General features: G+C 36.4%; 2 protein-coding genes, 1 long non-coding RNA gene, 1 other non-coding gene and 1 pseudogene across 4 annotated transcripts; 2 read left to right on the top strand and 3 right to left on the bottom strand.

Annotated features, from left to right (window-relative positions):
• The first annotated feature begins 1,629 nt into the window (after window positions 1-1,629).
• LOC116134988 (putative UPF0481 protein At3g02645) lies at window positions 1,630-3,652 on the top strand. The gene has a single exon (XM_031420670.1). The coding sequence runs from the start codon at window positions 1,683-1,685 to the stop codon at window positions 3,333-3,335; it is 1,653 nt and encodes a 550-aa protein (XP_031276530.1). The 5' UTR covers window positions 1,630-1,682; the 3' UTR covers window positions 3,336-3,652.
• Window positions 3,653-27,438: 23,786 nt separating this feature from the next.
• On the bottom strand, window positions 27,439-42,597 carry LOC116134908 (annotated as a pseudogene).
• LOC116134898 lies at window positions 36,582-37,590 on the bottom strand. The gene is made up of 3 exons (XR_004128824.1): window positions 37,504-37,590; window positions 37,285-37,394; window positions 36,582-37,134 (listed from the first exon to the last, which is right to left on the bottom strand). It is a non-coding gene; the product is annotated as an uncharacterized LOC116134898 (long non-coding RNA).
• A 9,936-nt stretch (window positions 42,598-52,533) lies between the features above and the next one.
• LOC116134907 (WAT1-related protein At1g25270-like) lies at window positions 52,534-55,013 on the top strand. The gene is made up of 7 exons (XM_031420595.1): window positions 52,534-52,730; window positions 53,137-53,199; window positions 53,555-53,671; window positions 53,756-54,008; window positions 54,212-54,370; window positions 54,487-54,638; window positions 54,731-55,013. Exons 1-7 carry the CDS (start codon window positions 52,537-52,539, stop codon window positions 55,011-55,013), a joined length of 1,221 nt encoding a protein of 406 aa, XP_031276455.1. The 5' UTR covers window positions 52,534-52,536.
• An 11,000-nt stretch (window positions 55,014-66,013) lies between these two features.
• Window positions 66,014-66,120, bottom strand: LOC116135002. The gene has a single exon (XR_004128828.1). It is a non-coding gene; the product is annotated as a small nucleolar RNA R71 (small nucleolar RNA).
• Window positions 66,121-72,089: the final 5,969 nt, after the last annotated feature.

Here is a 72,089-nt window from a genome sequence, read left to right as displayed (position 1 = left end):
AATATCCAAAAATATTTACACTGATATACCTAATTTCAAAGCTAAGAAACCATGGAAAAGAACAAATATCTTTCCTATTTCAAATTTTACACTTGGTTTTACCTAAAAATATTATACCAGGAAACTATTTGGATTAAAGTGTCATATATATATATATATATATATATCTAAATTCAGATAATTAATCAATGAAACTGATTTTCTCATTCTCTTAATTGTTCTTTATATATACCAAAAAGTTTTGACTACATTTAATTGTATAAAGAGAAGTAAAATATTGTGTCTTTTTGTGGTTGATATTCTTCACATATTGTTACTATTCTTTATTTTATTTTTTACTCTTTCGATTTTTAACATGATATCAGAGCAAGTTCTGATTTTTAACATAGTATCAAAACTTATATTCATAAGGGACCTACGGGAGAAGGGGTCTATGGAAGATGAAGCGAAAATTGCAAGGTGATGGTTTACAAGAATGTCGGCGATAGGATCGACAAGCGAAAGTCATCGAGCCACTCCAACAAAATGATTGGAGGGTGGAAGAAAAATTAAGCATGTAACGTGCTTGGTTGTGTGAAGCTTATGTACTTGAAGAAAAGGGGTAGTCAGCTTGACGGAGAGGTTGAAAAAGTCATCTTCGACTGGATATAGAAACCTATAGTTTGATGGGACTCTAAAGAAGTTCAGAGAAAGCATGCCGAAGAACATGCTTTGAACAACTATAAGTTGTGAGAAACAAGAAGTAAGGAAGAGTAAGAGAATGAAGAATAAGCTTTGAAGTTCAATACCAAAAAGGTTCAAAGATGAGTGTTGGAATATGAACACTTTTGGTAATTGATGAAGAAAAGGTAAGCAAGAAGAAAAAAAAATTTAAGTTTTAGACAAATTTCTATTTTAGAAATTTGCAATTGAAAATATTTGTTTTCCCTTACTTTGAGTTGTATTAGGAAAGAAAAATTAGTTTAAAATTTTATTTAATGTTAAAATAGGAGAATGAATTAAATTAGAGGAATCCTATTAAGATTAGAAATATGAATCTTAATAGAAAAAAATGTCATATTCTACCTATAAATAAAAGGATTAGAACTAATTCAAGATGACGAGAAAAGTCACAAGAGAGAAGGGAGAATAATGTGAAAAACACAAATGCTAGAGCCTACAACACCACTTACCCTTCTATTTAGGCGGACACTTGTTCCTACAGTATTTAATACCCTCTCACACATTCTCCCTTCTCTTGGTGTTTAAAGAGTCATGATCATAACTCTAATTAAGAATGTAAATTTAGTATTGGCATTTTGAGCATGATAAATATTTACATTTTGTTAGCATATACAATTAATTAAGAATCTAACCCCTAAGGATTAACTGACACGTGATGTCTAAATAAATTAATCAAACATCAATTACTATTAGGTGGATTCTTTTTCATTGTTTGAATGCGTTCCTAGCCGTGTGAAAGAAAGAGACGAAACACATTAATTTCCAATCATACATTAACAGATTCTTCCAATTTTAAACTATATAAATTACGCATGAAAACCATGCCTTTAATTTATATTCACATTGTTCTAGCTCTCATGCTAATTATAAAAGCCATATTCGCCCTAACTCCACCCCTCACTCAAAACCAAACTTCATTTTTCCCATATTTGTTTTTTCTTCGTCGTTAATCATCAGCCATGTCTTCCAATCCAAATCAACACATCGACGAGCGTCAATGGATCATTAACATCCGACGAACTCTTGAGGAAGAGCTCGAACTTAGCGACATAGAAATTCCCGTGTGCATATTCAGCGTGCCCAAACCCTTGAGGTCTAGCGATCCCGATTCTTACACTCCACAAGAAGTAGCAATTGGTCCTTACCATTATTGGCGTCCGGAGCTGTATGAGATGGAAAGGTACAAGCTTGCAGCAGCTAAAAGAACTCAAAGAAATCTTCATGGCGATATTAAGTTTCAGTATGTTGTTGAACAATTGTCTGAACTTGAGCCGACAATTCGAGCTTGCTATCATAAGTTCTTAGATGTTAGTAGCGAAACTTTAACTTGGATGATGGCTATTGATGCATCATTCTTGCTTGAGTTCCTTCAGATCTATGCCATCAAAGAAGGAAAGGCGAGCAGAAGGGTTTCCTCAAGATCCATGTTGCATATTCTTGATTATGCAGGGTCAAAAGCCGCTCATAATGCTATTTTAAGAGATATGGTGATGCTTGAGAATCAAATTCCATTATTTGCGTTGAGGAAGATGCTTGAAGTTCAATATTCATCGTCAGAATCAGCTGATGAGATGTTGGAGGCTATGTTAATTGGGTTCTACGAAGAACTTTCGCCTTTCAAGATGATGCAGGACACGCCGAAGATCCGCGTTTCAGAATCTGCGCACTTGCTAGACTACTTATACGACACAATTGTGCCGAAAGTACAACTACAGTCGCAGTTGACCGGGAGTACTGATCAGGATAATGGTGGAGCCGCACAAAAGGACGGATTTTCAGGTGACTCAACGTTCTTAAAAAAGCTCATGAATGAGATTTGGAAGCTACTCTCAAAGTTAAACAAGAGGCCGATACGTCTAATCCAAAAAATTTTACTATCCAAACCAATGAAATTGATTCTTAAATTGCCTTGGAAGCTACTGTCTAAGCTTCCTGGGCTCTCAATCTTGGCACAACCTCTTCAAGTTTTAATGTCAGGAGGCGGCGAGGAGAAAGATCCTGACGGTGAGAGTGACAGTAACAAGCCACCATTAGTGGAGGAAATCACAATTCCTTCTGTCACTGAGCTCTTGAAATCCCAGGTTCGTTTTGTGGCAGCTAAAGGTAACATTTCAACCATCAGTTTCGACAGTAAGAAGGCTATATTTCGCCTGCCCATCATTAGTTTAGACGTAAACACAGAGGTGATATTGAGAAACTTGGTGGCTTATGAAGCATCGAATGCATCAGGACCATTAGCTTTTTCACGCTACACTGAGTTGATGAATGGGATTATTGATTCCGAGGAGGATGTGAAAATTCTTAGGGAGAGAGGGATAATTTTTAACAGGTTGAAGAGCGATGCAGAGGTTGCTAATATGTGGAATGGGATGAATAAATCAATTAGACTGACGAAAGTGCCGCAGATTGATAAGGTGATTGAAGATGTTAACAAGTATTACAACAGCCGATGGAAGGTTAAGTTGGGGAAATATATGAGGCTATATGTGTTTGGTTCTTGGCAATTTCTTACCTTGCTTGCTACCATTTTGCTCTTGCTCTTGGTGATGTTACAAGCTTTTTGCTCCGTCTATAACTGTCGTAAATTTAATCTTGCCTCAACCTTCGAGTGATTGTATTTGGTTTCTGAATTTTCTCGTGGCTTGCATATCTTCGGTACGAATCAGCAGTACCCTCTCCTAATTTGAGCCCTGAATTTTTAAAAATCTCATAATATTTGTCTATTTGTCTAATATATTCTTATTTTGTGAGATACTGTTGTAAAATTATCTCCACAAGATTATTTGATAAAGGAAAAGCTTGGTTTGTATGCTTTCTTCTTTCCGGAGAAATGAGTTTTGTGCATTGTGATTCCCGGAATTGTATTTGGTTATCTCTTAATGGATATTGTAATATAAGGTTGCTTGTGAATAAATATCTCATTATATTATTTTGCACTCTTTGCTTTGATGCATAAAATGTTACTTCTTTTGACAAAATATGCTCAATGATGCGACAGATAATAAGTTTAAATAATCTATGACTTAGTAATAAATGGCAAAAGAACAAAGAGCAGGGGCCCATATAAATTTACGCCTTAGAAAGTTTGACGATTTGACAGAACACTATGAACAAAGAATGGTGAAAAGCAATTAGCGTTGCTTGTGAAGATAAGATTACATCTTTTGAGAATGCTGGATTCCAAATCTTATCGATTGATCTTCAATCTTATGTGAAGCTAATTAATTAAATTAATTAGTGTAGCATGAACATGTTTGCTGTTTGTTTTCACTTTTTATCGTAAATGACGTTAATGATACCAACACACACACACATNTGAGGGACGATGTCATTCCAAAGTGGAACAACTTAACAGGAGATTATTTTCTAGAAAACTTGAATGGAATGGGCGTTCCATCTACGTGGACGGTCATTCCATCTGAAAAATCAACATTTTGGTTTTGGTTATGACTTGTTTCATACCTTTGTACATTGTTAGTCCATTAATCATTCTTTTGGTTAGTTTTGACATATCAAAACACATGAGGGCTCAACATAGTCCCCCATTCCATCAACCACTTATAAATGGAATCAACAATCTGGATACCACTACGAGGAGGAGGTATATGAATAAAGCTAAGAAAACGTTTCCTAAACCTCCAATTACTATCTATAAAGTGCCCAGTCAGAACCATGTACTCAATCTTTTGATTACTTAAATTCCATAAATTTGTTGTCAAGCTTATTTTACTAACATTGCTCAACAAAGTCTTCAACTTCTTCTTCTCTATCTCATACACCCTCACACAATCGTTTTTAACAGTATGGTGCTATATCTTTTTTCATTCTGGCATCCCACTTTTTTCGCATATTGTTAAAACCCTCCTCCTCCACAATTGTAAGTGGATACTCATCCATCAGCACCCAATGCACAACTAGTTCCCTCATCTTTGTTATATCAAACTTGCCATGAGTAAGAGTAGGCATCACACTTCCCTATCCGTTAACACCTGAATCTACACGCTGAAAAATAATCTGCTATTGCCTATGGAGAATTATTCGCCTCACATAGTTTTTCAAAGGCCTTGCAAAATGAGTAGTACTCTTGGTTGAAGTAATTTGCATCTTGGACTTACAATGGATGCACTCTGCCTTTTTTGTACTGTTAGGTAGAACTAGCTTTCTAAAGTCGTTCCAAATTGCAAATGTCTTAGCTCTTTTTCTCCTCTAAAAAGGATTATCATCTTCAGTAGGCGGGCTACTGGTAGTAGTAGCAGTTGCACTTCCACCTGTATTAGCTACATCCTCGTTGAAGTTTTGAGGTTTAGTAGGTGAAACTGTATCATCCAATGTGGGTTGACTTGTCGATGCGTCCTCCATTCCTATAATGGACATGACATGTTCAATTACAAACAAAAAATATTTAATGTAAGGTTGAAAGAGATGCCATATACTAAAGAACTGAAAAAAACTTTTGTCACAGTTGCAGGCGCTGTAGTTGTGGGCAGGCTGGTGTCCCCCGCTACAATCGTGTGCACGTTGCAATTGCATACGCACTAGTTGGAGATTTTTCCCAAACAGGTGGTGGGAAGTTGGATATAGCCTTTTTCCAAAGATAAAAAACCTTTTTCCAGCAACCAATCCTTACTTTAAGAACAAATAACAATCATATAACAAATAAACAACCAATATACAACAAATATAGTAATATGCAACAAATATACAACATATAGAATTCGAGAATCTGGAGAAGAAGAAAGAGGTGTGTGGAAAATTGAAGTACCTATGTCGTCAACATCGTCGAAGTTGTTAGGTCGATGAATTTGGTAGAGAATCTCAGGTAGATAGGGTCTATCTGTCGACTGTTGCGATTTGGGAATTGAATTTGATTTAGGTTTAGGGTTTCAATTGATAAAATTTGGATTTTAGTTTTTTCATTTGGGAAATGAAAAATTACTAAACCCCCCTAAAAGTTTCAAAACTTTTATATATACTCGTTCGGGCTCCCGTGGGTTCGCGAGCCACTCGAGCCGAGTTAAGGGTTGCTCAAACTCGACTCGAATAGGAACTCGAGCCACTCGGTTCAAGTCAGATCCCTACTCTCCCCTCTTTTTCTTCCTCTTTACTCACCACCGACAACGCCTTAACATTCTACCCTGAGGCCAAATCAAGTGTTTAATAGCTATGTAGAGGTTGAATCTGGCTTCCATTACACCTAGAGAGCTGAATCTGGAAACTTTCGATACCAAGAGGCCAAATTTGACTTAATAAGGCTTGTGGCAGGATATGGCTTCTCCGTGACAATAAATGACAGATTTGGCCTTTACAACATTGAAAGAAGGCCAAATCGGGCCTTGGGTGGTGCTAAAAGGATCGATAATGGCCTTTATCGACCCTAGCATTATTCTCCATACCTTCATGTGGTTTCTGTGAAGCTTCATGTCATCGCAAGGCTTTTGGTGGCCTCAAGCAGTTGCCACAAGGCCTTCAAGGTCTCTAGTGGCTATTGCGAGGTCGTTGGAATGTGTTGGTGGCGGTGGCAATGATAGTTGTGTAATGGGGTTGGGATTTTAGGATAAACATGGGCCAAAGAGTTATGTTGGGGGTTTGGATTAGGTTTGGAAAAAAGGGAAAATGGTCATTGCATTGATTAATGGCTACTCAGTAAGAAGAATAGACAATATGGGGATTAGGGTCCTATTTTCGAAATCAATGGGGTTTATAAATATGGCTAAAACACTTGGGGGTTAAGGAAAGTTTCCCCGAGAACTACCTTCATCTCTTTCCTTTCAAAATATAATTAAATGAATTATAAAATCTCATTATATTACACAAGAACTTGTTTATTAATGAGGTTTCTCACATCAACAAAATTGATAATTTTCTTTTATGCATATATAATTTGGAAAAATTAATTTCTTGTTCCGCCCCTAATGTTTAGGATTTAGTATCTCTAATTCCTATCTAGTATGCATTGTACCTATAACAAGTATCACATCAATTCTAATTTTGATTAAATTTTGGTGATATAATTGATAAATTATCTTAAAATTTCCTTCATATAATTAATTTAATAGACAATAATATATAAGTTCATAAATCAATATATATATATAAACTGATTTGATATTGTTCTGTATCATGGTATGGATACATGATTGATAATCATTTGTTGCATTAACTTTTTTTTTTTTTTTTTAATTATATAGTTTATATATACACATGTTTGGTATCTTGTATTGTAATGTATTGTATCAGCCTGGATTTAATTTATATTAGAAAGCTCTAGCCTGTTACAGCAAAATGCCACATATTTTGGATGATCTGGCTACTCCACTAGGTAGATCGGCCAATGGTCTACCCAATGGAGTGGAGTGATGTCGCAGGATGCGCCTCTGGTGATGGCGTCCAACTATTGCCGCGGTTGATGTTCGACCACCACTCCATTGGCCATTTCTAATTTTTTTAATTTTTTATTATATTATTTATTTAATTAAAAATCATTTATAAAAGAAATTAGAATTTATATTAACTTTAAGGTGTTTTTGGTAATTACTCTTTCAAAAGCATCTTTTGAATTCTAAAAGTTACAAATTGCTATTTTTGAAATCATTTTATAAAACCAATTATTTGGTAATCAGCTTGTCCTATAATCATTTTTCAAATTAGTTTATCAAACATTTTTTGGGTTTTAGATTATGAAATAAGTGGTTATGGGAGAAGCTACAGAAACCCGAAACTCACCCTTAAAATGATGAAAAAACCAAAATCAAATTAGTTTCCATCAACAAATGAAGAAATTTACAAGGAGGGAACTTGATGTTAATTTATTTAAATTTATGTAACACATATATTAAAAAATGTTCAATGTTTAAATAAAAAGCATATAGGATTTTGTAAATAATTAGATATTTACTAAATTATTAAAATATATAAACATATATTTACGATACTTTTATATTGTAAATATAATTTTAACATTAATAAGTTATATTATTGTCCCTAACAATCACTCATTGGTGTTACACCAACAACAATGTCATTGCATCACATCCTCACTTGTCAATGGTATGTTTGCAATAACATAAATGAGAGGCCAATAAATTCTCTCTCTTTTTTTTCCTTCCCAAAATTGCAATAAGTGTTTTAATTTTCTCTTCTTTAATTAAACTCCATTTTAACAATTTATAACAAATCTTTCATTGTTTTCTTCTTTTTTACTTTTATAGTTAATTTTCTCTTCTTAAATGACTGCAATTAATTTTCTCTTTTTTTTTTTTTTTTTTTTTATGTAGCATATAATATATATTTTATATTTTTATGTCACGTATTTTTTGTCATATTATATTAATCCTATGCTTGAATGTAACCATATCTAACATGTATAAACAAAACTATGTTGTTTTTGCATTGTAAGGCAAGTAATATCCCAGCCAGCACCAACGTGTGCGACTGTCCTTGGCAGCCTGTTGGGCTGCTCAGGTTTGCCTCCCACTCTGAACCACCACCTTTCCCGACCTCAACCACCTCAAAAACTCCCTCTTAACCATCCTAGCCACATTTCCACCCCTCATTTTACCCAAAAAGGCCATTTTCCAGTCCTCACCACCTGTTCGACAAAATGCCTCAACCAACCAAAACTCACCCCTCCAACCACAACCCACCTCCCAAGCCGCCGACAACTGTCCCTCCCACACGAGGCAGTCAATCTTAGCCCAATTCCACTTGGGCCGATAAATTACGAGTAACCAACTCCAAGTCTTTTTTCACGCTTCCCACACCCTTCACAATGTGGAAAGAGATAATTTGGTTATTAAGCCATCGGCCACCTTGCTTGAGAAGGGTTGAGCCCAATGGCACCTTTGCATCATGGGATCTTTCTCAGGATGCAAAATATCTTACAACACCATCAAGTCTATAGCCATAAGGGTGTGGACTTCTTACGAACTTTGGCAAGTCTTGTCAGTTGGGGACAATTTTTCTTCTGTTTCAAGGATGAAGTTCAAGGACAAAGAGGCCATCCGCTCAATCTTAGTGGATGGCACATGGCTATTTGGGGGGAAGCATATCATCTTCCATTGATGACAACCCATTGAATGTCTTGGAGCTTCCCAAATAAAAAAAGTTCTGGTTTGGATCCGTTTACACAGTTTGCTCTTTGCTCTTTGGTCACATGAGGGTTCGGGCTTTGCGTCCAGTGTAGTTGGCCGTCCATTATAGTACAACTAATCAACTTATGAGTTCACCCGGCTTGACTATGCCCAGGTGTGTGTGGAGCTCAATGTTGACAAACCTATACTGCATCGATTGACATTTAGTTTGTTCGACATCGTAGATGAAATCAAAGTTGCTTATGAATGGAAGCCGAAGCAGTGTCCAAAGTGTTACGTGTTTGGCCATGTTTGCCACCTGCCAAAAAAGGCGCCAACATCTTCTCAAGGCCTCGAGGAAGCCCCTAAGAGTGTCCCTCATCAGAGACCTCCTAGGGCCTCAAAGATTCCCCTTGTGAGCACCAACCCCCCTGATCGGAAGGGTGACCTCCCAAGTGGTGGCCTGATACTGAGACCTCCTACAGCCTCAAAGATCCACCTCATGAGCACCCAACTCCTTAACCAACAGGATGCCATCCCAGATGGTGACCCGTTATCGAGATCTCTAAGGCATCAAAGATTCCCCTTGTGAGCACCACCTTCCCCAACCGGGAGGATGTCCCCCTAAGTGGAGACCCGTTTATCGAGGCTCGTGATCTTTTGGCCCACAAACCCCTTAAAAGGGCAGCAAGGGACCAATCGAGTGACGAGTCATTCGTCAACGGCCATGAAGGGTCATGAGCCATGGTTCTTGCTATCCACTTCAAATACGTCAAGGTGGCCCTCAACTTTGACATGGAGTGGCTTATGCTTCAATCCCAATCCTCCCATCCATTGGATCTGTCAGCACCCAAGGGTAAGAAGAATAAGAAAAAAGGATGGCGATCCTAGCTTCTTGTTCCTTTTCTTTATTGTAGAGCCAACATGCTCTCTTTGGGCGTTTGTGCCTCTTTTTGTGTTTTTGTTTTCGATCCTGCGTGCTCTTATGTAGGCGTCTATACCCTTTTTTCTTTGAGCCTACGTGCTATTAAGATAGGGGTGTGTGTGCCTTTGTCGTTTTTGTTTGTTTTTGGCCTACCGGCCATTTGCGTTTGTCCAATCGATCGTCACGATCTCAAAATTAAACCTAAGTATCGTAGTTAGCGGTAAGAAGGGTCGAATCCACATGGAGCAAAGACTAACGACCTAATGTATATTTGAGTTAACGAAAGGGAAATTGACAAATTGATTGATTAAACTAAACAAACTAAATGCAAATAATAAAAGCTCGAAATTAAAACTAGTTAAGACTTTATAATAAAAACATTGGCGTTACGGTTTTGGTTCAACTCGAGACCAACTCTCACAATTCTCCTCCACACTCTACGATTTCCTAAACCTACAAGGCTAGGTAAATCAATAAAAACATCTCCCGATAATCTATGTATAATCTATCCTGTCTCCCCGTCGTCTTAGTTACAGATCGATTGGTTAAAGACTATCATTGCCTAATCGAAAAACACTAAACCCTTAAACAACACTAGTTGGTACAACGTTAACAAGTACAATCTATCAACTTGTATCATCCAATCAACCAATTACACAACAAATGCCTTCCTAGTAGAAATTATATTCAACACTAATACAACTTGATTACAATCAGTACCGAAGCAATTTAAAGCCATAATCAACATTCAATAATCTTAGACTGACATTCAATTATGCAAAAAGTTGTATATCAACAAATGTTCTCAATGGACATTATCAATTCAACACGTCAAGCCTTAGAATAATATTAAAGCATCGTAAACAAACTGAAACGAAAACAAATATAATCTGAATACAAGAAACTTAACCAAATGTCCAACATTCGGGCTCATTCAACTAGTCAAGAACTGTAGAGAAGATCTATGAATGTCGATCCTGATCTCGCCTACACTGTAACAGGCAACTGGGAGCTCAACCGCTCATGGTGGTGTTGACGAAGGCTGAAAAGTCAGAAATGGGGCTGGTCATGGCGAAGAGGAAGTAACCGACAACAAGATGATGCAAAGAAGGAGTGAAAACAATCAACAGATAACCCAGAATACGAACAGTCACAACTTGCCAGAATACGTTAATTTTCCGACGAGTGTTCCAACAAATGGTGGCAGAAATGGGATCCGAAGGCGCCGATGGAAACCTCAGGTGATGGGGAGTTCGGATAAGGTCCTAGGGAGATGAAAGGTCGTTAGAAAGTGAGCAAAATCGTGTCAGAAAGTTGAAGAGTCGTCGGATCAAGGTGATGGATCTCATTGGAAAAATGGGAGATCGGCGGTGGAAATATGAGGGGAAGTTGATGGGGTGATGGCCAGTACAAAAGGAGCTCAATCAGCACTGGAAAATGGTGCAAACTCCTATGGAAGGTGAAGAGTCGCGGCATGGAAATGGTTGTACGTCGCCGAATCAAGGTGATGGATCTCACCGGATCAAGGTGATGGATATCGCCGGATCAAGGGGAGATCGGCGACGGAAATATGAGGGGAAGCTGACGGGGTGATGGCCAGTACAAAAGGAGCTTAATCAGCACTGGAAAATGGTGCAAACTCCGGTGGAGGGTGAAGAGTCGCGGTGTGGAAATGGTTATACGTCGCCGGATCAAGGTAATGGATCTCGCCGAAAAAAGGGGAGATCGACGGCGGAAATATGAGGGGAAGCTAATGGGGTGATGGCCAGTACAAAATGAGCTCAATCAGCACCAAAAAACAGTGCAAACTCCAGTGGAAGGTGAAGAGTCACGGCATGGAAACGGTGGTACGTCGCTGGCGTGGGGTGAACGACGGTAGAGAGTGGTTGGACGACATGAGAAGGTGAAGAGTCACCGGCCGGCGACCAAACTCCGGTGATGGGTGAAGGTGCTTGGCAGTTGGCCCCTGGTCTGAGACCTTTGGCTTTCTTTTTATAGTGAGAATGGCAAATATTAGTTTAGTCCCTACACAAATAAAAAGTGACAAAATCAACCCCAAGTGTTTATGACAATTTGACCCCTAAATAGTATAAATGAGACAAAACCAACTCTAATCCATAAACCACAACCTAATATCAACTCACACCATTTCCAAATTCATTCCAAATATGCTAAATTCATAAGAAAACGTTAGGATGTGATTTTTCGTGAATAAATTCATAAATTCTTTAATTGCCTCAATGTGATTTCATTTTAATCGTACATAGCAACATAGAGTCACTTTCATGACTCTAACACATTCCCCAACTTACTCTTTGCTCGTCCTTGAGTAAAGTCAAAAGAACTCTTTTAACATTCTCACAAAACCATACACAACCATATTCATCAACAAGTAAAACATTCATTAAAAGGTAAAGTGAAGAATTTGAACATAACAAGCAAACAACAAAATCCTAAATATAAAACTAAAGTTTTTGTCAAGATTTGCCTATCTCCATTCAAGCTTCTCAAACACACATTTCATATTCATATCACAATGTCAAAATGTTATGTAAAACTCCACAACTTATGTACATGCAACATAATGCTCATTTTCCACACAAGATTTTGACACATAATTTCTTTTTCATTCATCACTTATTTTTTTATTTCTTTTTCTTGTCTTAACTTCTTAAACTTTCTAGAAGGTCCGGGTAGCGGGCTTTAGGTCAATGACTCCAAAACCAGACGACTATAGAGCACTAAGTGTAGAACACTCCTCGAACTTACTCACTCGAACCAACTAGGCTACAAGTCAAGACTTATTATTATTATCTTTTTTATAAAGCTCATGATCTATGTAATGACTTATTAAGCTTTCTAGAGGGCCTGTGTAATGAGCTTTAGGCCAATCGCTCCCAAGCTAGATAGCTTTAGGGGATTAGTTGTAGAACACCTTTCGAGCATACTTACTCGAGTCAACTAGGCTACAAATCAAAACCAAATCATCAAGTTGTTAGAGTAGATGCCCTAAAGCCAATCAATTATTGTAGAATTGACTCTTTGTAATAATGTTCATTAATCAGTAATAAAAGGCATTTTATTCTATATCGCGTAAATCATTATTATTGCAATATGTATTGATATATGTCCTTAGAATGGTAGAACCGTGACGAGGGTATCAAGTGTTTCAAATCTTGATAGTGAGAACCCTATGAGCACATATGGTGGCCATTCTAGAAACGTCCGTAGCCCCAGTATTATTCTGAAGTAAGGGCACAGATAATACGGTAAGGCTATCATAGTGTTGAACGACCCTGTCGAAAGGCAGTGACTGATCTCACTTGTCAAGGTTGTTTGGTGACAACCTGGTGCAACACATGGGTGCTTGTTGTAGGCGGATATACCGCAGCAAGTTCACTGGACTGACCCACCAGAGGATTCCATATGGATGGTAACCCCAGTGTCTATGGAACAAATCCTCTAACGAATGGTGGTGCATGTGATCCTTAGACTTGAGATCACTAGAGCGCCTTGTGCACTGATTGGTACAGTTTGACACTAGCCTAACGCAGTTCTATTCAGAGCTGTCAGTATGGTGGTGATTGGCTATATCAAGGAGTGTATCAAGACATGGTGGATTGACAGAGGATTCATCACTCCCGGGTATGGGAGAAGTTATCTCACGGCGCAATTCAGTATATGACAATGACACTAAAACTGTGGCCACAGTGGGATTGAGTTGTTGCTCTATCCAGATTATAATATGGGCCATTGGTCTAGAAACTGAATATATAATATCGAGAGTAACCGAAGGTTGAAACTATTTCTATGCCTTCGTCTCATCGAGATAATGTATGATGAAAGGATCGAATTGTACGGTAACCATATCGTTGACAGGTAGCTACTTTGCTGAATCCGAATCTATCAGGTGGCCATGATGCCTTGCTAGGAGCCAATCTTGGTCTGTGTATTAGTGAGACGATTAATTGGTGTTAATCGTGATACTATACACTACCGGTATGATGAGGAGCCTATGGGTCACACACATAGAAGATAATTTAAGAGCCAAGAAGAAAGAATGACATTTTCGTCTTTTTGGGTGAAAGGGTATTTTGAAAATTTCACAGTGCAATTAAATTTGCTGAGGTCGTAGCCTTTTATTTAATTTGTTAGAAAAATTAAATAAGTGAAATTACGGTTAAATGTGTGTTCGCACATATTTAATTAAATCATCATTATTGTTAAATGTTAATTAAATATTAATTGATTTTAATTAAGATGATTTTTCTGTTTTTGGAGATTCTTTTGATGATTGTTTAACTAACTTATCTAATGTTTTGCAGAGATGTGTTGACACTAATTTGGTGCTAAATTGGGAAAAATGTCATTTCATGGTACGAGATGGGATTGTGTTAGGTCATCAGATATCTGCGAATGGAATTGAGGTGGATCAAGCAAAGATTGAAGTTATTGAGAAACTACCACCTCCAAACTCAGTAAAGGCTATCAGAAGTTTCCTTGGGCATGCGGGTTTTTATAGGAGATTCATACAGGACTTCTCTAAAATCTCTAAACCTCTCTGTGATTTATTAGCTAAGGATGTTCCTTTTAATTTTAGTCAAGAGTCTTTAGATGCATTTAAGTGTTTAAAAGCAAAATTAATTTCAGCTCCTATTATTGCTGCGCCCGATTAGGAACTACCTTTTGAACTCATGTGTGATGCAAGTGACTACGCTTTAGGGACTGTTTTAGGATAGCGAAAAGGTAAGATTTTGCATGTGATTTATTATGCCAGTAAGACTTTAATGGGACCACAGTTAAATTATTCTACTACTGAAAAAGAATTTTTAGCAGTAGTATTCTCTATTGATAAATTTCGTTCTTATTTGCTAGGTACCAAGGTTATTGTGTACACTGACCATACTGCATTGAAGTACCTCCTAGCAAAATGGGATTCCAAGCCAAGATTATTGCGATGGGTATTGCTTTTACAGGAATTTGACTTGGAGATTACGGACAAAAAAAGAACGAAAAATCAAGTGGCTGACCATTTATCCTGATTAGAGTCCAATGAAGAAGTTCGAGAAGAAGAAAAGCCAATCAACGAATACTTCTCGGATGAGCAATTGTTTTCTATTCAAGAAGGGCCGTGGTTTGCAGATATTGCTAACTATTTGGCACAGAAAGTATTGCCTCCTAGAATGAACTCCCAAAGACGAAAGAATTTTTTTGTAGATTTAAAGTACTACTTTTGGGAGGATCCTTTTTGTACAAGCATTACGCCGATCAAATGATAAGAAGATGTGTGCTAGAAAAAGAGATGACGAATATTCTTTGTCATTGTCATTCAATGGAAGTTGGTGGTCATTTTGGTTTGACAAAGACCACCGCTAAAGTTCTTCGATCATGATTTTTCTAGTCAACTCTTTTTAAAGATGCTTTTCATTTTGTTATGAGTTGTGATGAGTGTCAACGGGTTGGGAATATATCTAGGAGAAATGCCATGCCTTTAAATAATATCCTAGAAGTTGAATTGTTTGATGTGTAGGGGATAGATTTTATGGGACCTTTTCCATCCTTGTTTTCTAACCATTTTATTTTTGTTGCTATAGATTATGTTTCAAAGTGGGTGGAAGCTGCTACGTTGCCAACAAACAATGCTCACGTAGTTATCAAGTTCATGAAGAAGAATATCTTTTCAAGGTTTGGCACGCCAAGAGCCATTATCAATGATGGTGGTTCTCACTTTTGCAATCGCCAATTCGCAACATTGTTAAGCAAGTATGGGGTTACACATCGAGTTGCTACCCTATACCACCCTCAAACCAGTGGCCAAGTAGAAGTATCCAATAGGGAGCTGAAACGAATCTTGGAAAAGACAGTAAGCATCTCTCGAAAGGATTGGGCAACCAAGCTTGATGATGCATTATGGGCGTATAGGATGGCATTCAAAACACCAATAGGAATGTTGCCCTATAGGATGGTTTATGGAAAGCTTGTCACTTGCCAGTAGAGTTAGAACATAGGTCATATTGGGCAGTGAAGTTTCTGAACTTTGATCTACAAGCTGCAGGAGCAAAACGATTACTGCAACTCAATGAGATGGAAGAGTTTCGCAATAATGCATATGAGAATGCCCGAATCTACAAAGAAAAGACTAAGTGGTGGCACGACAAACATATTGTAAACAAGGAATTCAAGAAGGGTGACAAAGTACTGTTGTTTAACTCAAGACTACGACTTTTCCCGGGAAAATTGTGCTTAAGATGGTCTGGGTCATTCATAATTCATCGCATGTTTCCACATGGGGCGATAGAGCTTCACCACCCGACGAAGGGAACATTCAAAGTCAACAACCAAAGATTGAAACCTTATATCGAGAATGGGACTGAAGACGAGAGGGTTTCAATTTTTCTTCAAAATCCTAATTGACGACAGAAAGGAGTCGAGCTTAAGACTTTAAACAAGCGCTTTTTGGGAGGCAACCCAAGATTTTGATTCCATTTGGTTTTTATTTATTTATTTCTATTTGTAATTTTTTTCTGTTTAGTATTTTTTTTGTGTTATGTTTTTGAGTTATTTTTAGTTCATTAATTTAGATGTTCTATTTTTCTTTGTCAGGTTATTGGCACAACACACTTGGGGAACAATCTGGTTCCGTTGAGTTACGGCACCATCACGCTTGCCGTAGCGGTAAAAGACATCGTTGCAACGAGCTTGAGTTTCACGCACGAACATAAGAGACTGGTGATTAATCACTCTCGCCGTAGCAACGCACATAAACATTGCAGCGAGCGTTAGTCCCGCGCATAGCCACGACGAAGTGCACAATCGCCGCAGTGACAGAGTCCATCGCCGCAACGATCGTACAACTCCAAACGCAATATCGCATTTATATCAGGCTTTTTTCTTCCTAAACCGTTTTCATTACACTTTCTTTCCTTCCACAGTTTTTCTTCTCACCACTTCCTTTTTCCTTGCTTTAAAATTCCTTCAACCGATCTTCAATTTATACTCCATTGCTCACTAACACACTCAATTTCACATCACATTTCATAGATCAGAGGGAGCAAGTGGAATTTTCACAAAAAATCAAAGTTAGGGTTCCAAAAAGAGAATTTGGGGGTTTTCGAAAATTGAGCTATTCCATACCAATTCAAGCCACTTTTGGATAGAATCAGGCTCAAGTAAGTGTTTCTCAACCATTTTGCATTGTAATTTTGATTGTTGAAGATTGAAATCCATTGATTTGAATTGTGTGGGAGTGTGGGGTGATTTTTTGTTGGTTGTTGAAGATTGGGAGAAATTGATTTGAATTTTGTGGGAGTCTGTAGTGATTTTCGTTGGGTGTTGAGATTGGTTTAATTGTTTGTTTGTTGGGTTGAGTAAGAAACAATTATAATGGCACCCAAAAGAAAGCCAAGAAGTGATATGAGAGAAAAAGGAAAAGGGCAAGCCTCCAGTGATATCTGGTTTGTTAGTCAGGCTGCTTAGGAAAGATATGAAAATTTTGCAAAGAAACCGGGAGGATTTATTTAAGAAAGAGGGCTGGTGTTTACAGAAGATTTTAGGGGAATAACTGATGTAATTCAAGCTCTGGGTTGGGAGATATTTTGCAAAGAACCCCCGGCTCCTGCTGTTGCCTCTATGGTAAAAGAGTTCTATGCCAACGTTCCTGATAGCGTTGACGGGAGGACAATGGTAAGAGGTAAAGAGGTAGTATTTACTGCAGCTGCTATTAATCAACTTTATGGGCTGCCTCAAGTTGAGATAGATGAGGATGCCTATGCCGCATACAAGCAAGAAGTGGATTATGATGCAGTGATTAAAAAGCTACATGGTTTATTGTGGTTGGGGAACACATCCGTTTTGAAAGTAAGTTTTTGGAAATATATCGATCAATTTCGATTCTTTCTTTTTCTATTGATTCTTTTCTGATTCAGATGTATGGATCCATGGATCTATGTGTCTATATAGACCTTGTTCATGGAGTAACGAAAATGTGCAAAAGCTCTATTTGCCTCTGCCATTCTATGAGTCTCTTCCTTTTTACGTATGGCATCGCCACTCCCTTTGGCAGCATCCACTAATTCTGAACTTAATTTGAAAGCCATATTTCAACCTGGATGTTTTCGGGATGCCCCATATAACCAATGAACAGCAAGTGCTTTTCCTTGTGCAGATCCTATTTCAATGGGAACTTGATGAGTCGATCCGCCTACACGTCTTGCTTTTACTGCTATCACTTCCCATTGAAATAGGATCCAAAAGCAAGACTTGTAGGCGGATCGACTCATCCAGTTCCCATTGAAATATGATCCGCACAAGGAAAAGCACTTGCCGTTCGTTGGTTATTAGGGGCATCCCGAAAACGTCCAGGTCAAAATATGGCTTTCAAATTAAGTTCTGAATTAGTGGATGCTGCCAAAGGGAGTGGCGATGCCATATGCAAAAAGGAAGAGACTCATAGAATGGCTGAGGCAAATAGAGCTTTTGCACATTTTCGTTAATCCATGAACAGGGTCTATATAGACACATAGATCCATGGATCCATACATCTCGATCGAAAAAGAATCAATAGAAAAAGAAAGAATCGTTTCAAATGAAATTTGAATTTGAATTCAAAAATGAAAAAAAAAAATCTTATTATCGAATTAAGAGTACAATCTTTATTATTGATAAATATCAAATTGATAAATAAATCGAAATTCTATAGATCGCTCTATTCTATTAATCGTTATATTAATTGTTATGTTCTATAATATTCAATATTTATTTGAAATTCTATTCGCTATTCTTTTCTTTATGAATAGGTAAGAATGAATAGTTAATAGATAAGATCTTGGTAATTTATCGAATTCCTATACATGTACAATTTCTGTTATTTAAGCCCGCTTAGCTCAGAGGTTAGAGCATCGCATTACAATGCTATCATATTCATATAGCTTTGTATCGGCTAAGTTCACGAGTTGGAGATAAGCAGACTTGAACCGCTGACATCTACGACAGGGTAAACCACCGCCTCTCAGGCCCCCATTGATTCTACCATAGAGGCCAATGATAGACAACAACTCCCCCCCCCCCCCCCCCCCCCCCCCTCCCCCCTTCGAACACAGCTTACAACTTTCATCGTACTGTGCTCTCCAAAGAGCAACTCTTCTCAAAATCTCAAAGGGTGCTGAGTTGGAATCCCATTCTAAGTAAGGATTCTTGTGGTTCCGAAGGATCCAACTATAGAAGAACCAGGAAAGGAGAGCTTTCCCCCCTTTTCTGCCCCGACTCTTTGGTCTTAAGAATGTTGGTTTTAAGAATGAATGATTGCTTCTTCTCCGACTGCTAGTTTTAAGAATGAGTAATTGCCCTTCTCCGACCCTTAACTGCCAACTTGAGAGTGGACAGCTAATGGAGTCCACTTATTAAGCAGGGTTCTATGGTTGGTCCGCGACCCCTGGATATCGAAGGCGTCCTTGGGGTGATCTTGTAGTTCCTACGGGGTGGAGACGATGGGGTCGGTCCATGGATTTTCCTTCCTTTTGTCGCATTTCGCTCAAAGGGTTGAAGGGAGATAGTTCGCGCATATGGTTGTATTTTGTATGCTCTCGATTGATGCCCTCAAAACACATGAGCACTATTAGCAAAGCTAGGGCAATTTTGATGTATGCTATCCACCACAAGATGAGGATGAATGTGGGTGAGATTATTTTTCATGAGATTACCCATTTGGCAAAGCGTAACAAGACTGGTTTTTACTTCGCTCACATGATTACTGAATTGTGTAAGCAAGCTCAAGTGCCTTTGAATGTTGAAGAAGTTTTAATCCTACAAGGAGTATGTGTTACAATGTAATTTATGCAAAATCTCACCAGTGGGGGCAGAGTAGAAGTATCCAGGACCAAAGCCTCTTCATCGACGAAGCTATCCCAAAGAGATCAATTGTCAAAGTTGAATGAAGACATTGAAAAGTTGAAAAAGCAATAGAATCGTCAAGAAGCCTGGATGATGTGGATGAGTGGGCAAATGAGGGTGCAATATGAGATGCAAAGATTGCAACTTGCTTATGTTGGGATAGCAGCACCAGGGTGTGAATGGACTGATTTTGTGTACCCAGCGGATAAGGAGGAAGGCGATGCTCCTGATGATGATTCTGAGGAGAGCATGGAGGAGTAGATTGAAATTTCAGTTGTGTTTTTGTTTAATGTTGTCAGTGTAGTTTGTTTTGTTGTTTTGTTTTGATGTACCTGCATTTTGTTACTATTTGTTCATTAAGTCTTTGTGAACTGTTATTCCATCTTTATTGTTGATTCTCTTTATATCCATTCAATTTTTTCTGCATAACAATGATGGCCAACAAGGTCTGTTTAGTTTTTTTTTTTTTTTTTTTTTTAATTTTTAGAACAAATTTGGTGTATACGAACTAGACAACCTTATTACATTGAGGAATGCGGTAATGTTTACGAACTAGACAACCTTATTACATTGAGGAATGCGATAATATTTTCTTTCTCTTGTTCATGCTCTTAACATTGAGGACAATGTTGACTTTATGGTTGGGGGTAGGAATTTAAGGAATTTAATTTGAGCAGAATTTTTTTATGGATTTAGAGAGCAGTTTTGTTGTACTTTTGTTTTTATGTTGTGAGTTTTATTCTTATTTTTTTCTCTTGGATGAAGTCATATGTCTATGATAGGAATGTGATTGCAATAACATAGAACTAATGGAGGACATTCTTTTTTACCTTTAATTATGGATGTTTGTGAATGTTAATGTCATTTAGTTTGGGACGCTAGTGATTTGTGGATTGAAAGTGGTTCAGTTTACCTACTTAGAGACGTGTTATGTGTGAATTTTCCATGAACATTGTTGCGATCTCAACAAACTCTAGAACTCATTTGACAACCACTCAAGGCGAAATCCTAGAGTTCATATCACTTAGGAAATGATTTAGGCTATTTTTGGACTGACTGAGCCTTTCAAGCCAACCCTTTTTATTGTCATCTCTAGTTAACCCTTTGAGCCTTTAAACACAATTTAGCCCTGTTTTTCTTTCTTTGAACTTAATGTTTACCCGACCCTGAATATGAGCCTAAAACACAATCTTACTCATTTTATCCTTAAGAAACTTAATTGTTGTTCAAGCTTAGCACGAGTGTTAGTGAAGAAGTGTAGTTTTGCCACAACCCAAGTTTATGCGAAGAAATTGGTTGGGGGTTGTGGAGTGCTTGTAAGATCAGTGGGGCTGTGTGTGGGTTTTCTACTTTCTTATTATTTTTATCACTATTGTAAAAAAAAAAAAAAAAAGTTGGCGTTGACAAGCATTGTGAAGAGTTGGAATTATGAATGGGTTTATATTACTGTCAAAAAGAAAGAGCTCGATAAAAGTTGGGAAGCTATTGAGTGAAAAAGGGAAGTGTCGTGTATGTTAGTAATAAGAATGAATAAAAATTAAGTCTCTTAATTTGACTTTTGTTAATTTCTCTTTTCATTCCTTCATGAACTCATACCCTAGCCTAACGTTACAACATTTACAAAGACATATTGATCCAAGATAATGTGAAATTCTACATTAGTGGAGAGTGGTTTGAAAAGTGAGCTGATGGAGTTTGATTCCATAATCACATATAAGTCATAACCCGAATATTAAGATCAAAATCTTGTTCATGAATGTTATGCATAAAACTATCCGAGTTTGTAGACTAATGGTTTGGGGTTGTATGGATGTTCTAGGATCAATAACGAAAATGAAATTGATGTTTGCATTGTCTGTGAGTTTAGGTGATTTTTAATTATTCTATTTGTTTTCTGTATATGCGATTTTTGAGACACTTCTATGAATTGATCCAAGAATTTTTGTTAGTTTTTGTTCTGTTTATGTTTATGTTTATCTTTATTTTTGGAGTTTAGGATAAGTTTATAGATGTTTGTAGGTATCACTGCTGGAAACCCTCACAAGACTACAACTCGTCCAACTAGGGCTGCCTAGGGGTTTAAAGGCTTATTGCATACGCTAAATGCAATCGTGTCAATCTACGAAAGTGATTTAGGATAGTTTAGATATAGGTTTTTAATTAGTTGGTTTATTTTCAAGCTTAGAGACTTATTTTATCGCTTAGTTTGCTAGGGACTAGCAAAAAGCTGGTTGAGGGTTGTGATAAGAGCTTGAAAGTTTATATTTTGTTAGTGATTTAATCGTTTTATTTATGGAAAAATGTGTTTAAATTGTGGACTTTAAATTAATTCTTTCATAAATACCTTTTACAGGATCACGGGTGTATTTTGAGTATTTTCAGGTTCAAACATATGTTTGAATGGAAAAGAATGATGTCGATGGAATTCATGACGCGTAGAAACAAACGGTACAAGAATCGGAGTTGAAACGAGAAAGTTGTGACGCGTCGAAATCGTAAAATCTGGAAATCCTTCAAAATGAGCATGCTTCGATGTTTCTGTCATAACTTGAGCTGTAGAAATCAGAATTCAACGATTCTAGTGGCGTTGGAAAGCTTATTCAGAGAGCTACAAAGTTTGTGTTGATCACTTTACCAAATTCTAAATATCATGGACTCCTTGGACAGAAAGAATGATCACTGCAGCAACTATTCTTACCGCCGCGGCGATGGGTCATGGGCTTGTTAGGTTAATGCATTATCCTAGTCCAAATCTGAATGGGCTGAGGCAATTACTATTTTCCTAAGTAAGATCAAAACCCTAGGACTATAAATAAGGGTCTTTAAGAAGTTTGAAGGGAGATTAGAGAAGGAGAAAAGATGGCTACTATTTTTGGAGATCGGAATTCTTGCAGTTCTCGTTCGCCAATTAGAGAAGTTTTTCTATTTTTCTTTCTTGAACTCATGTTATTGAATACAATGGTTGTTTTTATTACTGAAATTATGAACTAAATCCCTTTTCTAGGGCTAAATATGTAGCCCAATTTATGAATATGTGTTGACTTTATTGTTGTTAATTCTTATTGAGCATTAATTCTAAGTTTTATTATTGTGTGTAATGCTTCCAATTCTTAAGGATCCGAGAGTTGAATGATATCATGGGTTGGGTTGAGATCGAGAGATGAAACCTGATTTATCTAAGGTAATAAAACCATAGATTAAGCAAACGCTAGAGATAGGTTACCGCGATTTATGATGCTCTGGTAAATTCCATAGAATGTAATGATCTCTTAGCTCTTAAATCCAACTTAGAGATATTTTGGGTTGTTGCTTAAAGGTTAATTCGCTAATTATTCGAGAGAAAGTTAGTGAAATATCAGGGAGTTTGGCCTTTAGAATAAGCTTAATTAGGATAGAAATAATTGTCAATGCATAGGATTAAATTGGCGTGAAATATGTGCCCTAGGTTTAGTCATATTGATCTTTATACCAAAGTATTTATAAAATTTTGCCTTTGTTTAGTTTTTAGTTTATTTTCTTTTTCATTAAATTAATTCTTAAAATTATATTCATCAAATAGCAATAAAATAGACTAGTTTGGTACTTGGTAGGTAGTTCTCTTGGGATTCGACACTCGTTTACTCGAGCTTTATTACTTGCACGATTTCATATACTTGCGAATAGCCTGTCAGAAGTATTTACAAAGGTTTTGAAAAGGGAGGTGAGTTAAAGAAGGGTAAGCAGATTATGACGGGTCATTTAGGGAGGTCCTCGGCTCCTCGAACTACTAGGAATTATCTGCTCATTAAGTTTTGCTGTTATTAATTTTCTCTGTTACAAACCATTTCCAAATATTCAATATACTATCGATCAATTCCAAATTTGTAGTGGCTATATCTTGTGTTTTTGGACTGTCTTATTGATGGATTTGTTTGATTTCTTCAGGGTGTTCCATCAAAATGGTATCAGAGCCTCGTTTGGGTGATGGTTAAATCGAAAATAGAATAGAGAGTAGATGGATTGGAGACGGAGATTGGGAAAGTGGAGAAGGAAATGAGGAATGTGAAGGAAGAATTGGGAAGCATCAAGGGCTACCTCCTTGAGCTTCAAGAATGGATGAGGTTGAAGGACGAAAATGATGCTAGTAAGAGTCGCGATCACGAAAAAACAACCCATGCTGAGCACTCAAACAACGGCGATAGCGGCGTGGTTGATCGGACAAAGGAAGTAGAAAATTCAAAGGATGAGAGGAGTAAGAAACTTGAGTTATCGATGTTCAATGGAGTGGCTAAGTATGGCCGGACTTTCAGGGTTGACTGATATTTTACGTGCACACCCAGGTGTGTGTGCAGCTCGATGTTGACAAACCTTTATTGCATCGATTTACAATTAGTTTGTTGGGCATTGTAGATGAAGTCGAAGTTGCTTATGAATGGAAGCTGAAGCAGTGTCCAAAGTGTTGCGTGTTTGGCCATGTTTGCCACTCGCCAAGAAAGGCGCCAACACATTTTCAGGGCCTTGAGGAAGCCTCTAAGAGTGTCTCTCATCAGAGACCTCTCGGGCCTCAAAGATTCCCCCTGTGAGCACCAACCCCGCTGATCGGAAGGATGACCTCCCAAGTGGTGACCCGATACCGAGACCTCCTAAGGCCTCAAAGATCCACCCCATAAGCACCCAATCCCTTAATCGGCTGGATGCCATCCCAGGTGGTGACCCATTATTGAGACCTTTGAGGCATCAAAGATTCCCCTCATGAGCAACACCCTCCCTATCCGGGAGGATGTCCCCCTAAGTGTAGACCCGTTTATCGAGGCTCGTGATCTTTTGGCCCACAAAGCCCTTAAAAGTGCAACGACGGACCAATCGAGTGACGAGTCTTTTGTCGACAGCCATGAAGGGTTTTTAGACATGGTTCTTGCTATCCCATTCGAAGACGTCGAGGTGGACCTCAACTTTGACATGGAGTGGCCTATGCTTCAATTCCAATCCTCTCATCCACTGGATCTACCGGCACCCAAGGGTAAGAAGAGTAAGAAAAAAGGATGGCGATCTTAGCTTCTTGTTCCTTTTCTTTATTTTAGAGCCTGCATGCTCTCTTGGAGCGTTTATGCCTCTTTTTGTGTTTTCGTTTCCGATCCTGCGTGCTCCTATGTAGGTGTCTGTGCCCTTTTCTCTTTGAGCCTACGTACTCTTGAGATAAGGGCGTGTGTGCCTTTGTTGTTTTTGTTTGTTTTTGGCCTAGGGGTCATTTGCGTTACTTTGTAACCTTATTTTTTTACTTTATAAAGTTTACTTACCCAATATATATACAAAATGCAACATGCATAAAAAACACGTGCTAATGAATTGATTTTAATGATACCGTTTTTGAACTTAAACTTCGCCATTTTCTTATAATGACGTGTTTTGTAGCTGTATGGCACACAGTTTGAATAAATATTTCAAACATGTATGTTTTAATAATAATGTGTCATGCACCAACATCCTTACTATTAACACCACGTTGCTTAGTAGACAAGCAAAATTTTGATTTTAATCCTTTTTTAACTTGTCAAAACCGATTTTAAGACTCCACCATTAATTTTATTTCTTTTATTTAACAGTGACAGTGCAATTGTAGAGCTGGACTCTAGATTATAGAATGATATGTTAATGATTTATAATTTAAAATTAATTTTCACAATCAATTGCTGTCCCAAGTTACAATTTATTATCTTCAAGGTTTACGATGAATTATGTGATTAAGAAATTCACTAAATTCATGAGTACTTTATCACTTAGATTTCTTAAAAAATACCCATGAAATTAAGAAAATATATTTATATGACAAAGGTAAAACAATTCAACTATAAGAAAACTTTCAGGTTGGTTTCTACACAAAATTATGACTATTGACTTATGAAAGATCATAATACTATATTTATGAAGAAATCTTACATATAAAGTGAGATAACAAAAAATGAATAGAAAAATAAAATAAAAAATCAAACTTATTAATCATTATATTTATTTTTTTGTTTATTTTTTATCTCATTACTTGATATAAAGATATTTATAAGATTTATTTGTAAATACAACTTAATTATTCGAAAGATTGAAGAAAATGTACGGGAATTGAGAAGGTAAAAGCATGAGAATTGCTAGCATGCATGAGCCACGTGCCAGGTATTACACATAGGCAGTCAGCATAGTCTTGACTCTTTCGACTTTACTAGGGCGATAAAAAGTCAACAAAAGTATTAATGCATGGCGGTGGCAGTTGTCTCTTTCATTTGCACGTGGCGATCCCATCTCAACACTTGCGCCTTCCTGCGTCTCTGCTATCTCCGGAGGATGCGTATGAAATGACGTTATTAACAAAAGGCAAGCCCTACCTCTTACTATAAAAACTAACACACTGTCGCTGCTATTTCATTCTCCTTTTCATTTCATTATACGCCATAAAAAACAAAGACAGTTTCGAATTATGGGTCAGTTTTGTAATTGCATTCAAGGGTTAAAGCCGGCTTTGATGATGGTTGTGGTTCAGATTGTATTTGCTGGTGTAAATGTTTTATACAAATTAGCGGCTAACGAAGGAATGAGTTTGAGTATTATGGCTGCTTATCGACTGATTTTCGCCACGGCTTTCATGATCCCTCTTGCTTTCTTTCTTGAAAAGTTTGCTCTTTTCCTTTTCACATATTCTTTCTTTAATTCTTATTTCAGATATCAGAAGTGTCAGTTAAAATAATATTATTGAAATCACGAGAAGAGAACTTACCAGACTACTACTATAAAATTTTATTAAGAATAAAAAAAATTAAAACAGGAGTAAAGGTTTTATACGATAATTTCGAATTTAATATACTTCTTTTATTAGTTATTTTATTTTATTTATTTGCAGGAAAAGAAGACCAAAACTGAACTGGAAGATACTGTTCCAAGCATTTCTTTGTGGGTTATTTGGGTAAGTTGATGAATGCATGTTTCCAAAAAAATATAGTTTGCCAATTCAGGAAGTGCACTAATGCACAAAATGTTGCTTAATTCATATAATTCTCGACACGTGTGGTTAGTAGAGAAACAGGCAACCAGCTGTATATCAGGCACCGTCTCTGTTTATATGCATGGCCATGAAGCACGTGACACTTGTTCTTCTACGCTGCATACAACAATTTTCTAAATTTACGATTGAAATTTAATAATAAAAACAAAATTAGAGGTGCATATATAGTATTGTATATTTATCAAAATATATAAAAAATTTCGAATTTAATTAGTTTATAATTAACATTTAATAGTACTTGAATTGCAGGGGATCATTAACTCAAAATTTGTACCTGGAGAGTTTGGCCTTAACATCTNAATTCAAGTGTTGCTTAGAGATTACAAGTTATGAGTTACATTGGACACAAATGAATGAATAATGAAAATTTGTTAGGGGTGTATTTGTAAACTTATAAGGTGTTTTTGTTATTTTTTAAACTAATAGGGGGGTAATTGATTTTTTACAGGGTACCCTGGAAAGGAACCGGAACCTGCATTTTAGGTTCCGGTTCCTTGAATTGAAGAACCTGCACTGTGCAGTTCCGGTTCCGATTCCTTTTTTTGGGAACCTGCACTGTGCGGTTCCGGTTTCGGTTCCCCCAGAAAATGCAGGGTACCCGGAACCGCTCACCCCTAAATTTAGTATAGCAGAATGATATAGGGTGCACTTTGTAAGCTGTAGAAGTTGATACAGGGGGCTTTTTGTAAGAATTAGAAGTAGACATCAAAACACTACCGTTTTGATGTTATGACTTGATGTATAAAACAAGTCAGTTTACCTTAGTACCAGTCAGTTAGAAAACACTGAAGAGAAAACACTAGTTTCTAGTTTACTTGAGCGAGATCGTCTTCTCCAATAGTACCAAAAGGTATAATTTTGGCTCCAAATCTAGCTGCCATCCTAACAAACTCAGACTCTTCTGGCCAAAATAATTTGTATTCTTCACCCTGAGAAACATCATCAAGGATTTACACCCTCGCAACTTAGAATCAAAATTAGAAAATGATAATTGCATCATAGAACAAGGTTTATCATTAACTTATTTGAAGATTGCTTTTGTCCTGGTTGGCCAGAAAGTAGGGCTACTCCTATACATCACCTTCTCAAATTTTTAATAATTTCATATGGCGAGCATAAATTTGAGAGCCAAGATGAAATTAAAACTAATTTAAACTTGCAATCATTCCGTTGGCAAATAAAATTTTAGACACAATAAGCTTATTTCTCTAGATGAAGAATGGACACTGGTGGATAACTGTTGAAAGACGATACCTTGCGATGAACAGCTTCTCGCATGCCTCATGGATATAATAGGACATGAGACTTTGAAGACATTAGTTTGAAGAAGTTTGTTGCTGAGACAGGAACTGCACCATTAATCTGACTGTATCATATTGATCTAAGTCTGGTAATTTTCCCTCTCTTGACTTACAGAACAGCATCGGATGTGCTATGCCTCGCAGAAGGATATTCCTGTCGATCAAAAAGTGTGGTGTCATTGGAATGACATCAAGTCCTAATAGCATGTGATATCCAACAAATAAGACCGGTCCCTCTGAAGGAATTCCAGAAAGACCCCTCACAATCTTCCCATCCTCTAAAGTTGTCAACATCACAGGGCTAGTAACAGCACTCAGCCATCTAGCACAAATTTGTGAGACAAAAAATTAAAGCAATTGTGATTCCAGCTCTACTAAATCTCACATAATCCATGAATGAGGATGGCTTAAGAACTACCAATTGGTTAAAACATGGTATAAAAAGATCAATGCCAAAAGCAATTGGGCACGTATAGAATACATATTCCAATGATATAATCAAACATATTCCACCAGATCATGTTCTAGCATATATACATTTCAATTCTATTACAAATTCCTGGAGAGTGAACAAGATCATGCAATTCCACGTCCATGACAATTTACAGATTTCCGATATAGAAACAAATATTGTCATATGACTTAAATCTTAATTAGAGCTACTAATATAAAATAAACATTTTAATTTGCATCTTTCATGCCATATTAACTTTACCTGCTACCTTCATATAATTTATTGAATTCAATGGTCGTTGGTGGCATGAAATCTGAAATATAGTCAAGGCTTTTTCCACGGCGATAGAAACTAGCACCCTTGAATAACCTTGATGATGGTTACCAGATCAACGCCATCTTCCTGTTACATATGGAAATAAATGAAATCTAATATGTTCAAAACAAGAAACTAGAAAATAAAGACTGTAAATATTACACAACTGTTTCAATGTTCTTAAGTTTTATACTACAATTGCATGCATTAATACATAACATTGTATTAATTCTTAACTGACAAAGAAGTAATTAACGTTTCAATAGAATCATTTACAGTTTTGGTCAAAGGCTTGAAGCTCATTAATTCTAAAATAAATTTGTTAGATACATATAAAGAGATATTTCATACTCCAGGTTCAAACTGCAATGCTTTCTTATGTCTGTTATATGCCGATGGGAAAGAATTGAGATTTTATTCTTGTGTTCATATTGGGTTATAACTTACGTTCTTCTTGCTCATACTTGAAATTCAATAAGAGGTAGGCTAGCAGGATCATTTTTTTAAATCTCAAGTTTGTCCTCTGAAGAGAAGAATTCATTTCATTATGTTTTGTGTCTTGTACAAGGGAAGTGCCCAATTAGCCCCATGGTCTTTAAATTTTTTTTCCTTTCTTCGTTTTGATTTGATCTCTCTCGTATGGAGGTTTTTTCTTTTTTCTCCCTAAATCTTTATTGTGATATTGGTATCGGATTGCTTCCAATGGGTAATAAAATTTGAGAAACTAGATGTATTAACTACTTTATTTTTCAATTAAACTTGTGAAATAAACACTTAGACATTAGTGGAAGGGGCTAGGAGATGGGAGGGAGATCATCCTACCAAGAAGAAAAAATGGCCATTGTCATTAAATCTACGGGTCTGACACTTTGGTAGAGTACGGCGGAGTCTTTGGCCTTCTTCTTGACTTGGCAGGAACTGATCCTTTCCACTGTAAAGATAAACAGTAAACTGAAGAAATTTTATTTAAAAAAAAAAAATAGCTGAAAAGGTGCCGTTACCTAATAAATTAAAAAATCGCATCTATATCATTCAAATATATAAACTAAAATAACAGATATTGGTTCTCTCTGTTTTTCTCCTCTTTCTAGTTCTTTTCTCTCAGTTTTTCTTTTCTGCTTCATAAACAATTATTACTATTAAGATATATATTCCCTAATCATCACATAAAATAACAGGATTATGCGAAAGAGTATAGACCTGCAAAGGATCAGTGTTGGAGCTTCCACTGCTTGGAGACGTGCGTTGGCATATGCAGCAGCTGATTTAATCAACTCTAGCTTCCAGAGGAGTGTTTCTTTAGGCAAGATATCAGCTAGAACCTGTGACCTGAATCATCGATTATTTTTTCACAAAATTGAAAGGACTAACAAGAAGAATAAAATGTGAATAACAACAGGAAATAATAAACAATCAACAAAAGGGCAAGAATCTCTATACAACTCAAATTTTAAACATACTCTATTTTTTGACAACAAGATCCAATGGTAACTCATAGTACATCAAAATCACAGGCATAATAAAATGCAACAAGTTGTGTAGACGCAAAATATTTCAATGTCAATTAACAATTCTGTCGTAGTCTTACGCATATGTCACAAGTTATCCAGAGTTTTCTCATCTGTCCATCCATTTTAAAAGAGTTTAACCCTACCGAGATGTGAGATGACATTGCAGGAATATCCTTTGATATCTTTTCAAGTGTTGGCTGCCGAGATAGTCCTTTAATCACATTATGCACAGCCATCTTCAAAGGATCACCTGAATGTACGGGTGGCATATAATGTCGGTATCAATCGAAATATATCATATGGGCAAATGGCAATAATGTAGCCAATAGCTCTTTATATAGTAAGACACCATTTTTTTCAAAAAGGAATTCACCACAATTTGTTTCTGATAGCAAATTCAATCAGAAGAAACAATGTTAGCAGTAAACAAGCAGATTTTACAACAGTATTAACTATTAGAAAGATTTTTAAAAGGCTTTTATCTAAGAATAATACTCCACATACAACATTTTCATAAAATATTTCTCATACAACATGATGTGATAAAACATGGTTGGGTGAAAGTTTATTTTTAATTTAAAATCAATCAATCATCTTTTACCAAATCATGTTGTATAAAAAATATGTTATAAAAATATTGTATGTGTAGTATTATACTTTATCTAAACTATAAGCACTGTACCCAAATCTTATTTTTTTTTTTTTCTAACAATTAATAATTTACATATGTTGAAGTACATGTTAATAATATCTCATTTTAGCTTTGAGTAAAAACAAGTATAAATGTCAACTATATAACTGGAGAGGCTTGCAAGGATAATAGAAAAACAAACCTGTCATTAAGCTCAGCATAGAAGAAAGGCTAAGAGTTATTTCACCAGGCATGCGTTCCAGTAAAGGTATTGTGGTTTGCAGCAATGACTTGCTAAAAGATGTAGCTGCCATGCATAAGCAAGGTTAATTAGAAACATTATGGAACAAGAGAAATGTTATAAACTTTTTGTGCAAATATTTATTATAAACTCATCAAAACTATATGATTATCTTCGAGTTATTTATATTAATCTAATTTTATTTTTCAATATTCTAATTAACATTATATTAGTTATTCTAGATTATATAGAATGGTTGGTATTTTTATCGAGTAGATAAAGTTAAAGAACAAAATACTATGACTTCAAGCATTTTCTCCGAATCTCAAAGGCATTAGGCAGCTGGTAATATTCTTATGAATGGTGGTTGATTGTTGTTTTTTCTTTTTTCAAAATATCAGGACAAACCAAATTACAAGCCTACCCCTGTTTACTTAAACTTTTCTTTGTTAATTTACAGCTCCAAATGAAGGTTGGAAATATTTCTTGAAACCATAAAGATGAGTTTTTTATAGTTCTAGAACGTTTGGGACCTTGAAACTTCAAGGAGATTGATGTTAATTACCATACTTGAAATACAGTTTTTTATTTAAAAAAAAAAAAAAATACCATTTTTATATATAAAACTCCATGATTATGGCTCATATGCATAAATATAAGTTTGAACTTTAATTTTTAAGTGAAATAATAAAGCATAAGACTAGCTAAAGAGTAATTACGACTAATTTTAAATTTTAAAAATTTTCTTGTAAATGAGCCGAGGTACAATACTCCTATAAGGATCATTCTCCCTTTCTCTTTTAAATAAGCTAGGCATTTCTCCACCTCAACTTCACTTCTATATACAATTCATGACCTTCTTTCTGTCTTTTAGTTCTTGCTTCCTCCCTTACACAACACAAACAAGAGATAAAATAAACTAAATCCCTGCAATCATTTCCAATGTTCAAACTGTTTAACGCCATAAACAAAGACATATTTAATCTAAAAGGGCATCATCAGAAGTGAACTTGAATCATGTTGAATGATCATACCTTGTGTTTCAATTGGCTTCCCGAAATAATAATAAACCTGCCGGGAACTTTGGTAGACATATTGGCACGTGCACAGGTTGGTTTGCCACCTCCCCTTTCGCATGAGTCCTAACACAAACAGAAAAATTTGGAAATGACAGGGTAGGGAAAAAAACAGCACGCAAAAGCTTGAATACAAATTAACAGAGGCAAGTGGAAATTCTTATGATACCTGCTTTCACGCTCGTCTGTCAATTCTTTTATTTGAGATTTATAGTAGGGAATTTTCATTAGGTCATTGTAGTCAAAAACTACCTGAAAGAATGAATATGCAACCAAATATCAGTTAAAGTTAGTGACTGAGGATGCAACTATGAGAACAGGTCACACATGATGCCAGGAGATAAAAGGTATACATAAGATCATAAGAGTCTTACATGATCACAAAATAACTTTCCACTACTCCCACAGAAAAATTTATGTACATGATGAAAATTAATAATTGTTAACAAAGACAACCTGAAGAAAAAGATATGTTGCTAGTTTACTTGAGCGAGATCGTCTTCTCCAATAGTACCAAAGGTATAATTTTGGCTCCAAATCTAGCTGCCATCCTGACAAACTCAGACTCTTCTGGCCAAAAATTTGTATTCTCACCCTGAGAAACATCATCAAGGTTTCCACCCTCGCAACTTAGAATCAAATTAGAAAATATATCCATCTAGAACAAGGTTTATCATTAACTTATTTGAAGATTGCTTTGTCCTGATTGGCCAAAGTAGGCTACTCCTATACATCACCTTCTCAAATTTTGATAATTTCATATGGCAAGCAGAAATTTGAGAGCCAGATGAAATTAAACTAATTTAAACTTGCAATCATTCCATTGGCAATAAATTTTAGAAACATAAGCTTATTTCTCTAGATGAAGAATGGACATTGGGTGATAACTGTTGAAGACAATACCTTGCGATGAACAGCTCTCGCATGCCTCCTGGATATAATAGGACATGAGACTTTGAAGACTTAGTTTGAAAGTTTATTGCTGAGACAGGAACTGCACCCATTAATCTGACTGTATCATATTGACTAAGTCCGGTAATTTTCCCTCTCTTGACTTATAGAACACATCGGATGTGCTATGCCTCGCAGAAGGATATCCTTTCGATCAAAAGTGTGGTATCATTGGAATGACATCAAGTCCTAATAACATGTGATATCCAACAATAGACTGGTCCCTCTGAAGGAATTCCGAAAGACCCCTCACAATCTTTCCATCCTCTAAAGTTGTCAACATCACGGGCTAGTAACAACACTCAGCCTCTAGCACAAATTTGTGAGACAATAAAATTAAAGTTATTGTGATTCCAGCTCTACTAAATCTCACATAATCCATGAATGAGATGGCTTAAGAACTACCATTGGTTAAAAGCATGGAATAAAAATCAATGCCAAAAGCAATTGGGCACGTACAGAATCCATATTCCAATGATATAATCAAACCTATTCCACCAGATCATGTTCTAGCATATATACATTTCAATTCTTTACAAATGCCTGGAGAGTGATCAAGATCATGCAATTCCATGTCCATGACAATTTCCGATTTCCGATATAGAACTGAATATTGTCATATGACTCAAATCTTAATTAGAACTACTAATATAATAAACATTTTAATTTGCATCTTTCATGCCATATTAACTTACCTGCTACCTTCATATAATTTATTGATTCATGGTCGTTGGTGGCATGAAATCTGAAACATAGTCAGGCTTTTTCCACGGCGATAGAAACTAGCACCCTTGATGGTGGTTACAAGATCAACGCCATCTTCCTGTTACATATGGATATAAATGAAATCTAATATGTTCAAACAAGAAACTAGAAAATAAAGACTGTAAATATTACACAACTGTTTCAATGTTCTAAGTTTTTATACTACAATTGCATGCATTAATACATAACATTGAATTATTTCTTAACTGACAATTAGAAGTTTGGATAATAAGTATTAACGTTTCAATAGATCATCTACAGTTTTGATCAAAGGCTTGAAGCTCATTAATTCTAAAATAAATTGTTAGATACATATAAAGAGATATTTCATACTCCAAGTTCAAATTCAATTAATTCTTCTTATGTCTGTTATATGCCGATGGGAAAGAATTGGAATTTTATTCTTGTGTTCATATTGGGTTATAACTTACTTTCTTCTTGCTCATAGTTGAATTCAATAAGGGTAGGCTAGCAGGATCATTTTTTTTTTAAATCTCAAGTTTGTCCTCGAAGAGAAGAATTCTTTCATTATGTTTTTTGTCTGGTACAAGTGAAGTGCCCATTTGCGCCTTGGTCTTTAAATTTTTTTTACTTTCTTTGTTTTGAGTTAAATTTCTACGCTTGCTGCAAAAATGCAATGTATGTATTTATAGTAATCAGACTGCCTATACAACAATTTCACTTACCAACTAAGTTAGTTGGTTTTCGCAGAAAATTATTATCAACTCTCATCAAAGTTTGTACTTAAAATTGTCTATCACATTGTTTTGTTTGTTCTTACTTTATTTATTTAGTTACTTTTTCGCTATATTACTGATTGTAGTATATATTATTAAAAATAAGAGTAAAGGCATAGCTACTACCAATGTTTTAAAACCCAACCCGGGGTGAAACCTGATAAAGTTTCCGAGTCCCGGGTTGACCAGTTTAACCGGTTTGACCGCCGGTCAAACCGGTTGATAAAAACTTTTAAAATTCAGCAAATACGCCCCTAGTAATTTTTTAAGTCCCTATATGTTTGAAATTTAGCAAACACAACCCAAATACAAATTGGCCAGCGATTGGTTGCCAGCGGCGACACCTCAGATGTAACCCCAATCGTCCTTTGAGCCCATTCCTCTTAAAATATACCCAAGATCTGGTCGAAGTAAGTTCGATTTTGGCCAGATCTCACCGACGCCGGCGTCAGCATTCCAGGTCAAATCTCGTCGACAACCCTCCCTATCATCCATAAATTACTCCCCTCTTCCTCTCGACCAGAACCCACCTTAGCTCACATCACGCCACCCCTGTTAGCTTTGCTAATCGTCAGCAAAAGCCGATTGTTGCCGCCCTCAGTTTTGTTTGATTTTCAGTCAATTTACTCACTGGAAATCAACTCCGTCACCACCACCGCATTCACCTCACTTTCTCTTCAAAAACCCCAACATCCTGGCTGTCAATTGTCAACCGATCATCCTCCCAAATCCTAGGGTTTTGGGTGAATAGGAAAAATATAATCCGACCCGTTGAAGCTTCTCGGTCCTAGTTAAATCGGCCGAGCCGGGTCAGGTTTTAAAACATTGGCTATCACTTTCTGAATGAGAGTAAACTGGCAGTCAAATATAAACAATGGGGAAAACAAATTAACTTCTACAAAATTTATCCAATTAGATTAATCAGGTATTGTCAAATATATTGTGGTTTTCCTTCTCAAAATAATCACCATTATATCAACAACCGTCCTTTTAACAGGTGGTTAAAAAAATAATTACTTTTATGGTTAATTCTAATTGGATGGTTAACAATAGTAGTATGATGATTTTATATCCATATTAGTATCATGAGTTGGTTAGATTGTCCCATGGTGAAATTAACATCGTTAAATTTTATTGTTGGAATCATAAAATTTTCAATATAAATTAAGGAAAATTTTCCTTCGGGGTTATGTAAAGGAAACAAGTATGGATTACCATCTATTTGGCTAGAAAGTCACCTATTTATATTTTCACAAATAAATGAATATAAAAGCAAATAACTACTTGTTATCTTTGATTTTGTATTTTGTGAAATCAACAGTTAATAATTGACCTTTGACTGGAACATTAAAACCTTTAGGACATCCCACGCAAAAAATGATATTACAAGATGTCTCTCCTCAGGTTACCTTTTATCCCAAAATTAGAATAATATAATAGTTAAATCCTAGTCATGTAAAATTTCCTTAGAGGTCTTGGGCATCTAGTGAAACTGAGTGACGTGTTAAGGGACGGTCAATGGGTGTGGCCCGAGGAAGTGAGAGAGGCTTATCCCCCAGGTGATCTTTCAGTCTCCTCTGCCTAATATGGTTTATGCCAGTGACACTTCCGTTTGGATTACTAAGGAAGGAAGAAAAGTGCAATATTCCTCCAGACAAGCTTGGCGGGACCTTTCCCCTACTTATGAGCAAGTGCCTTGGAAATCCCTTGTCTGGAATGGAACTTTCACTCCCCGTCATTCTTTTATAGCATGGCTTGCCATAAAAAAGAAGTTACTTACGCAAGACAGAAAGTGTTTGAGAGATATCTTCTAGTCCATGTCTCTAGAATTTTGTGTTGTGTTATGTCACTTTGTGTTTTATATATATATATAGCTAGGACCAAGATAACTCCCATCAATTATCTTTAGCCTATTATCAAAGATTAAGATAAGACAATTAAATCACTCTTTCATAGATCACCTTCAATTGCATAATTGTGACATATGACCACATCAATCTTACATTATCTCACTTGACCTCATGCCGCAATTTGAAAATTACTGCATAGGTGATTAATCCGAATATGACTATAATATGAGTTATGGCAAGTATTGCTTACATAAAAGTACTTAAAAGCTCAAAACATGAATGATCTTTTTTCTAGTTTTCACATTATCAGCAGTGTCATCGGGAATTGAATGCCTGCCCCTACTAGATAAAAAATACTTGATAAATTGAATGTTCTTATTCCACGTCGATATGAATTACTGAATGTCATAATTTCTGGGTATTTGTGATATGATGATGCTATCAGGAAGTCTCTTCTCTCTCACAACACAAATCATAAATCAAAGCTCAAATGTGGGAACTTCAGATGTAAAGCCATGAGTAGCTTGGTAAATGAGCCGAGGTACAATACTCCTATAAGGATCATTCTCCCTTTTCTCTTTTAAATAAGCTAGGCATTTCTCCACCTCAGACTTCACTTCTATATACAATTCATGAGCCTTCTTTCTGTCTTTTAGTTCTTGCTTCCTCCCTTACACAACACAAAACAAGAGATAAAATAAACTAAATCCCTGCAATCATTTCTCAATGTTCAAAACTGTTTAACGCCTATAAACAAAGACATATTTAATCTAAAAGGGCATCATCAGAAGTGAACTTGAATCATGTTGAATGATCATACCTTGTGTTTCAATTGGCTTCCCGAAATAATAATAAAACCTGCCGGGAACTTTTGGTAGACATATTGGCACGTGCACAGGTTGGTTTGCCACCTCCCCTTTCGCATGAGTCCTAACACAAACAGAAAAATTTGAAAGAATGAACAGGGTAGGGAAAAAAAACAGCACGCAAAAAGCTTGAATACAAATTAACAGAGGCAAGTGGAAATTCCGTATGATACCTTGCTTTCACAGCCTCGTCTGTCAATTCTTTTATTTGAGATTTATAGTAGAATTTTCATTAGGTCATTGTAGCAAAAACTACCTGAAAAGAATGATATGCAACCAAATACAGTTAAAGTTAGTGACGGAGGATGCACCTATGAGAACAGGTCACACATGATGCCAGGAGATAAAAGGTAACTAAGACATAGAGTTCTTACATGATCACAAAATAACTTTCCACTACTCCAGACAGAAAAATTTATGTACATGATGAAAATTATAATTGTTAACAAAGACAACACTGAGAGAAAAAGAGTTTGCTAGTTTACTTGAGCGAGATCGTCTTCTCCAATAGTACCAAAAGGTAAAATTTGGCTCCAAATCTAGCTGCCATCCTGACAAACTCAGACTCTTCTGGCCAAAATAATTGTATTCTTCACCCTGAGAAACATCATCAAGGATTTACACCCCGCAACTTAGAATCAAATTAGAAAATGATATTCCTCATAGAACAAGGTTTATCATTAACTATTTGAAGATTGCTTTTGTCCTGATTGGCCAGAAAGTAGCTACTCCTATACATCACCTTCTCAAATTTTTGATAATTTCATATGGCAAGCAGAAATTTGAGAGCCAAGATGAATTAAAACTAATTTAAACTTGCAATCATTCCATTGGCAAATAAAATTAGAAACAATAACTTTATTTCTCTAGATGAATGGACATTGTGGATAACTGTTGAAGACATACCTTGCGATGAACAGCTTCTCGCATGCCTCCTGGATATAATAGGACATGAGACTTTGAAGACTTAGTTTGAAGAAGTTTATTGCTGAGACAGGAACTGCACCCATTAATCTGACTGTATCATATTGATCTAAGTCCGGTAATTTTCCCTCTCTTGACTTATAGAACAACATCGGATGTGCTATGCCTCGCAGAAGGATATCCTTTCGATCAAAAGTGTGGTATCATTGGAATGACATCAATCCTAATAACATGTATATCCACAAATAGACTGTCCTCTGAAGGAATTCCAGAAAGACCCCTCACAATCTTTCCATCCTCTAAGTTGTCAACACACGGGGCTAGTACAACACTCAGCCATCTAGCACAAATTTGTGAGACAATAAAATTAAAGTTATTGTGATCCGCTCTCCTATCTCACATATCCATGAATGAGGATGGCTTAAGAACTACCAATTGGTTAAAAGCATGGAATAAAAAGATCAATGCCAAAAGCAATTGGGCACGTACAAATCCATATTCCAATGATATAATCAAACCTATTCCACAGATCATGTTCTAGCATAATACATTTCATTCTATTACAAATGCCTGGAGAGTGATCAAGATCATGCATTCCATGTCCAGACAATTTACATTTCGATATAGAACTGAATATTGTCATATGACTCAAATCTTAATTAGAACTACTAATATAAAATAAACATTTTAATTTGCATCTTTCATGCCATATTAACTTACCTGCTACCTTCATATAATTTTTGAATTCAATGGTCGTTGTGGGCATGAAATCGAAACATAGTCAGGCTTTTTCCACGGCGATAAAACAGCACCCTTGATGATGTTACAAGATCAACGCCATCTTCCTGTTACATATGGTAATGAAATCTAATATGTTCAAAACAAGAAACTAGAAAATAGACTGTAAATATTACAACTGTTTCAATGTTCTTAAGTTTTATACTACAATTGCATGCATTATACATAACATTGAATTATTCTTAACTGACAATTAGAAGTTTGGATAATAAGTAATTAACGTTTCAATAGAATCATCTACAGTTTTGATCAAAGGCTTGAAGCTCATTAATTCTAAAATAAATTTGTTAGATACATATAAGAGATATTTCATACTCCAAGTTCAAATTGCAATTAATTCTTTCTTATGTCTGTTATAGCCGATGGAAGAATTGGAATTTTATTCTTGTCATATTGGGTTATACTACGTTTCTTCTGCTCATAGTTGAAATTCAATAAGAGGTAGGCTAGCAGGATCATTTTTTTTTTTAATCTCAAGTTTGTCCTCTGAAGAGAAGAATTCATTTCATTATGTTTTTTGGTCTTGTACAAGTGAAGTGCCCATTTGCGCCTTGGTCTTTAAATTTTTTTTACTTTCTTGTTTTGAGTTGATCTCTCTCGTATGGAGGTTTTTCATTTTTCCCCCTAAATCTTTATTGTGATATTGGCATCGATTGCTTCCAATGGTAATAAATTTGAGAAACTAGATTATTAACTGCTTTATTTTTCAATTAAACTTGTGAAATAAACACTTAGACATTAGTGAGGCGGAGATGGGAGGGAGATCATCCTACCAAGAAGAAAATGGCCATTGTCATTAAATCACGGGTCTGACACTTTGGTAGAGTACGGCGGTCTTTGGCCTTCTTCTTGACTTGGCAGGAACTGATCCTTTCCACTGTAAAGATAAACAGTAAACTGAAGAAATTTTTTTAAAAAAAAATAGCTGAAAGGTGCCGTTACCTAATAAATTAAAAAATCGCATCTATACATTCAAATATATAAACTAAAATAACAGATTTGGTTCTCTCTGTTTTTCCTCTCTTTCTAGTTCTTTTCTCTCAGTTTTTTCTTTCTGCTTCATAACAATTATTACTATTAAATATATATTCCCTAATCATCACATAAAATAACAGGATTATGCGAAAGAGTATAGACCTGCAAAGGATCAGTGTTGGAGCTTCCACTGCTTGGAGACGTGCGTTGGCATATGCAGCAGCTGATTAATCAACTCTAGCTTCCAAGAGGAGTGTTTTAGTGCAAGATATCACTAAAACCTGTGACTCATCATCGATTATTTTTTCACAAAATTGAAAGGACTACAAGAAGATAAAATGTGAATAACAACAGGAATAAATAAACAATCAACAAAAGGGCAAGAATCTCTATCAACTCAAATTTTAAACATACTCTATTTTTTGACAACAAGATCCAATGGTACTCATAGTACATCAAATCACAGGCATAATAAATGCAACAAGTTGTTTAGACGCAAAATATTTCAATGTCAATTAACAATTCTGTCGTAGTCTTCGCATATGTCACAAGTTATCCAAGTTTTCTCTGTCCATCCATTTTAAAGAGTTTAACCCTACCGAGATGTGTAGATGACATTGCAGGAATATCCTTTGATATCTTTTCAAGTGTTGGCTGCCGAGATAGTCCTTTAATACATTCTCACAGCCACTTCAAAGGATCACCTGAATGTACGGGTGGCATATAATGTCGGTATCAATCGAAATATATCATATGGAAAATGGCAATAATGTAGCCAATAGCTCTTTATATAGTAAGACACCATTTTTTTCAAAAAGGAATTCACCACAATTTGTTTCGATAGCAAATTCAATCAGAAGAAACAATGTTAGCAGTAACAGCAGATTTACAACAGTATTAACTATTAGAAATTTTTAAAGGCTTTTATCTAAGAATAATACTCCACATACAACATTTCATAAAATATTTCTCATACATGATGTTATAAACATGGTGTGGTGAAAGTTTATTTTTAATTTAAAATCAATCAATCATCTTTTACCAAATCATGTTGTATAAAAATAGTTATAAAATATTGTATGTAGTATATATACTTTATCTAAACTATAAGCACTGTACCCAAATCTTATTTTTTTTTTTTTTCTAACATAATAATTTACATATGTTGAAGTACATGTTAATATATATCATTTAGCTTTGAGTAAAACAAGTATAAATGTCAACTATAACGGAGGCTTGCAAGGATAATAGAAAAACAAACCTGTCATTAAGCTCAGCATAGAAGAAAGGCTAAGAGTTATTTCACCAGGCATGCGTTCCAGTAAGGTATTGTGTTTGCAGCAAGACTTGCTAAAAGATGTAGCTGCCATGCATAAGCAAGGTTAATTGAAACATTATGGAACAAGAGATGTTATAACTTTTTGTGCAAATATATTATAAACTCATCAAAACTATATGATTATCTTCAAGTTATTTATGTTAATCTAATTTTATTTTTCAATATTCTAATTAACATTATATAGTTATTCTAGATTATATAGAATGGTTGGTATTTTTATCGAGTAGATAAAGTTAAAGAACAAATACTATGACTTCAACATTTTCTCCGAATCTCAAAGGCATTAGGCAGCTGGTAATTTCTTATGAAGGGTGGTTGATTGTTGTTTTTTCTTTTTTCAAAATATCAGGACAAACCGAATTACAAGCCTACCCCTGTTACTTAAACTTTTCTTTGTTATTTACAGCTCCAAATGAAGTTGGAAATATTTCTTGAAACCATAAAGATGAGTTTTTTATAGTTCTAGAACGTTTGGACCTTGAAACTTCAGGAGATTGATGTTAATTCCAACTTGAAATACAGTTTTTTATTTAAAAAAAAAAAAAATACCATTTTATATAAAAACTCCATGATTCTAGCTCATATGCATAAATATAAGTTTGAACTTTAATTTTAAGTGAAATAATAAGCATAAGACTAGCTAAAGAGTAATTACGACATTTTAAATTTTAAAAATTTAGAAAAAAAATAGGATCACAAAAGATTTGGGTTTTAAAAGGAATCCCACACCACATTGAGATTCTGTAAAGTGTGGCTTGACAGGCAACATGAATTAATGGATGGTTACAGTAACATTGGGCTGGACATGGAGTCGGCACCTGACCCCGCATTAAAAAAAAAAAAACAAAATCACCTCAAAATCACATTAATTTTTTTTTTTTTTTAAATTAATTGTTGCATCAAATGATTGACAAAAGTAAATGTGAATTAATGAGGGAAAGTGATAAGTTTCTCACACCTGGGTTGGCCAAAATTAGAACAAGATCAATGTCGGGATTTCGGGCTGCAACGCTAGTGCTAGGCACGCTCCAAGAGATTCTCCAACAATATATATGGGTCTATTAGGTGAATGCTTATTTTCTGTACGTACGCTTGTTTCAATCACGTCACTAGACCTGATCAGCCATGAAATCAAATATTCATACAAGTTCCTTCTTCACAAAGTAACATGAAATAACAGAGCAAATTACTGTAAATGATGTCCGTCCTTAACAGGAATATCAAACACCATACATTAAAAATCCTTCCAGTCTTTGATGTTGCCTTATAAGTCCAGTCCAACACCATCAATCCCTACAAAATTCATATTGAATTTGCAATAAGAAAACATAGACCTTTGATGAACATGTTAACCATATATTGGATGGAAACTCCTCCAAGAGAAACAAAAGCAAAAAGTAAATAGACCAACTCGTTATTCAATAATCATAAACAGTGGTAAACTAATAATTTAGGAAAAAGCGAATGTACCGGTAAGTATACGAGGAGAGGAGAATCAGGAGTGTGGGACCGGCTCTCCAATGGAGAGAACCGCGAGGCGGACCACCGTCAATCTGATCATCCTTTGTCTCATCAAAGTAATCTTTCAAATTCTTTTCGTTGCCTTCACACTCCTCGATACTGATTCTTCCACCTCAACTCTCTCACTCTTCAGCACGACTCTTCTTCTCTACAACGCGCTTAAACGACGCCGTTGTGGCTGTAGTGTGCTCCGTGGAAACACTTTTCTCTTAATAATCAGATTCCGTTTTAGTTGTTTCCCGGACGATAACGTATGTCGCCATGAGATAAACGCGAAAAGTCGGCCGAAGAAATACGAGGTCCTCCGATGGTTGCCATGGAGAAGTAAGTAAGAATAAGAACAAATTTATGTGCCTCGTTTTTATTTGGTTGTGGCGATCTTCGGATTTTAAAAGGTTTGAATCTCGATGCAGTAATGAATCAACTAAGAATATAATGGATTAAACAACTCCGTGTATTACAAAGTTAAAAAAATCAATAAAGAAGAAGATGAAATGTGGGTTCAGAATATAAATTAAAAAAAAAAAGATACAAAATGGCGAAATATGGTATAAAGTTTGAATTAAAATGAAAAGATGATATATAACTGTAGCCGTCTGTAGGTTAGAGATTGTTGACTGTTATACACTGTAATTGGTGCAATTTATCAGTTGTGTTTGTCTTTTAGCAGCTTGCACAGATCCAGTCGTCTGTCACTGTCTGAGTGCGCTTTTGTTAAAGTTTGACTTTTCCATTTGTGGATGCTATATCGGGTTCGGGTTCGGGTGAGTCTATACTATTGGAGTAATACTATGTTTACACTATCTATTAAATCATTTTTATTACACCATCACCATTTTACTAATAATTATTTTATTATAATATTAAAAATTTAAAATAATTAAAAATTTATGTAGATATGGGATATGCTACATCATGGTGTAATGGGTAGTGTAAATATAGCATTATTCATACTATTGGAAGATCACTCATCATTAGGGGTGTTATTGAGCCGAGTTTTCGGCTTAACAAGCTCGGCTCGTGAAAGAGAAAAATTTGACGAATCGAGTACGAGCCAACCCAAGTCATAAATTATAAGACTCAGCTCGGCTCAGTAATGGTTTTAATATATTTTGAGCCGGCTCGCGAGTTCGAGTCGACTCGCTAGCTAACTCCAAATAATTCTGTTTTTTTTTTTAATTCAATTTTTTAAAAAAAAAAATTTACTAGGCAGCACTGCGCATATTGTTGAACTGCTATAAAACCCAAATAAATGCCCAGACAACTTGCCCAACGCTTAAAGACTTTGGAATCCCTTTTATCTCCACTACACAGAAATGGGAGGCTTAATTTTGGGTTTCAACATTCAAATATAAACTCTCTTTAACTAATCATAGCAATAGAATAAACAAAAAAAAGATGCAGACCTGTCAATGTTGATTGAGAAAAGGGAAGGCTGCCTCTTTCCCGCATAGGTCTCTCCCCGATCCTCCACCCAATCACCTTGACCCTTTCAGGTACCACAATCCTTTCCTCCTACTCACCGATTAAAATCCCACAAAAATCCGACGAAGATGATTCAGATCTGACGAAAATCACTCATCAGGTAAATTGAAGGATGTTGATGTAAATTTAGACACATGGTGCATGATTCCATGTGATAGGCCATAGAAGCACGCTTCTATAATTTACGTACTTCAATCTGCCAATAAAATACTTCAACCTTGTTTTTGTTTTCAAGCTTAAACTTGAATGTGTTTGATAATTCGATAGATTTCATGTGATTATTCAAATCTCATAAACATTTTGATGCTATTTAAATTGATTACTGAATAATTGAAATTATTTGTTTTTAAAATAATAGACAAAAAAGAGGGATTTTGATCAATTATGGGGCATGTTTGATAGATTATTTGAACAATGTTATTCTGAAAAAGTATTTTAAATTGAATTGATTTAGATTAAATCGAATAAGATCAAATTTTGAAAATGTGTCTGGTAAAATATCTGAAAATTATATCAAAGTTGGATAAAATGCTGGAATAGTTGTTTAGTACATTTTTTTTTAAAAAAAGCTTTTTAAAACAGAATAGTTATTTGGTACATTTTCTGAAAATATTTATTATTATTGTTTTAACTTGCTACATTTATTAATTTAGCTAAACACTCTCACAATAAAATTTTAAAAATTAGCTAAAACACCCCAATTACCCAAGGGGACAACTAGCCGTCGGCCACCACCGCTAGACGGCAGTTGACAGTCAACTGTTTGGATTAGTTTTTCTAGTTCCCATATCATTAATGGCTTATAAGCTTTTGATGTATCTCAACTAAATAGTAAGTATATCCTTTATCATTATTATTATTATTATTATTATTTCAAAGGAAGCCCAAAATAGACATATACAATTTAGCATTTGATAGCCAATATTCTTTTAACATTTCTTAAAAACTCATAAATTCAGAATATTAAAATGAAGGCTTATTATCAAAAACCTCCCCTAAAGTTTAAGTCATTTTCAAATTAATAACAAATGTATCAGATTTCATCAAAAGCCTCTCTTATGGTTTATACAATCTTCAGATGTCGTTTTCTAACGAAGAACTTGGACTACAAATATGAAATGTTCATTATGCCCATAGAAAAAAATTAAACTGAAACAAGTAAATAACTTTTTCCCACCCAAATAATGGCTTAATGACACTTTCTCACCCACAAACTTTTAAAATACCACTTTACTACCCAAATTTATATTTCGTTTTTTATTTTGGCATCTTTGCAACCCCACACTACCACCATTATCTTCCCTGATCATCACTCACCAAAACCCGTCAAACCCTGCTCTCGCCGACCCCACCAATCTCTAGCAATTAAGTGATTAGGGTTTGCGCAGCCGTCCCTCCTAAGTCAAATTTCAATCAAGCCCAACCACCAAATCAAACCTTCTACCACCAAAAGACCCATCAGCCTCCCCTCTTCAAAAGTCCTAATAGTTTGGATTTAGTTTGCTTTTTGTTCACTGCCGGAATATAAATTTGGATAGTAAAGTGATATTTTAAAAATATGTGAGTGGAAAATTATAATTAAGCCATTATTTGGGTGAGAAAAAGTCATTAACTCAAACTAAAACCATAAAAAGTATAGAAAACTAAAATTTAACAAAAAAAAAAAAAACAAAGGGTGCCAACCAGGGGCGGATCCAAAGTGTATTAAGGGTGGGCCATGGCCCACCCTCAATTTTTAAAAAACAAAAATTAAATACATTATTCCATTTAGTTTGACTTTGGCCCACCCTTAATTTTTATTGTCAAATATTAAAAAATTGTGGTCCACTCTCAATTTTAGAACTAAAAATTTTTGTGGCTCACCCTAATAAAGATTTCTGGATCCGCCCCTGGTGCCAACAATCAAGTTGACAACGAAACCTTGTTGGACTAAATCTGGCCAAGCCTAGCCAATGGCCAAATCTGTGCCAGGCATGGCTTGATTCGGCCACACAGGGTCGAATCGATGTTCACTGATCACTATTGACGTTACCTTTCATGGATTTGGCCTTACCAAGCCAGATCTAAGCACTATCGATCGGTATTTGGCCACCAACGACTTTGAAATTCTTATAGAAGTTTTTATTTACACTTTTAAAAAGCAAGTAAACGACATGTTCCCACCCAAGGGTTTGGCGAATTCGCAAGTTCCCACCCCTGGTTTCATAAATGCTGGATTCCCACCCTTAAATTAACAGAAAATGGTTTAATTTACTGGTTAAAGGGTAAATTGGCCCTTTACATTGCATTAAATTTGAAATAAAAATAAAATTTTCAAAATAACCCTCCACATCTCAAGTTTGAAATATGACGATTACACCCCTACGATAGAATTGCGAATTTGCAACTCGTGGACGACAAACGGCGAGTGGGGGAGGCCAGTGGAGTTGTGGGTTTGTGTAGGAAAGGATGTGGGCTCTGTTTTAAAACCCAAACCAGACTGGCCGATCTGACCGGTTCGACCAAAAGCCGTCTTTTACTTTGGTCCGGGTTTACATAAAACTGGGAATATCAATAAACCCGTTTTGGACTGATAATGGATTTATGGAGCAGTACAAAACCGTCGAACCGACTGGCCCGAGGCTTAAAACGGTTTGTCTAATTCAAAAAAATTCATATTCCTAAACTAATTTCAGCACCCTTTCATTATCTTCCATTTTCATCTTCAATTGTAAAGAAGAAGAAGGGGAGGGGAAGGAAGGAAGAAGAAAGAGAAGAGGAGACACGAGAAAGAGTAAGGAAGAAGATTAGAAGAAAGAAAAGAGGAGATGAAAAGAGAGAAGAAAGAAGAAAGAAGAAGAAAGTGAGTGATGGGGAGAGAGAGAGAGAGAGAAAAAAGGAAAAAGAAAGAAATTGATGGAAAGTGATGGCCTGATGGGGAGAGAGAAAGAAAAGTGAAAGATGGAAGTGATGGGGAGAGAGAAAAAATAATAATAACGAAATTTGAGGGTGTATTTACTTTATTTTAAACTCATAGGGGTTTATAGGTATCTTTTAGGGATGTATTTGTTAGTTTTCAAACTTATAACAATTAATGGAATTATTTAAAGATGAGACTATTACATACCGATCAGACCGACCGGTCCAATCGGTTGGACTGCTCAACCTACGAACCAGCCCCTTGACTGGGTCAACGAACGGTCCGGATTTTAAAACAATGGATGTGGGTTCGAATGGTTGTGAAGGGGAGTATTTACAGTGTCAAAACCAGTGGGAATATGGCCGTAAACTTGGAGAATCGTGCAAGATTACAAGGGCTATTGGATGGCAATTTGTGGGTGCATCGAGGTGGGAGTGTGAGGGGTTTTGTTGATTGTGGCATGGGGATTCTAATGGTGGTGATGAGGGAGCTTGGCGATGTTGGAATCAACCGAAAATGGCCTAAGAGCGACAGGGAATGAGAGGAAAAGTCACGGAAATTGTGTAATCTGGTCGCCCTGGTGGGCATTGGTCAAGCGAGGGTAAGGGGTGCCGCTCCTAGTCTCCTTCGCGCAGTTGCTGTCATGGCTTTGGCCTATCTATGGTGTCGATTTTGGTGACTCGGGTTTGCCCAGCTCGTAGGGGTGTGATGGATAAGTTTTCATCTTCAAGGGAGGTTTATGATATTTAGCCACAACAATCAAAAGTACAAGTTAAATGGAAGTTTGGTAATAACACATTTTATACTATGTTAAGCCCTAACATTGTTAATTTAAGGGTGAGAATCTGGAATTTATGAAACCAAGGGTGGGAACTTGCAGATTCTCCAAAACTTAGGTGGGAACATGTCGTTTACTCTTAAAAAGATTTTATTTAATTTTTTAACTGTACAAAGACCAATTTGCCCCATTTATTTGAGTTTTTTTCATTACAAAACGATGTGTACAAGGTATTTGAGAAAAGTGGAAAGCATAGAGGAGGTTCGAAGGATTTATGTAACGTTTGTTGTTAATTTGAGGATGCTTAAACCTTGATAATAGAGATGAAGTCTTTTTGGATTATAAGTTATTATTCTTCTTTTAGAATACGAGTGCTTCATTAGGTCAACTTTATATGACACAACTTCTCTGACTGTGAGTTCGAGTACGGTAAGAAAAAATCACTGTAAATTTCTTCATCATTATCTTCTTCTTCAACATCATAGTCCAATAGATTTTCTTAGGGACACATTGCTTCTGAAGACCCATCGATACTCAAAGGTTGAGGCCCAAAATGAATCAAAGATTGATAACTATCATGATTATCATCTAGGGTTTCAATATCTTCCATTGATGAAGAAGACCGATCAAGGGTTTTTGAAGTAGAAGAGACTATACTCAAAATTAGTCATCTCAATTTGAAGATAAAGAAACCAAAAAATGGTCATATAAGGTTTCTTTATACAACGATTGATGAAGATTTTGAGAAGGACCAAAGTCAGGTTCTAGGATTTTGATCAAAAGGGTATTAATTGAGTAAGAGAAAATTGCTATTGAGAATGGATTCAAAGAGAACGATAAGAAAAAATCAGAAATTTCGTTTCGGGCTTGTATTAACTAAAGTTAGGAATAGAATGGGAGGGATTTGAAATTTGGAAGGAACTTTTTAGGTTTTTGAAGAAGCAGGAAGTATTTACAAAGGTTTTGAAAAGGGAGGTGAGTTAAAAAAGGGTAAGCAGATTATGAAGGGTCATTTAGGGAGGTCCTCAACTCCTTGAACTACTAGGAATTATCTACTCATTAAGTGTTGCTATTATTACTTTTCTCTGACAAGCCATTTCCAAATATTGAATATACTATTGATTAATTCCAGATTTATAGTGGCTATATCTTGTGTTTTTGGACTGTCTTATTGATGGATTTGTTTGATTTCTTCAGGGTGTTCCATCAAAGTGGTATCAAGGCCTCGTTTGGGTGATGGTTAAATCAAAAATAGAGTAGAGAGTCAATGGATTGGAGAAGGAGATTAGGAAAGTGGAGAAGGAAATGAGGAATGTGAAGGAAGAATTGGGAAGCATCAAGGGCTACCTCCTTGAGCTTCAAGAATGGATGAGGTTGAAGGAGGAAAAGGATGCTAGTAAGAGTTGCGATCATGGAAAAACAACCCACGCTGAGCACTCAAACAGCGACGATAGCGGCGTGGTTGATCGGACCAAGGAAGTAGAAAATTCAAAGGATGAGAGGAGTGAGAAACTTGAGTTATCAATGTTCAATGGAGTGGATCCGTACGGCTGGACTTTTAGGGTTGACTAATATTTTACGTGCACACCCAAGTGTGTGTGGAGCTTAATGTTGACAAACCTTTACTGCATCGGTTTATAGTTAGTTTGTTGGGCATCGTAGATGAAGTTGAAGTTGCTTATGAATGGAAGCTGAAGCAGTGTCCAAAGTGTTGCGTGTTTGGCCATGTTTGCCACTCGCCAAAAAAGGCACTGACACCTTTTCAGGGCCTTGAGGAAGCCTCTAAGAGTGTCCCTCATCAAAGACCTCCCGGGGCCTCAAAGATTCCCCCTGTGAGCACCAACCCCCCTGATCGGAAGGGTGACCTCCAAAGTGGTGACTCGATATCGAGACCTCTTGGGGCCTCAAAGATCCACCCCATGAGCACCCAATCCCTTAATCAGCTGGATGCCATCCCAGGTGGTGACCCATTATTGAGACCTTCGAGGCATCAAAGATTCCCCTCGTGAGCAACACCCTCCCTATCCAAGAGGATGTCCCCCTAAGTGGAGACCCGTTTATCGAGGCTCGTGATCTTTTGGCCCACAAAGCCTTTAAAAGGGCAGCGACAGACCAATTGAGTGACGAGTCTTTTGTTGACAACCATGAAGGGTTGTTAGCCATGGTTCCTGCTATCCCCTTCGAAGACGTCGAGGTAGACCTCAACTTTGACATGGAGTGGCCTATGCTTCAATCCCAATCCTCTCGTCCACCGGATCTATCGGCACCCAAGGGTAAGAAGAGTAAGAAAAAAGGATGGAGATCCTAGCTTCTTGTTCCTTTTCTTTATTGTAGAGTCTGCATGCTCTCTTTGGGCATTTGTGCCTCTTTTTGTGCTTTTGTTTCCGATCCTACGTGCTCCTGTGTAGGCGTCTGTGCCCTTTTTTCTTTGAGCCTACGTGCTCTTGAGAAAGGGGCATTTGTGCCTTTGTCGTTTTTGTTTGTTTTTGGCCTACCGGGCATTTGAGTTATTTTGTAACCTCATTTTTTTTGTTTATAAAGTTTACTTACCCTATATATATATATATATGTATGTATATGCAAAAAGCAACATGCATTAAAAACACATGCTAAGACCATCTCCAACCCATTGCACCAAATTGGTGCAAGTTTTACACCAAATTGGTGTGATTTTTGGTGTAAAACACTATAGCATATCCAATCCATTGCACCAAATATTACACTAAAAGAAATATTCTTTTTCTTTTTCTTTTATTGTAATAACCAACTATTAATCTATTTCACTCATTATTTATATATTTATTAATTAAATATTGGGAATGATATTTTTATTAAATAATAATTACTTTGAAAATTATACTAATTTAATAAAATTAGGCATTTATTTAATCAAATAAACAAGAATTATGCAAAAAAAAAAAAAAGCTCAACAACAAGGTCAAGGATCTCAAAATAACTCTAGTTCTTTTCAATATTTTGATGATCTTACAGGATCCGAAACTAATCTACCGGAATACTAAATTGTTATTTTAGTTTATGTTGTATTTTCTTTTAATTTTAATGTTTTTAAATTAGTGTTAATTTTTATTTTGAGTTATTATAGTTTAATATTTGTATTGAATAAAGTTTTGTTTTTAATTTTTCATCATTTTTTTGAATTATATCATTATTATGAATTTATTATTATAAATATTAATATAAATAATAATTAAATTAACTTAAATACAAATTACAAAACTTAAAAAAATATTTTTTTTATTATATAAACAGTGCTACACCAATTTGGTGTGAAACTACAGTGTTATACCAAATTTGGCGTAATACTGTAGCAGAACTAATTTGGCGTAGCAAATGGCGCTGGGTTGGAGTTGAAATTTGCGTTATTTTGGTGTTTTTTACACCAAAATAACGCAGGGTTAGAGATTCCATAATGAATTGATTTTAATGATACCGCTTTTGAACTTAAACTTCGCCATTTTCTTATAATGACGTGTTTTGTAGCTGTTTGGCACACAGTTAGAATAAATATTTCAAACATGTTTTCATAATAATGTTGTTATGCACGGATGCATCAATATCCTTACCATTAACACGACTTTGCTTAGTAAACAAGCAAAATTTTGATTTTAATCCTTTTTTAAGTTGTCAAAACAGATTTTAAGACTCCACCATTAATTTTATTTCCTTTATTTAACAGTGACAGTGCAATTATAAAGCTGGACTCTAGATTATAGAATGATGTGTTAATGATTTATAATTTAAAATTAATTTTCACAATCAATTGCTGTCCCAACTTACAATTTATTATATTCAAGGTTTACGTGAATTATGTGACTAACAAATTCACTAAATTCATGAGTACTTTGTAATTTAGATTTTTTAAAAATTACCCATGAAATTAAGAAAACATATTTATATGATAAAGGTAAAACAATCTAATTATAAAAAAACTCTGAGGTAGATTTCTACACAAAATTATGATTATTGATTTATGATAGAATAATAATATTATATTTACGGAAAAATCTTATATATAAAATAAGATAACAAAAAATAAATAGAAAAATTAAATAAAAAATTCAATTTATTATATTTATTTTTTATCGAATCATTTTATATCTTTGTAAGTGTAAGAAAATGTACGGAAATTCAGAATGTAAAAGCATGAGAATTGCTAGCATGCATGAGTCAACACATAGTCTTGACTCTCTGGACTTTGCTAGGGCGATAAAAAGTCAACAAAATTATTAATGCATGGCGGCGCGGTGGCAGACGCCTCTTTCATTCGCACGTGGCGATCCCAACTCAACACGTGCGCCTTCCTGCGTCTCTGCTGTCGCCGGAGGAGGCGTATGAAATGACGTTATTAACAAAAGGCAAGCCCTACCTCTTACCATAAAAACTAACACACTCTCGCTGCTATTTCATTCATCCATTCTCCTTTTCATTTTATTATACGCCATAAGAAACAAAGACAGATTCGAATTATGGGTCAGTTTTGTAATTGCCTTCAAGGGTTAAAGCCGGCTTTGATGATGGTTGTGGTTCAGATTGTATTTGCTGGTGTAAATATTTTATACAAATTAGCGGCTAATGAAGGAATTAGTTTGAGTATTATTGCTGCTTATCGACTGATTTTCGCCACGGCTTTCATGATCCCTCTTGCTTTCTTTCTTGAAAGGTTTGCTCTTTTCCTTTTCACATATTCTTTCTTTAATTCTTATTTCAGATATCAGAAATGCCAGTTAAAATTCTTATATATTCTCTAAACATTCTTTTGTCTTTCATTTTTACTGTCTTTTTTCTGGGTCAGTGTTGTCGTCACAGTGGTATCTTCTAGTGCTCTACTGCTCTTGGAAGTTTCCTCACTTTGTCCTCCATTTCTGTTTGGAACTTTCAAGAGACAACAAAAGTTTTTACCAAAAAGAAAATAATATTATTGAAATCACGAGAAGATAACTTACCAGACTACTACTATAAAATTTTATTAAAAATAAAAAAAATTAAAAGAGGAGTAAAGGTTTTATACGATAATTTCGAATGTAATATGATTCTTTTATTAGTTATTTTATTTTATTTATTTGCAGGAAAAGCAGACCAAAACTGAACTGGAAGATACTGTTTCAAGCATTTCTTTGTGGGTTATTTGGGTAAGTTGATGCATGCATGTTTCCAAAAAAAATATAGTGTGCCAATTTAGGAAGTGCACTAATGCATAAAATGTTGCTTTATTCATATAATTCTCGACACGTGTGGTTAGTAGAGAAACAGGCAACTAGCTGTATATCATGCACCGTCTCTGTTTATATGCATGGCCATGAAGCACGTGACACTTGTTCTTCTACGCTTCATACAACAATTTTCTAAATTTACGATTGAAATTTAATAATAAAAACAAAATTAGAGGTCCATATATAGTATTGTATATTTATCAAAATATATCAAAAATTTCGAATTTAATTAGTTTATAATTAACATTTAATAGTACTAGTACTTGAATTGCAGGGGATCATTAACTCAAAATTTGTACCTGGAGAGTTTGGCCTTAACATCTGCAACTTTTGTTTCAGCCATGAGTAATCTCATTCCAGCAATTACCTTCATTTTGGCCGTTTCATTCAGGTTAAAAAATAGAAAAATTAAGATACATATTTAAATATTTAATTGATAACTTTAATTAATTGATTTTGATATGGATGATGACAGATTAGAGAGGGTGGGAATACGAACAAAGGCTGGGATGGCAAAAGTGTTGGGAACACTTTTAGGAATAAGTGGAGCGATGCTTCTCACATTCTACAAAGGAATTGAGATTAATCTTTTCTCAACAAATGTCAACCTTCTTCATCATGGAGCTTCCAATTTCACATCTCCGCATGCAGAACCCAATAAGCACCTTATTGGCTTCTTGTTGGCCATTGCCAGTTGCCTCTCCTTTGCCCTGTGGTTGATTATTCAGGTACCTTTTTCAATTAAATATAAAAGAATTACAGTCTGTAGCGATGCCCAATGATCGTCGTAAAAGCCTGCATGTTTTCGCCTTACTGTAAAATTACATCGACACCCAGCAAAGCGTAGGAAACACATCGGGCCATTATGTGCAAAGATTATTATTATTATTCTTTTAATTTTCTTAAAATATATTTTTTTTAATTTTTGCAGGCTAAGATGAGTGAAAAATACCCGTGTCAATATTCCAGCACGGCATTGATGTGTGTGATGGGAGCAATCCAAGCTGCATTTTTTGCCCTATGCAAGGAAAAAGACTGGAGCCAGTGGAAGTTGGGCTGGGATTTTAAGTTATTCACTGTAGCTTACTCCGTAAGTTTCAATTAATAATCCACTTTAATTGCACCATTTTTTGTGTCATTGAATCCTATTTAACTTTGTGACAAGTTCATTGTAACAATTTATTCATTGGGTAATTTGTGCTGCAGGGAATTGTGGCTTCTGGTTTAATGGTGACCTTGGTATCTTGGTGTGTGCGAATGAGGGGACCTCTATTTGCATCCATCTTTAATCCTCTTATGCTTGTGGTCGTAGCCTTTATTGGTTCTTTAATACTCGATGAGAAGCTACACTTGGGCAGGTAAAATCAAATTAGTATTTAATTTTTTCTAAGATATAACGACCCTTTAAAAATATATGGTGAAATTTAAGAAATTTTGTTTCGTATTTCAGCATACTAGGTGCAACATTGATCGTGTGTGGGCTTTACGCGGTGCTATGGGGTAAAGGAAAGGAAATGAAGAAAAGAACTCTATTAGTGCCAATTGAAGGTTTTGGAGAATCTAAATTAATTGATATTGTTATCACCTCGCAAATTGACCAAACTTGTAATACTAGTAACATGGTTGAGGAAAATGAAGGCAAAGAAGAAAATAACATAGTTGAGATAGAGGTAAATGGAGGTATATTTCCAAGAGAAAAAGAAGAAAGCGATTCACAAGGTAAAGGTATTTGATGGAGATATATCAATAAGGAATTAAATTTCTACGCTTGCTGAAAAAATGCAATGTATGTATCTATAGTAATCAGACTGCCTACACAACAATTTCACTTACCAAGTTAGCTGGTTTTCGCAGAAAATTAATATCAACTCTCATCAAAGTTTGTACTTAAAATTGTCTATCACATTGTTTTGTATGTTCTTACTTTATTTATTTAGTTACTTTTTCGCTATATTACTGATTGTAGTATATATTATTAAAAATAAGAGTAAAGGCATAGCTACTACCAATGTTTTAAAACCCAACCCGGGGTGAAACCTGATAAAGTTTCCGAGTCCCGGGTTGACCAGTTTAACCGGTTTGACCGCCGGTCAAACCGGTTGATAAAAACTTTTAAAATTCAGCAAATACGCCCCTAGTAATTTTTTAAGTCCCTATATGTTTGAAATTTAGCAAACACAACCCAAATACAAATTGGCCAGCGATTGGTTGCCAGCGGCGACACCTCAGATGTAACCCCAATCGTCCTTTGAGCCCATTCCTCTTAAAATATACCCAAGATCTGGTCGAAGTAAGTTCGATTTTGGCCAGATCTCACCGACGCCGGCGTCAGCATTCCAGGTCAAATCTCGTCGACAACCCTCCCTATCATCCATAAATTACTCCCCTCTTCCTCTCGACCAGAACCCACCTTAGCTCACATCACGCCACCCCTGTTAGCTTTGCTAATCGTCAGCAAAAGCCGATTGTTGCCGCCCTCAGTTTTGTTTGATTTTCAGTCAATTTACTCACTGGAAATCAACTCCGTCACCACCACCGCATTCACCTCACTTTCTCTTCAAAAACCCCAACATCCTGGCTGTCAATTGTCAACCGATCATCCTCCCAAATCCTAGGGTTTTGGGTGAATAGGAAAAATATAATCCGACCCGTTGAAGCTTCTCGGTCCTAGTTAAATCGGCCGAGCCGGGTCAGGTTTTAAAACATTGGCTATCACTTTCTGAATGAGAGTAAACTGGCAGTCAAATATAAACAATGGGGAAAACAAATTAACTTCTACAAAATTTATCCAATTAGATTAATCAGGTATTGTCAAATATATTGTGGTTTTCCTTCTCAAAATAATCACCATCATATCAATAACCATCCTTTTAATAGGTGGTTAAAAAAATAATTAGTTTTATGGTTAATTCTAATTGGATGGTTAACAATAGTAGTATGATGATTTTATATCCATATTAGTACCATGAGTTGGTTAGATTGTCCCATGGTGAAATTAACATCGTTAAATTTTATTATTGGAATCATGAAATTTTCAATATAAATTAAGGAAAATTTTCCTTCGGGGTTATGTAAAGGAAACAAGTATGGATTACCATCTATTTGGCTAGAAAGTCACCTATTTATATTTTCACAATTAAATGAATATAAAAGCAAATAACTACTTGTTATCTTTGATTTTGTATTTTGTGAAATCAACAGTTAATAATTTACCTTTGTCTGGCACGTTAAAACCTTTAGGGCGTCCCACAAAAAAAATGATATTGCAAGATGTCTTTCCTCAGGTTACCTTTTATTCTAAAATTAGAATAATCTAATAGTTAAATCCTAGTCATGTAAAATTTCCTTAGAGGTCTTGGGCACCTAGCGAAACTGAGTGACGTGTTAAGGGACGGTCAATAGGTGTGGCCCGAGGAAGTTAGAGAGGCTTATCCCCCAGGTGATCTTTCAGTCTCCTTTGCCTAATATGGTTTATGCCAGAGACACTTCCGTTTGGGTTACTAAGGAAGGAAGAAAAGTGCAATATTCCTCCAGACAAGCTTGGCGGGACCTTTCCCCTACTTATGAGCAAGTGCCTTGGAAATCCCTTGTCTGGAATGGAACTTGCATTCCCCGTCATTCTTTTATAGTATGGCTTGCCATAAAAAAGAAGTTACTTACACAAGACAAAGAGTGTTTGAGAGATGTCTTCTAGTCCATGTCTCTAGAATTTTGTGTTGTGTTATGTCACTTTGTGTTGTGTTATATATATATCATTTTAATGGCTAGGTTAGGGACCAAGATAACTCTCATCAATTGTCTTTAACCTCCTATCAAAGATTAAAATAGACAATTAAATAACTCTTTCATAAACCACCTTCAACTGCATAATTGTGGCATGTGACCCCATCAATCTTACGTTATCTCACTTGACCTCATGCCGCAATTTGAAAATTACTGCATAGGTGATTAATTCGAATATGGCTATAATATGAGTTATAGCAAGTATTACTTACATAAAAGCTCAAAACATGAATGATCTTTTTTCTAGGCTATAATATGAGTTATAGCAAGTATTACTTATATAAAAGCTCAAAACATGAATGATCTTTTTTCTAGTTTTCACATTATCGACAGTGTCATCGGGAAATTGAATGCCCGCCCCTACTAGATAAAAAAATGCATGATAAATTGAATGTTCTTATTCCACTTCAATATAAATTACTGAATGTCATAATTTGTGGGTATTTGTGATATGATGATGCTACTAGGGAGTCTCTTCTCTCTCACAACACAAATCATAAATCAAAGCTCAAATGTGGGAACTTCAGATGTAAAGCCATGAGTAGCTTGGTAAATGAGCCGAGGTACAATACTCCTATAAGGATCATTCTCCCTTTTCTCCTTTAAATAAGCTAGGCATTTCTCCACCTCAGACTTCACTTCTATATACAATTCATGAGCCTTCTTTTTGTCTTTTAGTTCTTGCTTCCTCCCTTACACAGCACAAAACAAGAGATATAAAATAAACTAAATCCTTGCAATCATTTCTCAATGTTCAAAACTTTTTAAGGCCTATAAACAAAGAAATATTTAATCTAAAAGGTCATCATCAAAAGTGAACTTGAACAATGTTGAATGATCATACCTTGTGTTTCAATTGGCTTCCCGAAATAATAGTAAAACCTGTCGAGAACTTTTGGTAGACATATTGGCACGTGCACAGGTTGGTTTGCCACCTCCCCTTTCGCATGAGTCCTAACACAAACAGAAAAATTTGAAAGAATGAACAGGCCTCGCTTTCACAGCCTCGTCTGTCAATTCTTTTATTTGAGATTTATAGTAGGGAATTTTCATTAGGTCATTGAAGTAAAAAACTATAAGAACCTAGAATTGAGAGTGGCAAGAGAGGGTAGTAAGGCTACCGAAGTATGCCAAGGAGAGGCTGGATAGGTAGGAGAAGCAACTTAATTGCTGAGTATGCCAGGAGAAAAAGACAGCAAGAAAATAGAGAGAAAGAATACTTTGTATCTGATTGATTGTATTCATGTACAATGTGTCACAATTTATACAAGTATAGATGTAACATGTAAAGAAAGCAAATAATGTAAAATAAATCCAGCATCATTACATAGAAGGTAAATAACACCATTTCATGATTTTAAATTACTATATGTATTGAGATCATATCAATTATCTCCACTAATTGTGCATTCATTTAATACTGGATTTCAACACTCCCCCTCAAGCTCATGGTTTATAAATGTTATAAACTTTGAGCTTGCCCAATAAAAATGAATGTTGTCTCTAACATAATGGTTTGGTGAAGAAATATGCTGGTTGATATGTGGTTCGGATGTGTTCTGTTTTAATTATACCTTCTTGTATCTTGTCTTTGACAAAGTGACAGTCAATCTCTATGTGCTTCGTTCTTTCATGGAAGATTGGATTGGCTCGATGTCGTTTGCTGCCTTGTTGTCACAACATAATCTTGCTGGTGTTTTTACTTGTATGTTTAGATCCTTTAATAAACCAAGAATCCATGTGATTTCACAAGTGGTTTTGGCCATGGCTTTGTATTCTGCTTCTGATGATGATAGCGACACTGTGGTTTGCTTTTTTGTCTTCCAGGAGATAAGAGATTCTCCAAGTTTAATACATAATCTAGTGAGGGATCTTCTTGTCATTGGAGATGAGCCCCAATCTAAGTCACAGTATGCCGTGATACTTAAGTCTCATTTTCTTGGTAAGAGAAGTCCTAAACCTGGACAACCCTTTAGATAGTTAAGTACCTTAATTATTGCATCCATGTGAGATTGTTTTGGGGCATTGATGAATTGGCTGAGAATTCATACAGCGTAGCTAATGTCTGGTCGAGTTATTGTCAGATATATGAGTCTTCTGACGAGTCATTGATAGTTAGAGTTGTCTTCTAATAAGGGACTTGTCTTAGAAGTTTGATTCTTTTCATTGTATTCCTGTGTGGTGAGCTTGACATTCTGTTATATAGGAATGACACTTGGTTTGCATGTTGCTAGCCCTGAATCTGATATGAGTTCAAATACATACTTTCGTTGGCTGAGAGATATTCCTTATGAGGATCAAGCAATTTCGATTCCCAAGAAATACTTTGGTGCCCCTAGATCTTTGATGTGGAAAGTTTTATGTAGGTACTTTTTCAGTTCTTTGATTGCATTCTCATCGTTCCCCGTAATGAGAATGTCATCAACATAGACAATAAGACTAAGGAAAGAATCACCCTAATGTTTGGAGAATAGGGCGTAATCATGTTTGGATTGACAGAATCCAATAACAGTGAGAGCTTCTGTGAACTTTGCATTCCACTGTTGAGATGCCTGTTTCAACCCATATAAAGATTTTCACAATTGACATACTAAATTCTCCCCTTAATTGCGAAGACCGCGTGGAAGATCCATATAAATCTCCTCATCAAGATCCCCATGGAGGAAGACATTGTGGACGTCATCTGATGTAGTTGTCAACCATGATGAGAGGCAATAGATAGAAATGCTCGAATGGTAACATGTTTTTCCACTGGGGAAAATGTTTCTTGATAATCAAAACCTTCATGTTGGGTGAAACCTTTAGCAACAAGGCGGGCTTTGTCTCTTTTGATGGAGCCATCAGCACAATGCTTGATTTTGTAGACCCACTTGCAACCAATCGGTTTTCGACGTGAAAGACGAGGAACAAGATCCCAAGTATTATTACTGATAAGAGCATTCAGTTCTGCTTCCATGGCCTGACGCCAACCATAGTGTTGGATGGCATCAAGGAAGGAGGAAGGTTCTTGATCATTAGAAATGCTGCTCATACATGATATGTGGGTAGGAGATAGGCGATCAAAACTGACATAATCAAAGATGGGATAGAAGATACCTTCTACATTAGAACATATGTAGTTGGTTGTCCATACAGGAGGTAGGGAAATGTGGGAGGACCGGCGTAGTGGAGCAATGTTTGGTGATGGTGTATGGGAGATAAGACCTGGAGAATCAACCGGAGGAGGGACTATAGTGGATGGATCCATGGTGATCGGAGATAGTGGAGGAGCATTGGACATTATAGATCCAGTATGTTGATTGTTTGAAAACTGTGAAGTGTCAGATTGTGTTGATCAGGTGGAATGGGAATGAGAGTGATTGGAGTCTCTGGTGGGGACCAATGATCCAATGTTGTAGGTGGCGATGTAGTGGATGGAGGCTTATTGTCTGAGAAGGGAAAGCTGTCTTCATGAAAAACTACATCTCTACTAACAAAAAACTTGTTATGTTGGGAATCATATAAACGGTAGTATGGGATATCTCATAAAAATACATTTTCTGGCACGAGAAGCAAACTTGTCACAGGGCCCATAGTAGTGGAATAACAAAGGCAACCAAAAACTCGTAAGTGAGTGTTATCAGGTTTCTTACCAAACAACAATTCGCAAGGAGTTTTACCTCCAATAACCCATGTAGGCATGCAATTAATGAGATAGGTAGTAGTAATCACACATTCGCCCCAAAAGGTGGTTGGTATTTGGGCTTGGTGTTTAAGGGCTCTAGCAACTTCTAAGAGGTGACAATATTTGCATTCAACAATTCCATTTGGTTGAGGAGTATAAGTACAAGAACTCTCGTGGAGAATTCCATGGGAAAGGAATAAAGAGGAACACTGTTTGTTGAAAAAATCTAAAACATTGTCAATCCTAACCCTTTGAATCCGTTTGTGGAATTGTGTTTGGACATGAAGAGGAAATTAAGGATGTGAGAAAAGGCTTGAGCTTTGTTTTGCATGAGAAAGATCCAAGTCTCATGGGAGAAGTCATCCATAATGGTTAGGAAGAAATGGGATCCATCATGATTGGGAACAGAATATGGTCCCCAAATATCAAGATGGATAAGGGCAAAAGGGGTATTTGTGGAGGAAGTGCTGATGGGAAAGCAGATTTTGGGTTGTTTAGCAATTGGACAAATTGGACAAGTTAAACGAGGAATGGAAGCACTATGACCCAATTGTTGATGAAAAATAATAGAATTATTATTCATATTGGCATTACAATAATTGAATTTCTTTTTGCTAGAAAAAGAAAACGAAAAAGTCTCCCAATAGTATAACCCATGATGGGCTTTACCCAAGCCCATCTGTTTGCCAATCGAGGGGTCGTGAAAGGTACAAATATTAGGCAGAAATTGTAATGTGCAATTATTATCAATGCAAAATTTTGATACAGATATGAGGTTAAAAGTGAAATCAGGGACAAAAAGGACATTTCTAAGAGTTATAAAGTCATTGAGTTTGATTGATCCTCTATGGGTTGCCGAAGCGATGGTACCATTAGGCATCCTAACAGAAGTAGATGTAGTGGGTTTTGCGTGTGTCTGGAAATATTTAGGATCGCAAATTATGTAATCACTAGCCCCTGAATCAGTAATCCATAAATTACGGGAAATTGGATTGCTGAAACAGAAAGAAATACCTGCATAACTGGCGGAAGCGTTGGTGGTAGGTAGTTGATTCAGCATGTGGATGAGTTGGTTAATTTGTTCAAGTTTGATCAGATTGGATTAAGCATCAAATCCTGTGGATGTGGTGGTAGTCACACTATTTGTCATTGGATTGCCATTTTTAGGACAACCATGTAATTTTCAGCAAGTTTCTCGATTGTGATTCCTTCTCTTACAATAGTCAAAGTACATTTTCTTACTAGATCGGGATGATCATGAGCTAGTAGATCCATATTGGAAATTCCCCAAATATGGACCATTGGATGGATTGCCATTCTGTTGACTATTGACTCTATTGACTGTGTTGACCCCGTTGATCATGTTGACTGTTTGCTGGCCATTGGATTGTTTGGCTTGATCTTGGCCGTTGATCCCTTGGTATAAAAGGGTCTCCTTTTCATTTGGAAACTCTAGCAGCCAATTTTCCCCACCTTTGGTCTCTCCATTTTCAGCAACAAAAGCCAACGAATCACCCTACTGTGGTGATTCTATGGAGGCTGAGCACTAGCTTTCATCTTGAATGGCAAGCTGCTACAGCCGACGAAGAGAATGAGGGGATGTCTTGGCAAGCATCTGAGTTCGGAAGGAGAGAAAGCTCTCGTTCAGGCCGAGAAGAAAGTGGATCAATCATTCTTGGTCCTTGATCCTCTGAAACTGGTGAAGAGTTTCGTTGGGCCTTGCAGCAGCTTTGTGATAGCGTCAAGCTCATTCCAGATGGACGACAACCTGTTGTAATACACGGTAACCATGTTGTTGTTTTGTTGCACTTCGACAAGGCTTTGCTGGAGAGTGAAGATTTTTTCCAGATCCAACTGCCCATACATGTCCTTTATAGATAGCCATAGTTCTTCTGCGATTTCTGTTGGTGGTAAGCCGGCGGCAACATCCTGGGTCAGGGAGTTGCTGATTCAAGCACGAACCAACATATTGCATCTCGTCCAGTGTTTTTGAAGATTTGCTTCGACTGGTGGTGCGACGGTGCCATCGATGAAGTCGTCGTTGTCTTTGGTGATCAACGCTCGATGAAAATTACGAGCCTATGTCACGTAGTTTTCAAATTCGATGAGGACTTGTTTGACTAGAAAAAGTTTAGGCCTATTGGACGGTGAGGAAAATAGAGCATCTCCAGGCTTCGACCAGTGATGTTGAGGTTGGACAAGCTGGAATTGGAGGGGTTGCGTGTTTGTGCTAGAACTCGTATACCTGAATGGGAATTGGTTTGGGCTAGTTTGGTTGGATGGATGGGTTTGGGCTTGTGGGCCATTTTGGCCATCTTGATGGTGTTGTGTGTTTGGGTCGAGGTGGATGTTGGGCTTGGTTTGGTTATTAGAGACTGTTTGTGTGTTGGGGCCAAGCTGGATGTTTGGGTTTGTTTGTCTCTTTAGGCTGGATTGAGTGTTTGTTGGAATGTGGGTTGAGTCGAAGCCCATGTTTGGTGTGTTGGGTTCCATTTGTGTTGTTTTATGAAAAAAAAAAAAAAATTTGATTTGTTTTTTTTTTTTTTTTTTTTTTTTTAGGTGAAGCAATACCAGGGAGTAGAGTTTGAGCGGTAACAAGAGAGGTAGGGAAAGCTTTGCTAGAAGGCCTGCTCTGATACCATGTAAGAACTTGGAATTGAGAGTGGCAAGATAGGGTAGTAAGGCTACCGAAGTATGCCAAGGAGAGGCTGGATAGGTAGGAGAAGCAACTTGGTTGCTAAGTTTTCCGAGAGAAAAAGACTGCAAGAAAATAGAGAGAAAGAATACTTTGTATCTGATTGATTGTATTCATGTACAATGTGTCACAATTTATACAAGTATAGATGTAACCTATAAAGAAAGCAAATAATGTAAAATAAATACATCATCATTACATAGAAGGTAAATAACACCATTTCATGATTTTAGCTTACTATATATATTGAGATTATATCAATTATCTCCATTAATCATGCATTCATTTAATACTGGATTGTCAACAAAAACTACCTGAAAAGAATGAATATGCAACCAAATATCAGTTAAAGTTAGTGATTGAGGATGCAACTATGAGAACAGGTCACACATGATACCAGGAGATAAAAGGTATACATAAGATCATAATAGTCTTCTACTTACATGTTCACAAAATAACTTTCCACTACTCCTGACAGAAAAATTTATGTACATGATGAAAATTAATAATTGTTAACAGAGACAACACTGAAGAGAAAAACATAGTTTCCTAGTTTACTTGAGCGAGATCGTCTTCTCCAATAGTACCAAAAGGTATAATTTTGGCACCAAATCTAGTTGTTGATAATCCTAGGATTATACTGTTTTATCTAGGCTTTTTGGCTGGATTTTGGATACTTCTTATGTCTTTTTGCCTGAATTACAACTTAATTTCATATGTTTTATGTTTCAGGCCAAAACATGCACTTTGAGCAAATAAAGAGCGGAATTGAGTTTCTGGACCCAGAAGCAAGCGAATCTCAGAATTCGAGGAAGTTTTGAAGTGGATTTGAAGCACTATGAAGCTTGTTCCTATTGGAGAGCACCAAAGATTGAAGATTCAAGCAAGGAAACAAGCGGAGGGCAATTTTGTAATTTCATAATTGTTCAAAACAGTTCGCTGCGGCGATAAACTCTCGAGAACTCACTGTCGTGGCGAAGTCTGCAAGTTCCAGTTTTTATTAAAACGTACAGTTTTGTTTTAGGTGAGTTTTAGGTTTTCGTGGACCGACTATATAAGAAAAACTTAGCCATTTTAGAGGGAGCTCGACATTTTTGGGAGAAAGAAGAGAAGATTGGAGATTAAACTCTTTGGATTCATCAAATAGGGAAGATTTTTGTTCTTTTTTCTTTATTCCAACATGTTGAATGCATTGTTTACTATTTTTATTTCTATTTGTGTTAATTTCAGTATGAACTAACTCATTTTGGGTTAGGGTTTTGATGTAATTAGGATTTTTATGTTTAATCAATAGATTATTGTTGCTTTTACATTCTATTGCATGGATTGTGTGATTATTCTTGTTTTTACTGAATTTATTTGTTAAACATGATGAGACTGAGAACTGAATCATGTATAAGCTTCTTAGGGTAATCGCCATTGTTGTATTGAACGTTAGAGATAGGTTTGAGAATCAATGAAATAAATTTAGGATTCCATTAGCTTAACGAACTTGGAACTATTAATCTTCAATTTGTTGGGTGCGGAAGCTTAATAGGGAAAAGTAGGAAAACATAGCCTAAGAAGGTATGTTTTACACATTAGGGAGTCCGATTTATAATCCGTGCATGTGAGTGTAGAAGTAGCATAATTCGTAGATTATTTCATAAATTCTTAGTGAAGTCAAAACCCTAACCACTTGCCTTAATTGATATTTTCTCTCGAATTAGTTTTACTATCATTAATTAGCCTTTTAAGTACATAGTAAATTTTGTTTTCCCTTTAGCTTAAATTCCTCCCGCAAATCCAAACATTTTTCGTTTTCTCCAACTTGACAAACAACTTGGAAAATCAGTGCTTAACAAACAATTCTCGTGGGAACGATACTTTACTTATCACTTTATTACTTTGTGCGACTAGTGCACTGGCTACACATTGCATGTTGTAATTTCAATGTATCAAATTTTTGGCGCCCTTGCCGGGGATTGATTTTTGTGTTAACATTGAACTTTTCTTGTGTTAGCTAGATTGGAGTTCAATTTTAGTTTTAATTATTTTCTAGTTTAATTTTACTGTTTTTCTTTGTTAGCTTGTGATCTCACGCTTTCTTTCTTTCTGTGTAGTTTATGCGAAAAGCTAGACGTCATCTAGTGGTTCCTATTGATCCATAGATTGAAAGAACCGCAAGAAGACTTAACAGAGACAGAAGAGAACAAGAGGCTATAGTCATTGAGATGGCGGAGAATAGAATATTGAGGGAATTTTCAGTACCTATGGTTGATGGCAGTGGTCCAAGTATAACTAGGCCACTAGTGCAAGCCAATACTTTCTAAATAAAGTCGACAATCATCCAGATGATCCAACAGTCAGTTCAGTTTAAGGGAGATCTAAAGGAAGATCCAAATTCATACATTGCAAATTTCTTGGAGATCTGCGATACCTTCAAATCAAATGGAGTGTCAGATGACGCCATCAGATTAAGATTGTTTCCTTTTTCATTAAGGGATAAAGCAAAGGGATTGTTAATGGCACTACCACCAGAAACAATCACAACTTGGAATGAATTGGCATAGAAGTTCCTCACTAAATACTTCCCTCCAGTGAAATCTGCAAAGATGAGAAATAATATCACATCGTTTCTATAGGATGAGACTGAATTGATGTATGAAGCTTGAGAAAGATACAAGGAACTGCTGAGAAAGTGTCCACATCATGGGTTGCCAGTTTGGATGCAAGTCCAAACGTTCTATAATGGGTTGATGGTTAATGTGCAAACGATGGTGGATGCGGCATCGGGAGGAGCATTGCAAAACAAGACACCTGAAGAAGCTTATGAGTTGCTTGAAGTTCTGGCAAGTAACAACTATCAGAGACCTAATGAGAGAATGCAGTTGAAGAAGTCTATGGGTCTTCATGAAGTTGATGTTTACATGGCCATTTCAGCCCAACTTACAACACTTCAGAAGCAATTGGGAGGTATGCAAGTGAATTCTATTCAAGCAGCTCAACTGACTTATGATTTTTGTGCAGGTAACCACGTGAGCAATGAATGCTAAGTGGGGAACACCTTCGCTTCAGCTTTATTATCATCGGAACAAGTTAACTACTTGGCAGGGAATCAAAGACAACAAAACAATCCTTATTCCAACACATACAATCTTGGTTGAAAAAATCATCCAAACTTGTCTTGGGGCAATCAGAACCAACAGAATAACCAATGGAATAAAAGAACAGTGCCAAACAATCAAGTGGGGGTGAATAATGAACCAAGGGAGCAAAGATTGTCAAAATTGGAGGACGTGTTTGGGAAATTCATGCAAGAGACCACAGGTTTCATGAGTGAGACAAGGGCAAATTTTAGAAACCAAGGGAGGTACAGGTAGGGCAATTAGCAGAAAAACTGAATGAGCGACCACAGGGTTCCCTACCAAGCAACACAGTGACAAATACACGTGAACAAGCGAATGCAATAATGCTACAGAGTGGAACAGTCTTGGAAGAGATGGAACAAATAGGGAAAGAAGAGAGCCCACCAAAAGACAAGGAAGATTCTGATGAGGAAGTCGATGAAGAGATCATTGGTGAAGAAAAACCAACAAGTCCCAGGGAAGATGAACCAAAGAAGGAAGAAAGACAAAGACAAAAGAAAGAAAAATTGCCATTTCCCGACATACCACCAGAGTTGGCACATCACACACCTCATGTGCCTTTTCCTCAGAGGCTCAAAAAGAAAAATCAGGATAAGCAGTTTACAAAATTCATTGAGATATTTAAAAAACTGCATATTAACATTTCTTTTGCAGATGCCTTGCAACAAATGCCGAGCTACGCAAAATTCCTCAAGGAAATTTTGTCAAACAAAAGGAAGTTGGAAGAGGAGGAAACAGTGATGCTTACGGAGGAGTGTAGTGCCATTCCACAGAAGAAGCTGCCATCGAAACTCAAGGATCCAGGGAGTTTCACTATCCCTTATGTTATGGGAGATATTACTTTTGATAGAGTTTTATGTGATCTAGGTGCAAGCATAAATCTAATGTCTTTTTCTGTTTTCTAGAGACTAGGGATTGGTGAAGTGAAGCCAACGACCATTTCTTTGCAGTTTGTAGATAGATCCATCAAGCATCCAAGGGGCATAGTTGAAGATGTATTGGTCAAGGTGGACAAAGTCATCTTTCTTGTAGACTTTGTTGTGTTGGATATGGAAAAGGACAAGGAAATGCCTCTCATCTTGGGGAGACCATTTCTTGCCACCAGAAGAGCCCTAATTGATGTGGAAGAAGGAAAATTGCTTTTAAGGGTGCAAGATGAAATGGTGACATTCAATGTTTTTTAGGCCATGAAATTTCCATCAAAGTCTGATTCATGTTTTAGTGTAGACTTGGTGGACAGACTAGTAGCCAATGCTATTGAAGAGAACACCCCTCAACTACCTTTAGAAGCTTGCATTGCCCAATAAAAAACAATAGAGGTAGATGAGCCGGCAAAGAATGAGTGTGCTAGACTTTTGAAAGCACTTCAGCCAATTACCGCAAGTCAAGATCCAGAATTTGAAGAATTTGACATTGAAAAAGAGAAGGAAAAGGCAAGAATGAAAGAACCTCCAAAACTTGAAATGAAGCCTTTACCTTTTCACCTCAAATATGTGTATCTTGGTGAATTAGAAACCTTTCCGGTGATCATCAACACAGGGCCGAGTAAATTAGAGGAAGAGCGATTGATTCGGGTGACAAATCAGCAATTGGATGGACCATATTGGACATTAGGGGTATCTCTCCATCTTTTTGTATACACAAGATACTCATGGAAGATGATTTTAAGCCTAGGGTGCAACCACAACAGAGATTGAATCCTTCTATGAAGGAAGTGGTGAAATGTTTAGATGCAGGCATAATCTATCCTATTTCAGATAGTCAATGGGTGAGCCCAGTGCAAGTGGTTCCAAAGAAAGGAGGTATCACGATGATTAAGAATGACAACAATGAATTGATACCAACTAGGACAGTCACAGGTTTGAGGGTGTGCATTGATTACATGAAACTGAATGAAGCAACAAGGAAGGATCATTTTCCACTTTCTTTCATCGATCAAATGTTGGAAAGATTGGCAGGGCATGCCTATTATTGTTTCTTAGATGGGTTTTCAGGTTATTATCAGATTTCCATTGCTCCTAAAGATCAAGAGAAGATGACATTCACTTGTCCTTATGACACCTTTGCGTACAGAAGGATGCCTTTTGGGTTGTGTAATGCGCCAGCCACATTCCAGCGATGCATGATGTCAATTTTTGGTGACATGGTGGAGCGGTTCATAGAAGTCTTCATGGATGACTTCTCTGTGTTTGGTTCTTCTTTTGATAATTGTTTATCTAATCTCTCATTTATTTTCGAGCGATGTCAAGATACAAATTTTGCGCTTAACTGGGAGAAATGTCACTTCATGGTTTAGGAAGGAATAGCCAAAACAGAAGTGATTGAGAAGCCGCCACCACCTGACAACGTTAAGGCAGTTCGGAGTTTCTTGGGGCATGTGAGGTTCTATAGACGGTTTATCAAGGATTTCTCTAAAATCTCTAAAACCCTTTGCAATTTACTAATTAAAGATGTCTCTTTTGATTTTGATGATGAATGCATGCATGTTTTTCAAACTCTTAAGAATTTATTAATATCTGCACCCATTATTCCAGTTCCCGATTTGGGGACTATCTTTTGAATTGATATGTGATGCTAGTGATTTTGCATTAGGAGTAGTTTTAAGACAAAGGAAGAACAAAGTTTTGCATTAATTCAGTACGCTAGCAAGACACTAACTGATGCACAGTTGAATTACACCACTACTCAAAAAAGAGTTGTTAGCCGTAGATTTTGCATTTGACAAATTTCGTTCTTATTTGCTAGGTGCTAAGGTGGTAGTTTACACAGATCATTCAACACTTAAGCATTTGTTGGCAAAGCAAGAAGCAAAACCAAGGCTGATAAGATGGATCCTACTACTGCAAGAGTTTGAATTGGAGATCCGAGACAAAAAGGGGTCAAAGAATGTAGTGGCAGAGAATGTAGTGGCAGATCATCTATCAAGGATTGAACGACCAAACCAGGGAAGTGAAGAGGAAGCTCAAATCAAGGAGACCTTCTCGGATGAGAAATTGATGAGAGTTGAAGAAGCACCTTGGTATGTAGATATTGCGAATTATTTATCATCGAGAGTGCTCCCAAATGGCATGACCTTCCAGTAGAAGAGGAAGTTTTTCTCTAACTTGAAGTTTTATTTTTGGGAAGAACCATTTCTGTATAAACATTGTGTAGATAAGATGATACATAGGTGTGTCCCGGAAGAGGATATGTAGAGTATTTTATGGCATTGTCATGAGAAGGAAGTGGGTGGTCATTTTGAAGGAACTAGGACAGTGGCCAAGGTTCTTCAATCTGGATTTTATTGGCCAACCCTATTTAAGGATGCTTTCCGAGTAGTTCAAGAATGTGATTAATGTCAACGAAGTGGAAATATTTCAAGGAGAGGTGAGATGCCATTGAATAACATTTTGGTTGTTGAACTTTTTAATGTGTGGGGAATTGACTTCATGGGTCCTTTGCCAAATTCTTATGGAAATATGAACATCTTGGTGGCTGTGGACTATATGTCAAAATTGGTGGAAGCAGTTGCATTACCATCCAATGATGCCAAGGTGATGGTTAACTTTGTGAGAAATAACATTTTCTCAAGATTTGGAGTACCACGGGCAATTATCAGTGATGGGGGATCTCATTTTTGCAATAGGCAATTTGATGCTCTTCTGGGAAAATATGGAGTGAAACATAGAGTGGCCACACCATACCATCCTTAGACGAGCGAGCAAGTGGAAATGTCGAACAGAGAGTTGAAAAGAATTTTAGAGAAGACAGTTAACGCATCCAAGAAGGACTGGTCACGGAAGTTGGATGATGCATTATAGGCATACCGCACTGCATTCAAGACTCCAATTGGTATGTCTCTGTTTAGGTTGGTAAATGGGAAGGCTTGTCACTTACCAGTGGAACTCGAGCACAACGCATATTGGGCAGTCAAGTAGTTAAACATGGATTTACAAGCTGCTGGGGAAGAGAGGATGCTAAAATTGAATGAACTTGACGAGTTTCGTCTTGAAGCATATGAGAATGTCTGGATTTACAAAGAAAAGACTAAAATATGGCACGACAAGCATATCATGAAGAAGAACTTTGAAGTGGGTCAGAAAGTTTTGTTGTACAATTCTAGACTTAGGCTCTTCCCTGGAAAGTTTAAGTCTAGATGGTCCGGACCTTTCACAGTTACCGAAGTCTACCCATACGGAGTGGTGGAGATTTCACATGAAGAAAAGGGGACATTTAAGGTCAATGGACAACAGTTTAAGCCATATATTGATGGGGTGATGAGTTGCAAGTCACTACCTGTCAAACTCAACATCCCGGAATGAGGATTTGAGTCAAGCTTTCGACTACAAACAAGCGCTTCTTGGGAGGCAACCCAAGTGTTCTTAGTTGTTTGTTTGTTGTTTTAAATTTGTTTAGTTGTTTTGTGATTTAGAATAAATTTAATTTCGTTGTTTTTGGTGTTTCATGTGAATGATCAAATTGGGGCGAAAAGTGGAATTCTCCAGTTTTCGCCGCAGCAATGTACACTTAGCCAAAAATGGATTTAGGAAATTCCAGACTTCGTCGCGGCGAAATTTATTCTTCGCCGAGGCGTTGTATTCCTTGGAATTTTAGCCTCGGCAAGAAATTTTCTTCACCGTGGCATAAACGGTATTGCGCGAATGAGTTAAGGAAACTTTGCCGCGGCGTTGTATTCATTGTAATTTTTCACCACGGTGAGAAATTTTCTTTGCCATGACATCAACTGGATTGTACAATTGAACAAAGAACTTCTTCGCGGCGAAGTCTGTTTTCTATAAAAGTCGCAATGACTTTTATTTTTTGCAAAAAGTTTCAAAGAACACCCAAGAGCCAAACAGTTCCACCTTCAAACCAGAGATTTTCTAGTGCATTTCCTTCCCTCTACTCCACTCCTTAACCCTCATAAACACTAAATCAACTCACTTTGTCAATGATTCTTGTGAAATTTTGAAGAAAAATTTGGAAACCCTAGGTTTTCCGAAATTGGGGATCTTGCAATTTGGGCCGAAATTGGTGAGATTGGTGGTGCATTCATCGTGGGATTGGTAAGATTTCGAGTTCTCTAGCCTTAAATTTGATCAATTTCGATTGTTAGTGCTTTAAAATTGAGAATTTGATTGAGTGTGTTGAGTTGTGAATTTTGGTGAAGTTTGTGGATTGATTTTGATTTAAGAAGTGTGGAGTTTGATTTGTGTTGTGTTGAAGAAGCTGGGTTTTCGATTTAGAAGTGGTTTGATTGAGTTTGGAAGAGTGGTGATTTGGGGGTATAGGTGCAATTTTTGAAACCTTGGTGAGAATTTAGGAGTGATTATGGTTAGTAGAAAGGGTTATTTAGCATTGAATTGTCGAGTTGAATTTTTAGTTTGGGGGTAGATTTGAGTGACCACTGTTGAAAACCAAAATGTCGCTTAAAACAGTTGCCAAGGGTAAAGGAAAACAAGTCGACAATAGGTTTGTGAATAAGAAGGCTCGACAGAGTTATGAAGGTGCAATTAAAAGAAAAGACAAAGGGTTTATTGCCGAGAGAGGACTGACCACA

The sequence above is a fragment of the Pistacia vera genome, unplaced genomic scaffold (genome assembly GCF_008641045.1).
Source record: "Pistacia vera cultivar Batoury unplaced genomic scaffold, PisVer_v2 Contig292, whole genome shotgun sequence".
Taxonomy (NCBI): domain Eukaryota; kingdom Viridiplantae; phylum Streptophyta; class Magnoliopsida; order Sapindales; family Anacardiaceae; genus Pistacia; species Pistacia vera.
The sequence above is the reverse complement of the archived record's forward strand: the minus strand, read 5'-3'. Positions and strand labels throughout refer to the sequence as shown.

Coding starts and splice junctions, on each gene's coding strand:
- LOC116134907 (XM_031420595.1), top strand. CDS start 52,537: ATGGGTCAGTTTTGTAATTGCCTTCAAGGGTTAAAGCCGGCTTTGATG. Junction 53,200..53,554: donor TTTCTTTGTGGGTTATTTGG/GTAAGTTGATGC, acceptor CTTGAATTGCAG/GGGATCATTAACTCAAAATT. Junction 54,639..54,730: donor GAGAAGCTACACTTGGGCAG/GTAAAATCAAAT, acceptor TTCGTATTTCAG/CATACTAGGTGCAACATTGA.
- LOC116134988 (XM_031420670.1), top strand. CDS start 1,683: ATGTCTTCCAATCCAAATCAACACATCGACGAGCGTCAATGGATCATT.